This window comes from Monodelphis domestica, chromosome 7 (genome assembly GCF_027887165.1).
Source record: "Monodelphis domestica isolate mMonDom1 chromosome 7, mMonDom1.pri, whole genome shotgun sequence".
In the NCBI taxonomy this organism is placed as follows: Eukaryota; Metazoa; Chordata; class Mammalia; order Didelphimorphia; family Didelphidae; genus Monodelphis; species Monodelphis domestica.
The window spans coordinates 63,112,993-63,184,726 of record NC_077233.1 but is presented as its reverse complement, the minus strand read 5'-3'; the positions used below and the strand labels follow the sequence as shown (position 1 = coordinate 63,184,726).

At 42.8% G+C, this 71,734-nt stretch overlaps 1 protein-coding gene and 1 long non-coding RNA gene across 2 annotated transcripts; one reads left to right on the top strand and one right to left on the bottom strand.

Moving 5' to 3' along the window:
- Nucleotides 1-15,102: 15,102 nt before the first annotated feature.
- On the bottom strand, nucleotides 15,103-30,697 carry LOC103100619 (uncharacterized). Its single transcript, XR_008913441.1, has 3 exons — nucleotides 29,278-30,697; nucleotides 26,044-27,880; nucleotides 15,103-24,895 (listed from the first exon to the last, which is right to left on the bottom strand). It is a non-coding gene; the product is annotated as an uncharacterized LOC103100619 (long non-coding RNA).
- A 184-nt stretch (nucleotides 30,698-30,881) lies between these two features.
- DNAJB8 (DnaJ heat shock protein family (Hsp40) member B8) lies at nucleotides 30,882-31,993 on the top strand. The gene has a single exon (XM_001366786.3). The coding sequence runs from the start codon at nucleotides 31,169-31,171 to the stop codon at nucleotides 31,871-31,873; it is 705 nt and encodes a 234-aa protein (XP_001366823.1). The 5' UTR covers nucleotides 30,882-31,168; the 3' UTR covers nucleotides 31,874-31,993.
- Nucleotides 31,994-71,734: the final 39,741 nt, after the last annotated feature.

Sequence of the window (71,734 nt, the reverse complement as noted above, 5' to 3'; positions counted from 1 at the left end):
ATATATTGGTTCTAAAATAAAAGAGTAATAAGTGCTAGGCAATGGGGGTTCAGTGACTTGCCCAGGGTCAGCTAGAAAGTGTCTAAGGCCAAATTTGAAGCCAGACCTGGCTCTCAATCCACTGAGCCACCTAGTTGTGCCTTCCTCTCCTCATTAGTTTTTCAGGAGAAGAAAATGAGGTTCAAGGAGGGGATGTTGACTTGATGGATGGCAGAACCAAACCTTGGATTCCTAGGCTCACAGGGTGCCTGCCTGCAACTGAGAAAGACTAGTAAGTTAAAGTTGTTTCCCTGGTCAGGGGACAACCCCACTAACCTTTGCTATGTGAAAGGATCCAGATGTGTTGCCGGGCTAGACTCTCTGGGAACAGAGGATGCTTGAAGAAGAGGAGCCGTTGGAGGAAGAAGTAGGTTCCTTGCTCTTGCATGTGTCTAATGCTCTGCAAAGGACAGACATTAGCTCATGATCATCAGAGCCCTGAAATCGTCCACCAAGAAGCACCTCTTCCCAGGGGCCCTCCAACCCTAGCTGGTTCCAGGCTCAGCTTTGCTCTGGCTCTCTTATCAATGGACACACTGCTCACACCCTGGAAATCTGATCAGGTGGCCTTTCCTGGGACACCATTAGCAGGAAACACTGGTTTCAGCAAATCAGGTTAGGAGCTCCAATTTCCCCCAGTGGGATCTGGTGACTCAGTCACAGGAATGCAGCTGGAGAGGCTGGGGCTGGAGATGAGCCCCTATTCAGATGGATTGTTCTACATGAAAGCATCCTGCTTTTCTTCACCTGAGTCAGAACTTCCCCCTCATCACAATCTGAAAGTCTCTTCTTCCCCAGGGGACTGAATCACAGCCGTAGGGACTCTGGAGACAGACTCATAGAGGTCTATGTCATTTGGGTCACTTTTTATCCATGAAAAAGTTGGTAGAGATCACAGTGCATGTATGTTTGTGCATGTATGCATGCATGTATGTTTGTGTGTGTATGCATGCATATATGTATGTGCATGTGGACCTGTGTGGGGAGTATAAGGTGAGAGACAGGGAAAAGGCAGGGACATCTGGAGGATGATGGGTTCCCCTGTTTACAGGTCCCAGACCTTTGCTTCCTCTCATTTCTTCTTGGACTGTGGTCACCTGGTGGCTGGAAGTTTCCAGAAGCTGAGTCATTCCCCAGCCTCCTGCCATGTGGCACAGACTCAAGCTATTGAATTAGAAGGTTGGAAGTGGATGGATCTGTGGGGGCCCATGGGCACTGGCCCTGAGCTCCAGTTTGTTAGTCATTCATACGTGATCTGGGGTCCTATGTTCATCAGTACCTGGGTAACATGTTAGCATATTTTGGGAGGATTTTTAAAATTTTATTTATTTCATTTTTTAAATTTGAATTGAACATTTTATTTAATTAATTAACTTAGAATATTTTGCCATAGTTACAAGAATCCTGTTCTTTCTCTCCCCTCTTCCCACCCCTCCTCCTGTAGCCAACGAGCAATTCCACTGGGTTTTACATGTGTCATTGATCAAGACCTATTTCCATATTATTGATATTTGCAGTAGGGTGATCCTTTAGGGTCTACATTCCCAATCATATCCCCATCGACTCATGTTATCAAGTAGTTGTTTTTCTTCTGTGTTTTTACTTTTTTGGAGGATTACTGAAGTAAAATGTGGAAGCAGAAGAAAGACCAGCAAGCAGTTCAGGAGTCAGGATCACAGATTTAGTGCTTAGAGCCCCCATCTAGCCCAACCCGTTATTTTACAGATGAGGAAATTGAGGCAGGCAGTGCCTAAGTGACTTGTTCAGAGTCACACATCTAGTGAATGTCTATATCCCAGTCCATCTCTGAGAGAGACTCTATCTCAAACCTTGACAAAAATATGGGATTGGGGGGATAGCTGGGTGGCTCAGTGGATTGAGAGTCAGGCCTCTAGAAAGGAGATCCTAGGTTTGACTCTAGCCTCAGACACTTCCTAGCTATGTGACCCTGGGCAAATCACTTAGCCCCCATTGCCCAGCCCTTACCACTCTTCTGCCTTGGAACCAATACACAGTATTGATTCTCAGATGGAAGGTAAGGGTTTAAAAAAAAAAGTGGGATTGGAATATTGCCAATTCTAAGGCAGATTAGGGAGTGATGGAGTTCTTTCCCCTCCTGTTCCATGCTTCCCCTCCCCCTCCTCCTATGCTCTTCCCCCCTCATTCCATTCTCTTCTATCCTCTCCTCCCCTTTCTCCCTCCCCCATCCCCAGTCCTCTAGCCCAAACTATATCAAATGCATCAAAGAGTCAATTTCCCTTTGACCTTTGACTTTTGACCTGGAGTGGGGTCTGTCTGCTGAGTTAGTTTGGGTCTCAGTGACTGCAGCATGGTTAAGAAAAGAGGAGAGATTTACTGAGAAATCTATACCCTGGTGAAACTCTAGTACTCTTTTTCCTATTTATTCCCTTAGAAGGCAAAGGGTTAATGAGTAGTCCTGGTTGCAGACTCTTCCTTCCCCATCCCCCTTTATGCACTGAGTTTCCTTTCCTTCATTGCTCCATGACTCATTGGTCTTCTTACCAGTTACCCCCTCATCTCATCACCCATCACTACTCAATCTTCCTTATTCCGTCTCCCCATCTCCCTTTATCCATCGCCTGTCTCTCCATTACTCCACCCCACCTCCCTTATCCTCTTCCCATCACTCCATCTCTACTTATTTCCTATCACTCCATCTGCCATCTCTTCATCTCATTTTTTTCCATCTCTCTTCTCCCATTAACCAACTTCTCCATTTCTTTTATCCTTGTCCCATCATGCCATCTACTCTATGTCTTATCATCCCACCTTACCATCTCCCATTACTGTATGTCCCCTTATCCATCCACAGCACCTCATTTCCTCACTATTTCCATCACTCAATCAAGTTCCTCATCCCTCTTCCACCACCATCTACCCATTTGGCCCTTATCTTACCACTTACTTTGTCTGCTGTGACACCAAGACTTTTAGTAGCAATTACTATAAAATAAATATTATGTATTTATAGTAAACCCTCAAAAGGAGGAAATTTCCCCTCTCATTGCTCCTCTCATTATTGTCACTTCCTCTTTCTCTTCCTTTTCCCTTTCTACTCTAGGCGGTTTATGGTTTCTCTCCCTAGTATTACTTACGATGGAAATTTGCCTTCCTTTACTTAAGGAAGTTCCTTCCTTCCTCCTTTTACTTACTGTCTTACTTTATGCAAGACAGAAAATCGTCCTCCCTTTTCTATGTAGGTGCAGGGCTGTGAATGTAGGGACTTCTTAGCAGGGGTAACTCTGGAGCTGGGAGTAGCATGACTGGTTGGGTATCAAAGCTTCAACTCATCCTTATTTCAGGCTCCTCACTAACTCTGGTGCCACTCAGCTTCCTAGTTCCCAGGTAGTCTGGGCATTTGGGAGGGAGCTCTGCCCCTGAGCCATAGACTCAAAGGTAACAAATATTAGGGGTTAGAAATTACCTAATCCAACTGATTTATCTTTGCCTTGAGACTTAGAAAGATTAAAGGACTTTGCCCAGATAATTAATGAGGAGGCAGGGGCTAAAACAAAGCTATCCTGATTTAAGTCACGTCCATGACCATATTTTATATCCTACTCTCTCTCTTAGAAATTTAGCATAGTGGGTACAACCAAATGTAATGGACTTCTCTACTAGCAGCAATGCAATGATCCAGGACAATTCTGAGGGACTTATGAGAAAGAACACTATCCACATCCAGAGGAAGAACTGTGGGAGCAGAAACACAGAAGAAAAACAACTGCTTGATCACATGGGTCGATGGGGATGTGATTGGGGATGTAGACTCTAAGTGATCACCCCAGTGCAAATATTAATAATATGGAAATAGATCTTGATCAGTGACACATGTAAAACCCAGTGGAATTATAAGTCAGCTATGGGGGGGAGGGGGAAAGAGGGGAGGGAAAGAACATGAATCATGTAACTGTGGAAAAATATTCAAAATTAATTAATTAAATAAAAAATTTCAATTAAAAAAAGAAAGAAACTTAGCATAGTGCTGGCACATGGGTACTTATTTGACTGACTGAGTAGAAAGAAAGAGAAGGGAGAAGATTGTGAGAAAAAAGCAAACAAAAAAGCTGTGCCACCTTGGACAAGTCATTTCCTCTTTTGAAGCTTCCATTTCTTCCTCTGTACCATGAAGGGGTAAGACTAAAACAACGTTTCCCATGTCAAAGTAGCTAATAAACACTTCTGGTCTTGAAATATGTTAATAGAACCCCAAAACCCTGTTTTGGAACTGTGTGTCTGGAAGTATAGGATGCTCTTAGAATAAAGGGGGGAATGCCAAGGAAGTTTACAGCAAAATAAAAGCCACTAAGTCCATTTTCATACTGGAAAAATTGTTAATTATAGATCTGATGCATAGTTTCCTATTTAATATTTTAGAAGAAAATTGGCCAGCCTCCATATTTTATAACCAAATCTCTATTGCATGGAACACATGCATGGAACGCAGGAGACAGTATGGGGAACACTGGACTAGATGATATCTAAGGTCCCTTCTAGTTCCCAAAGGCCTGGGAGTTTGTGTGGGTCTAGGTCAACTGGAAGAGGTCAACCTCAAGGGGCAGTGATAAGATCCAAAGTTCTGCTTCCTCTCTTTCCCTCAGGAATATGGGGCTATTGATTCTGAGCCCAAAAGACTCTTAGAGGTCATCTGAATTTGGGGGAAGTCTTCTAGGACAGTATCAGGGACATATGAGTTTGGGGAATTGGTTCTGGGGGATGTTGGGCTGGCAGCTCTGAAAGCACTCCTCACCCTTGTACCTTTATCCCCAAATATTGAAATTCTGTTAAATTGTTCTGTCCCCATTCCTGCTTTTGGCCCTACCTCCTGACCCAGTTCCTCAGGTTCAGACTCAATAGCAGACTTGTCTAGTCCTCAGGGAACTATCTGCTTAACTAGACCTGCCCTTTGACCCTCCCCTCCATTTGCCTCCCTGGGACCCACACTGAGATGGGATCAGGGAGGATGTCCCTGGAGGATCTTGGGAAACTGCTGGCCTGGTTCTCCTCCTTTCTGGATTCTGTGGGGGAAGCGATTGGGGGGGGGGCTTCCTAATGAGGTGAGGTGAGTAGGTCACCTCATCAGGGATGGCTGGGAGAGGAGGTATACTGGAAGTTGGCGACTCCTATAGAGCTTGGGCCACTGAACCAGGGATCCTGAACTCTGCTAATTCCCTGCCAACTGCAGCCCCTCTTGCTTCCCACCCCTCTCATTCTCCACCCTACAGACCTGAGATCTGCCTCATGTGAGTTTGGGCAAGTTCCCAAATATCCTTGATCCTCTTCATCTGTTGAATGGGTATGAGAATTCCTGCCCTGTTTTCCTCATAAGGTAGTCAGGGAAGGGATTAGGAAAAAATATTTGTAAAAGGGTTTTAGAAGAGACCAAAGGCTTCCCCAGATTTGAAGCAATAACAATTATTCAAGGCTGAGGCGTTTTCATTCACAGGCAGACTCAAGAACCCTGATGATACAAATGTGGAAACAGAATTAGCCAGAATTTGGGGGAGGGGAAAGTTATAGCATCTGTGAGATAGAAGGGACAGTAGAAATCTTCAAGAGTAACCCCCTTCAGGCCTAGAGATGGGAGGTCCTGGGTTCAAATCTAGCCTCAGACACTTCCCAGCTGTATGACTCTGGGCAAGTCACTTAACCCCCACTGCCTAGTCACAGTATTGCCAATACACAGTATAGATTCCAAGATGGAAAGTAAGAATTAAAAAAAAAAAGAGTAACCCCCTTGTTTTATGGGTCAGAGAATGAAAAATCAGTAGAAAATGGATGGCTTGAAGTCACAAAGTAAATGACAGAGCTAGAAACCTGAGGTCTCCTAAAGCCAATGTTCTTTGGAGTATACCCAACTGCCCAGGGAGGAAGAGAGAACTTGCTTGGGATGCAGGGCTTATTGGATCTTGAGCTTTTTTGACTCCTCATCTGGTGGGTGAGCATCTTTAGCCCCTTCAGATTCAGTAGTTGTCCCTATTAGGGGGCACTGCCCATCCTGACATCCTGCTTGGTCCAGGGTGTGTGTGTGTGTGTGTGTGTGTGTGTGTGTGTGTGTGTGTGTGTGTGTGTGTGTGTGTGTCAGAGACAGAAACAGAGACAGAGACAGAGACAGAGACAGAGGTTCCGATACTGAAAACAGTCCAGATGGGCTGTGCCTTGATGTGCTCTAGGAATAACTCTGAAGGTCTCTTCTCAGCTTCCAGAGGACTGTATGCCTCTAGGATGACTGACAGGGGCCATGACCAAAAAGGTTTATTTATTGAACTATCAATTTTTTTCTTCTATTTTTTCATTTTACATTTTTCCAGGTAGATGTAATTTTAATAATTGTTTTCTGATATTTTATGATTCCTCTCTTCTCCCCAAGACAGTAGGTAATATGATATAGGTTGTACATGTACTATCATGCGATACATATTTCCATGCTTGTCATTTTGTGAAAGGCACGGACTGCTTATACTAGAGGAAAATTCATGCAGGAAATAAAGTGAGGAATGGTACGTGCTTCAATCTGCATTCAGACTCCCTCAGTTCCTCCTTATACCAGTGGACAGTCTTTTTCCACATGAGTCCCTTGGAGTTGTCCTGGATCCTTGCATTGCTGATAATAGTTGTCATTTCACAGTTGATCATCACATAATATTGCTGTTACTGTGTACAATGTTCTCCTGGTTCTGCTCACTTCACTTTGCATCAGTTCATATAAGCCTTTCCAGGTTTTTTGGTGATCAGCGTGGTTGACATTTCTTATGGCACAATAGTATTCCATTACAATCATATGCCACAACTTGTTCAGCTGTTCTCCAATTGATGGACATCCCTTCGGCTTCCAGTTCTTTGCTGCTATAAATATTTTTATATAGAGAAGTCTTTCTCCCTATCTTTGATCTCTTTGGGATATAAACCTAATAGTGATATTGTTGGGTCAAGGGGTATCATATGTAATTATTGGTTTGGGACAAGTGGGAGAAATCAATAATCTGTGGCATCACCTGGAAAATTCATTGGAGGGCTACAGAAGGTCATATGAGAATTTATAAGGGGGGCTTTGGGGATTTCAGGGAAGTCAAAATGAGTGGCCCAGGGAAATACTATTACAGAGTAGGGTGGGATGGACTCCCAGCTTCCCTCTGAATCCCCTGAAAATGTTGGGAGAGAGGAGGGCCCCTTTCCCTGGACAGCTTAAGAAGGATGCTCCCTCAGCCTGACCCCCAGGTGTGAAACTAGTCATATCTCCAGCTACCTCCAGCTGTGTCCTGACACCTCAGCAGACACCAGGACCCTTCACCCTGGCCAGGGCCTGGAGCAGACTCCAGGTTCCTTTGAAGACCCCATGGGGCTGGGGGGAGGGCAGAGAAAGAGGTTGTCTTCTGGGCAGGAAGGAGGGATGGTCTTGTGGGGGTGGGGAGATCAGGGAAAAAAAATCCAACTTCCTCCTGAGGGAGAAGGGAAGGTGGCAGAGAAAGGAAGGGATAATGAAGAAGCTTTCTCTTCTCCCTTCCCCCTTTCCCCTCTTTTCTCCCCCCCACCTCAGAATCACCTGACCCAATCCAGAGCCTTTAGAAAGAAATAGAGACACCCCTCTCTCCCATCTCAGTCCTAGGGATGAAGGGAAAGGCAAATAATGAAGGTAAGGGACAATGGAGACTGGGAACAGTGGTTTAGAAGATATTGGAGTTGAGCACAGTGGTGGGAGAACATTAGGACTGGATGAGGAGAGCACATGGAATCAGTTGACAGATCAGAAGATAATGGGGTGGGGGACAGTTGGGCAGCAGCATTAGAGAACAAGAGGGCAATCGAGCAAAGAGGCAATGGGGTTAGAGTTTGTTGAGCTTGAGGAAGGCAAAGGCTTAATGGGGAGCATATTCAAGGATTGTGGAGTTGGGAGACAATGGGATTAGGGACCAGTGGGGTTGGGGACAGTAGCCTTGGGAGATAAGGATATTGGATTCAGAAGATTGTAGAATCCAAAGACTGTGTGTGGGATGAGAGCCAGTGAGTAAGTTTAGGGATCCAATTTTGACTTGGGATGCTGGATGTCATCTTCAGTTTTTACCTCAAGCTTTTTCCTTTGATACCCCAGGTCATCATTTCGTCTTAGAAGGTCTCATTAGTCCATGCCTCGGGGAACAGGGTGCATATGATGCTTGATGTTGAGACTGGACAAAGAAATAGTCCTCCCCCATCTCCCAAACTTGGGGGAGAAACGGATGCCCTTCCTGACATGGCCAGGGGGTCCACCAACTGTCTTAGTCCTGGGCTTGGAGTCTTAGTTGCCAGCAGGCACCTGAACTCAAATCTTTTCCTAAAGTTTTGGATCCTATGGGATAAGATGGTCCTCTAATATTATCTCTGTTCCTTGGAACCAAAGTCTCTCTCCCCAAGGTAGTTCTTCTCCCTCTTTTTTCAATCCTGCTTCCTCTCAAACCCATTGTTTCAGGATTCTCATTCTTAAGAGGACACAAGGTGGGTCAGAACAGTCCTGAACTCCTTTACCCACTAGGCCTCTACCAGACTGTCCATCCATCCATCCATCCATCCATCCATCCATCCATCCATCTATCCATCCATCACTACCATAATTCAGTTAAGAAGACAAGGGCTGGAGGGGGAGACGCCACTGAAACTGTCCATCTGGCATCCAAAGTCCAAGGGAGCTGGGGCCTTGGTGGGGGGTGGGGACTGGAGAGGGCCAAAGCAGGACACCCTACCCCCCCTCCTGCCCCCCTTCTTCTCCTGCTCTCCCGCCTCCAGATCCCAGGATAAAGGTGGGAGAGGTTGGGGCTCTGCTTGTTTCTCATTAAGAAGAAGCTTCACTTTATCTGGGCAGGATGTGCTGTTCAGATGAGGGAATTAGCAGAACTGCAGCTCGTATCATCTAATTAGGCCCGCTGTTGATAAGCAGATAGGATCACGGATGATTAGGACCCTTTTAAAAAGCCACTCCATTAATTACGGAGACAGAGAGGGGCCTCCTGGCTGATTCGAATACAAATATGGACACTAATCTCACCTCCATCAGCCCTGGGCTGCCCAGGACCCTGGGGAGGGGTTTTAGGGACAACGGATTCCCATTGATTTTTGTCCTAGCCAACTCAAGAGGGAGGTGCTACAAGGGAAGGGAGGGGAGGGGAGGGGAGGGGCGAGTGATGATGGAAAGCCAGGGAAGGAAGGGAAGAAGGGAGTGCGGTGGGGGAGGGAGGAGAGAGAGGTGGAGGGGCAGGAGGGAAGAGGTTATTGGAGGAGAGACATTAGAGATTCAGAGAAGAGAAGGAGAGGAGAGAAGGGAAAGATGAAGGATAGAGGAAGAGGAAGAAGGAAGCTGAGAGGAGAGCAGGGAAAGGAGAAGAGAAGGGGGAAATGGAGGAGGAGGGGATGGGAAAGGAGGGAAGGAGAGAAGGAGGGTCAGTAGCAGAATGAGAGAAGGATGGATGAGTAGAAGGGAGAGAGAGGGATGAGAGGAGTCCAGGAGGGGAGGAGAAGGGAGCCAGAGGGCGGGGTTGTAGCTGCTTCCAGTGTGGGAGGCTGTAAGTCACTAAGGGTTTATCTTAATGACTTGGCTGATAACCACTGCTCCGGTCACCGGCACTTTCTCTTCAAAGAATGCAGGGGCTGGTTTTTATTGTTGGTACTTGAGATCTGAGATACAGAACATTGCTCATTTCCAAGCCTGGGTTTTCAGGACTGGGGCTGGACAGTTGAGGGAATGGAGGAATGGGCTGGCTCCCTCCTGGTATCTCCCTTCCTTTTTCTCTGTCCCTTTACCCACAATCCCTTCTTGGTTTTTCTGATCTGTCCTTGGTTATTCTAGCTTAATGGCAAGGGTCTGATTCCATGGCTCTCCTGTTCTCCTTCCTCCTTCTTACACAGGTCCAGTGCAATGGAAAGAATACACTACTGGTCTTGAAGTAGGAGGACCTGGGTTCAAATTCCACCTTTCCCACTTACTACATTCACGGTGATCTTGAGAAATGATCTCACTTAATTGGGCCTTGGGACCTCTGCCCTGGATCTTGGATACAATATGAGGACTTATGTGCTCACAAGCACACCTGTCAGAAGTCTCCACTCCACAGAGTATGGGTGACCATGATTTGTGGATGTTATCTCCCAATTGGTCCTCCAGCATGCATTTTTTGGGGGAAATTTTTATTTAATTAATTAATTTAGAATATTTTCCCATGGTTACAAGATTCACATTCTTTCCCTCTCCTTCCCCCACCCTCTCCACAATTCCACTGATTTTTTTTTTTTTAAAAACCCTTACCTTCCGTCTTGGAGTCAATACTGTGTATTGGCTCCAAGGCAGAAGAGTGGCAAGGGCTAGGCAATGGGGGTCAAGTGACTTGCCCAGGGTCACACACCACTGGGTTTTATATCTCCAGAATTTATTAATGCTAGGCATTGGAGGTTTGAAGAAAACAGCAAAAATGACCCTGCCCTCAAGGAGTTTCCATTTGAAGGGGGGAGACAACATACAGATAAATAGGTAAATATAATACATATATGACACATACAGGAAGGGGCAGCTAGAGAGCTCCGTGGTTTGAGGGCCTGGATTCAAATCTGTCCTCAGATGTTTCCTAGCTTCATGACCCTGAGTGAGTCACTTAACTTCAATTGCTGAACCTTTACTGCTCTTCTACCTTGGAACTAATACTTGGAACTGAACAATAAGCAAGGGTTTACAGAAATAAAAGGATAGTAGGGCTGGACCAAAGGATGCTTGGAGGATAATGTGTAAGCAGAGTGGAGCGGCAGAAAGGGGCCAGGTCGCAGAGAGTTTTCAGTTCCAAAGAGAACAGTTTATATATGATTCTGGAGGTAATAGGAAGTCACAGGAGTTTATTGAATAAGAGGCATCATGGTCAGGACTCATGTTTCAGGAAACTCGCTTTGGCAGCTGTGTGGGGAGAATCATGAGGCTAAGAGTCTAACTGGGAGTTATTGCTATAGTCAGGAGAGGGAGGTGACAAGGGTTTGGTAGCCGCTGTGGCAGCAGGAGAGAAGGGGACCTAGCTGAGCTACAGCAGTTATTTCAGACTTACAGAATCTTGAGGCAGTGCAGAACCCAGCAGAGAGAGAGAGGAGAGAGAGAGTGAGAGAGACAGAGAGAGAGAGACACAGACACAGACACAGAGAGAGACAGAGACACAGAGAGACACAGAGACAGACAGAGAGGACAGAAGACAGACAGAGAGACAGACAGCAAGAGCAAGAGCACTGGAGTCGGGAGGACTTGCAGCTCGTTATTGCTTAGATTATTGGGCTAGATGGACATTTCCCCCCCTGGGATCAGTTTCTCCATCTGCAAAAATGAGAGTTGGATGAGAAGACCTTAAAAGTCCCTGGTTGGACTGAATGTTCTTTGATTCTGTGACTAGCATTACAAGAGATGCATTTAGTAGGACGGTGCTGTCTGTGTGAGACTATTTTATGCAAATTTTGGGTAAATTTTATCCCTAAAAGGTCATCCTCTAGCTTTTACTTGAACACTTCCAGGGATGAGGACCTCATTACCTACCAAGGCATATCACTTTATTGTTATAAACACTGGCTACTAGAAAGCCCTTCCTTATTGGACTCAACTCTAACATCCTTTTAACTTTTCTGCTTGTTCTTAATTCTCTTTTATGGAGTCCCTTCAGAATGAGTCTACTCCTTTTCATCATAACAACCTTTTTTTTCATAGATTGAAAGTCACTAGTTATACTATTTTCTTAAGGACAGAATTCTTTTTTTTTTGGAAGTTCTCCATCATTCTTTTTTATTTATTTATTTTTAAATATTTATTTGATCATTTCCAAGCATTATTCATTAAAGACATAGATCATTTTCTTTTCCTCCCTCCCCACCTCCCCCCATAGCCCTATGCGTAAATCCACTGGGCATTAGATGTTTTCTTGATTTGAACCCATTGCTTTGTTGATTAATATTTGCATTAGAGTGTTCATTTAGAGTCTATCCTCTGTCATGTCCCCTCAACCGCTGTATTCAGGCAGTTGCTTTTCCTCGGTGTTTCTACTCCCTCAGTTTGTCCTCTGCTTATGGATAGTGTTTTTTCTCCTAGATCCCTGCAGATTGTCAGGGACACTGCATTGTCACTAATGGAGAAGTCCATTACATTCGATTATACCACAGTGTATCAGTCTCTGTGTACAATGTTCTCCTGGTCTGCTCCTTTCACTCTGCATCACTTCCTGGAGGTCGTTCCAGTCTCCATGGAATTCCTCCACTTTACTATTCCTTTGAGCATAATAGTATTCCATCACCAACATATACCACAATTTGTTCAGCCATTCCCCAATTGAAGGCATCCCCTCATTTCCCAAATTTTTGCCACCACAAAGAGCACAGCTATGAATATTCTTGTACAAGTCTTTTTCCTTATTATCTCTTTGGGGTACAAACCCAGCAGCGCTATGGCTGGATCAAAGGGTAGATATTCTTTGTCACCCTTTGGGCATAGTTCCAAATTGCCCTCCAGAATGGTTGGATCTAGTTCACAACTCCACCAGCAATGCATTAATAGGACAGAATTCTTAACTCCTTAATTCCTATGGTGTAGAATTTCCTTATTATTCTAGCATTTTTCTTCTGGACACAATTTTGTTTCCTTCATATCATTCTTAAAGTATGGCACCTAAAACTGAGCCACAATACTCCATGTAGAGCTCATGAGATCATACCTTTAGACATGAAAAGCATTTTACGACCATTTGGCTCAAGTACATGAATTTCTATTTATCCCTATTAAGCCACATTGTTCCAGTCTGTTGGCATCTTTTCTTATTGGAGCCTGGTTCTGCTATCAAGGGTATTAGCTGTCATTTCCAACTTGGTGTTTTTCTGTAAGTTGATGGCCTGCCTTCAGCACTGCTAAAAATGTAAAATGTTCTAGGTTCAGGGATAAAAGAGTATGCATGTCTGCCTTACTACTTAAAGACAGTTACCAGCATTTTTGGAGTATAGGCAATCTCATTCTATAGGTATGGAACACCTTAACTTCCAGCCTACAAACCTACATCTTGTCCTTAATGAGAGAATTTTACTACCCAGGTCATTTTTATAACAGTTTCCTGAATTACCAGGTCTAATAGTCATATCAGTGGGGCAGCTGGGTAGCTCAGTGGACTGAGAGCTAGATGTAGAGACTGGAGGTCCTGGGTTCAAATGTGGCCTCAGACACTTCCTAGCTGTGTGACCCTGGGAAAGTCACTTAACACCCATTGCCTAGTCCTTACCACTCTTATTTCCTTGGAATCAATAGGCAATATTGGTTCTAAGACAAAAGGTAAAGGTTTAAAAAAATAATCTTGTCACAACAGGAAATAGGTTACTCTGCCAAGATTTGTTTTTAATGACTACCCCTTCCCACCCCCAAGCTCTCTCCTAGTAATCACCAGATCCCAGGATCATAGATTTAGAGGTGGAAGGGATCTTTGAGGCCATTTAGTCCCAATTCCCACATTTTACAGATAAGGAAACTGAGGTCCACAAGAGGTCAAAGTACTTGCCAAAAGTCACAAAGATGGTGTCAGAGGTAGATCCTTAAATCTCAGAACCAATGCTCTTTCCATGATACAATACTCTCTCATCTCTGCTTTTCTTTCTTTCCTTTCTTTCTTTCTTTCTTTCTTTCTTTCTTTCTTTCTTTCTTTCTTTCTTTCTTTCTTTCTTTCTTTCTTTCTTTCTTTCTTTCTTTCTTTCTTTCTTTCTTTCTTTCTTTCTTTCTTTCTTTCTTTCTTTCTTTCTTTCTTTCTTTCTTTCTTTCTTTCTTTCTTTCTTTCTTTCTTTCTTTCTTTCTTTCTTTCTTTCTTTCTTTCTTTCTTTCTTTCTCTCTCTCTCTCTCTCTCTCTCTCTCTCTCTCTCTTTCTTTCTTTCTTTCTTTCTTCCTTTCTTTTTCTTTCTTTCTCTCTCTCTCTCTCTCCCCCTCTCTTTCTCTCTTTCTCTCTCTCTCTCTCTCTTCTTCTTCTTTCTTTCCTTCTTCTTTCTTTCTTCTTCTTTCTTTCTTTCTTTCTTTCTTCTTTCTTTCTTTCTTTCTTTCTTTCTTTCTTTCTTTCTTTCTTTCTCTCTCTCTCTCTCTCTCTCTCTCTTTCTTTCTTTCTTTCTTTCTTTCTTTCTTTCTCTCTCCCTTTCTTTCTCTCTCTCTTTCTCTCTCCCTCTCTTTCTCTCTCCCTCTCTTTCTCTCTCTCTTTCTTTCTTTCTCTCTTTCTCTCTCTCTCTCTCTTTCTTCTTTCTCTTTCTTTCTTTCTCTCTCTTTCTTTCTCTCTTTCTCTTTCTCTCTTTCTTTCTCTCTCTCTCTCTCTTTCCTTCCTTCCTTCCTTCCTTCCTTCCTTCCTTCCTTCCTTCCTTCCTTCCTTCCTTCCTTCCTTCCTTCCTTCCTTCCTTCCTTCCTTCCTTCCTTCCTTCCTTCCTTCCTTCCTTCCTTCCTTCCTTCCTTCCTTCCTTCCTTCCTTCCTTCCCCCCCTCCCTCCCTCCCTCCCTCCCTCCCTCCTCCCTCCCTCCCTCCTCTCCTTCCTTCCTTCCTTCCTTCCTTCCTTCCTTCCTTCCTTCCTTCCTTCCTTCCTTCCTTCCTTCCTTCCTTCCTTCCTTCCTTCCTTCCTTCCTTCCTTCCTTCCTTCCTTCCTTCCTTCCTTCCTTCCTTCCTTCCTTCCTTCCTTCCTTCCTTCCTTCCTTCCTTCCTTCCTTCTTTCTTTCCTTCAAAAAATTCTTGCCTTTGTTTTAGAAATGATCCTAGGAATTGGCTCCAAGTGAGAAGAGTGGCTAGGCAATCGGTGTTAAGTGTCTTGATGAACTTTGTCTGATGTTGAGCTTGAAGTTCCCTTGCGAGTTATGTTGAGGGTTGGGAAGAAAAAGGAGGAATAAGCATTCGTAAATGCTTACTATGGGTTATACACTGTACTAAACACTTGAAAATATCTCACTTGATTTCTTTTAATTTGGAAATTTTAATTAATTTAGAATATTTTTCCTATGGTTAAAAGATTCATGTTCTTTCCCTCCCCTTCTTCCACCCCCTCCCATAGCCAATGAGCAGTTCCACTGGGTTTTACATGTGTCATTGATCTAGATCTATTTCCATCTTATTGATGTTTGCACTAGGGTGATCATTTAAGAGTCTACATCCCCAGTCATATCCCCTTGACACATGTGATCAAGCAGTTGTTTTTCTTCTGTGTTTCTGCTCCCACAGTTCTTCTCACTTGATTCTTTTGACAACCCTGAAAAGTGGTTGTTCTTATTATGATCCCAATTTTGCAGCTGAGGAAACTGAGACAAATAGAGGTTAATCGACTTGTCCAAGGTCATATATAGCTAGTAAGCATCTAAGGCAGGATTTGAACTCAGGTCTTCCCTACTCTAGGCCTAGCACCCTATTTACTGTGCCACCTAGCTGCCCATCTACCTTTTTGGTCAGACTGAAGAGGAAGATAGGGAAGGAGAGATGGAATTTAGTCTGTCCCTTATGTCTGCTAGCCAAAAGTAAGGCAGTACTTTCTTTGTTTAATGCTCTGCAATATCTCTTTGCATTCTTATGTATATCTATATATAAAGGTGGGGAGTTCACTGAATCAATCATTGGTCCCCCACCCTTAAAACAACTATTTTAGTCAAGTGAGGATACCTCTATTGAATTAAAAAAGTAATATATAGAAAAGCAGTTGTAAAAAGTAATTCCTTTGAAAGGAGTGAAAGTCATTAAATGACATTAACTGACTCTTCAGGAAGTCTATCAGGAGTGGCTGAACAGGGTCAGTCATGTTCTAGGGGTTTTGAATAAAACTGCAAACCAGTTAGGAACTCAGATATTTGAGTGAGTGGCAGGCCAGCTCAATGGTGGAAGCCAAGCTAGCGGAGACTCTGAAAGGGAATTGCTTGGAAGAGCAGAAGTCTTCGTTTTGTCCCTATCTTGTCCAGAGGAAGATTTAGGAGTCTTCAAAAGTTCTCAAAGTTCCTACTTCCCATTGATTTCCCAACAGTGTCCCCACTATGGCAGTGTCTGAAGGCAAAATTTGCCTTAGGAGACAAGGACAAAGTTAAAGACACTGACAGGAGCCCAGCAGAAAGTCAATTATGCCCAATGAATTTCCCAAGGACTCCACAAATGGATAAAAGGACTTGGAGCCACCAGGAACTGTAAATTGCCCTTTTGCTACAGGAGCTCTTTGAGTTTTTAAGTTCATCTTCCCATGGGCTCTGCATGTACTTGTGGGAGAGTGTGACCCTGCTGGTATTGTTGGCTTGTTGTTTTCTTTTGAGGGAGGTAGAACATGTCTTACTCTTCTTGTTCAGTCGTTTAGTCATGTTTGACTCTTGATGACCCCATTTGGGGTTTTCTTGGCAAAGATTCTAGTGCATTTTGCCATTTCCTTTTCCAGTGGAAAACAGAGGTGAAGTGACTTGCTCAGAATCATACAGCCAGTAAGTATCTAAGGATGGATTGGACTTGGGTCTTCCCAACTCCAGTTTCTATCCACCAAGCCATCTAGCTGCCTCCTTTCTTACTCTACTACCTTAGTAAGCATTCATTTCTAGAAGCTAATTGAGTGTGGCTGGCTAATTTATATCAATGGGTAATCATTAAGTTTGGAAGTAAAATAGTAGGGGCTTATAAGCAATATTGATTAGGGAAAAAACTCAACCAACTCCTCAGGATTACTCTCTGGAACCCTCAATTGGAGAAGTAGCTAGCTATCGTCAAGAAACCCAGGCTGTCGTGGAGAATGGGGATTTGGGAGTGTGTGCGCCAGTCCCTATATTACATATGTATCTGATAAATTCAGAGCCTGTGGGTGGCCTAAATTCTTCAGTTCAGTTAATGTTAGCATGGTTAGAGATTTGAGAAGGGGTCTTTGACCCTTTAAAAGAGATCCAGCTCAAGCTGAGACATGGGGAGAAGGGGCTCATTTAGAGTCCCATAACCAGGTTAACCACAGCCTTTAATTTATAGCTCTTGACCTAACGTGGTAAGTCCTTGAGGCAAGCTCAAACCTAGAAATGATAAGTTAAATCAGACTCCGGAATTTCTCAGAATCCTGGGATTGCTGAAGTTGAGAGCCTTCTTTCAGCTTTGTCCTGGGGCTGGGGCTGTCTGCTGCCAATTTAGATGGAGGTACTTTTGGAGTTCTCCTGGCACTTGTTTTCCACTGCCTCTACTCGTCCATGCAGTCTTTCTCTTGATAATTATTACGGGTAGTTGCCCCTCTCTTCATGGTTACCTGAGCCCCTTTATACATCCTGTACTTCCAGTCCACAAAATGGACATCTCTCTCTCTCTCACCTTAACCTCTTCTTTCATTTTGCCTCTGAATTTCAATGTTACTAAACCTATTCTCCAATCTCTAGTAACTACACCCTTTTCTGTTTTCTCAGTTCATCATTTATCTGCTTTGGGTTTACTTTCTTCCTTTTGAAATGATGCTATCTTTACTGGTTCAACTTTATACCTCTTCACAACCTTTGAATCTCTTACTCTTGTCCTTTTGCTGTTCTCACCTTGTTAAACCCAATCCTGGATTACCATCTCCAACCACTTATGAATTACCCCAGGAAGTTCCATAACTATGCTGATGGGATCTACTATCAATTTTCTTACCTTATCTAATATAGGCTCTTGCTATTGTTTGTTAGCCTTTTTTAACTCTTCTCTGATTCCTTATCATGGTATCTTTTCCAGATCTTCTCTCTCAAAATCACCTACACTAATTCCTTTCCTCTCTCCCATTAGAGGACTTGCCTCATTCCACTCTAGAAAAATTCAGGCCATCTTTGGTGGCTCCCTCTTTTTTTCCTACCACTGTGCCTCAAATCTTTCCCCCATTCTCTCCTTCATTTGTTCAGTCTTGGAGAAAGAGGTGATTCTCATCCTTGCCAAAATCAAGGACCTTGATTCCATTCCACCTCTTAGTAATTTCCCCTTCAATTGCCTTCTCCCTTCTTTAAAATATTCAGTTTATCGATTGGCTTTTCCCCTATAAGCATGACCAGATCTAGCCCATCCTTAAAGATTAATCTTCACAATACTGACATCCCCCCCTATGTCACTTTCCTTTTACCACCACATTCCTAGAAAGAGCTTTCTGCTTCTATTTCTCACTTCCCGCTCTTAAAATTCAATTTTATATTTGTTTCAGTCTGAATTCTCTCTTTTCCAACTCTCCTTTTCCCCCTTTGAGAAGGCAAGAAAAACAAACCCCTGTTACTATCATACAGAGTTAAGAAAACATATTCATGCATTAGACCAGTGATGGTGAATCTTTTAGAGACCTTAGAGACTGAGTGCCCAAACTGCAACCTCATGCCATATGTGAACCCTTATCCCAGACAGGTGGGTGGGATGGGAGAAATGTCCTCTGGAGCACATGGGGAGGGGGAAGAGAGCACCTCCTCTGGCATGCTCCAGCACATGTGCCATAGTTTGACAATATGTCATTAGATAAAAAAAAAACTATCTTGATCTATTCTTGGGGTCCATCACTTCTCTCGCTAGAGATTGTTAGCATGCTTCATAATGAGCTCTCTGCAGTTATGGTTTGTCATTGCTCCCACTCACTTTTCAAGGCCCCAAATTTGGCTTCTGACCCTACTGTTCAACTGAAGCTTGTTTCTCCAAGATTACAATGTTTTTCAAATGCTATGTTGTTTTTCAGGTCATTTTCTTCTTCACTATTTCGATATTTTTCACTATTTTGATACCGTTGACCTCTCCCTCATCCTAGATATTCTCTTCTTCCTGGGTATTAGTGAAACTACACTCTCCTGGTGTGACCATTCCTTCTCAATTACCTTTGCTGGATCACTTTCCATATTGCATCATTTGGGCCTGGATATACCCTAATTATAATTACACCTGGGCATTTTTCTTTTCTTTTCCTATTCTGGCTTGGTAAATTTCATCATTTCTGGACTCAATGATCATCTCTATGTGAATAATTCTCAGGTCTATATATCCATCTTCCATTTTTTTGCTTGAGCTTTAATTCTGTACCATCAAGGCCTTGCTAGATATCTTTACTTAAGATGTCCTCCTATAGGCATCTTAAATCCAAAGTAGAATTCATTCTCTTTCCTTCAAACTCATCTCTTTCCTAACTTCACTGTTTCTAGGTAAGGCACTCTTGCAGTCACTCAGAGATCCTTCACTGTCCCTCACTTTCATCTGCCTCATCTAATCAGCTGCAAAGTCTTGTCAATTTTGTCTCCACATTATCTCTCCTATCTCCCATTTTGTTCATTCACTTGGCTACCTCAGTACTTCTGGCCCTCATTATCTTTCTCTCTTCTGAACTATATTACAAATGCTTCCTAATGAGACTCCCAGCCTCCAGGCCCTCTCCACTCCTCTCCAAACCATTCTGCACACAACTGCCAAATTGAAGTAGATGTTAGGTCAGACCATATCTCTCTCCTATTCAAGAAGCTTCAGTTGCCCCTTTGTGTCTCTGGAGCAAAACACAGATTCTTCTGACACTTAAAAGATGTCCATAATCTGCTTTATCTACTTTCCCACCCAAACTGGCTTATTTGTTGTCTTTTACACATGACATTCCATCTTGCCCCTCCATACCTTCCCCCACAGCCTGGGCTTCATGCCTGGGATACCCAAAACTTCTTGGAACCCCATCTCAGCTTAAGTACCACCAATCTTAGAGATGCCCTACCCTTGTTCAGTATATACATTGTACTTATCCATACTTTTCATGTTCATTCTTAATAAGCTCTTTGAAAGCAGAGGCTCTGGCTTTTGTTGTATCCCTGATACCTAATAGGCTTAAAAAAACAAAATCCTTACCTTCTGTCTTAGCATCAATACTTTGTATTGGTTCCAGAGCAGAAGAATGATAAGAATTAGGGAATGGGGGTGGTGATAAGTGACTTGCCCAGGGTCACACAGCTAGGAATTTGAACCCAGGACCTCCCCTCTCCGGATCTGGCTCTCAATCCACTGAGTCACCTAGCTATCCCCTACCTAATAGACTTTAAATAAATGTTTGTTGAATTGAAATTGGAAAAGAGTCCACTCTTCAACACATCTGACAAGTGGTTAGTCATTCATTCATCCTTTGCTTAAAGACCTCACACGAGGGGGAACTTATCAGCTCTTTCAACATAGACCCAGTATATTTTAGATAGATCTAATTCTTAGGGAATTTTTCTTTACAGGGCATCTTGTAAAGGAGGCTGTTAGCAGCCTTGATAAACTGAATTACATCAAGTTGAAATCTTCCCTTTTTAAAACTTCTCTACTGCTCCTAATTGTTCTGTCTTCTGGGGCTCCTGCAAGCATAAGAACTCTTCAAATGTTTGAGAGCAGTTACTGTCTACTCAATTCTTGTCTTCTTCAGGCTCAACACCCCAGTTCTTTTTGGTGGTTCTCATTTAGCATTAACTCAAGGACCTTCAACATCCTGGTTGCCTTCCCATGGACATTTTCCAACTTATCAATGCTCTCCCTAAAATGTGACATGTAGCACTAAACTACAGGTGTGTCCTGACAAGGGCAGGGGATAGTGGGACTATCACATATTTATTTGTGGACTGCTACATGGATATCACAGTGTTGACTCAGTGAAAGACCTCAACTCTGTGTTGACTCATATTATAGATGGTTGACTTCCTGATTCTTAGACCTTGTTCTTTGGTGTTCCCTTGTCTCTTCCTCTGAGTCTGGTGGGAACAACCCCAAGTGAAGTAATTTGACACAAAATTGAATTTTGCCTCTCAAAGTTCTTCACTGCCCTCTACTGACCTTGGTTATTATCATTCACTGCCAATCAGTTTCTTCATCCCATTAACCCTTCAGATCCTGGGTATCTAAGTCCTGACAGTCATCATCACCTATATCTTCATCTTGGTCATCCTCATCACTGCCATCCTCATCCTGGTGTTCTATATCATTGTCATCTTCATTCTAATAATAGTCTTTATTTTCCTTGCCATCACCATCAAGATGATGGGTTTCAATATTGTCGTTAGAATTATCTTCACTACAATCTTCTTCATTATCAATATTGTCATAATTGTCACTGTCACTACCACAGTTGCTACTGCTCTATCCTTATTGTTGTTGCTATTACCACCATTGTATCCTCAAACCACAATCACAATTACCCAACATCATCTCATCACCACCATTACCACACTCACCACCATCATGACCAATGACTGTCAACATCACTGGCGATCCTCCTCATCACTACCAAGAGCCAATAATTCCACTGCCAACCACTGAAACAGTGACCAAACATCACCCATTTCATCACTATTACCATTCACCATCCTCACTCACCGTAATTATCACCAAACATCATTATAGTCCAACATGACCATCACCATTTGCCATCACCATCAACACAAAATTTTTAGCAAAAGCACTATAAAAAATTTGTCCAGTCACTGTTTTCACAGCACTTATTTCTATGCCTGACTCTGAAAGGGGCAATTGGGCAATTAGGTGACTTGGTGGATTGAGAACAAGACCTAAAGATGGGAGGTCCTGGGTTCAAATCTGCCTCAGGTACTTTCTAGCTGACCCTGGGCAAATCACTTAACCCCAATTGCCTAGCCCTTACTGCTCTTCTACCTTGGAACTGGTACTCATTGTTGATTCCAAGATGAAAGATAAGGATTCAAAATAAGAGTGACAGTGAAATCTATAGCTAGACTATAACATTTTATAAGTCTTTTGATTGATTCTTTGTCTCTGTCACCAAAGCATACTGTTACACCATCCTTGAAGTCACTTTCCTATCTAGTTTCATTGCTTTATGGTATGTTGAACATATGCAATGTATATTGGATATATGGGCACATTCCTTCCTTCTACTAATCTATTAACAACCATTATGTGCATGAAACTGTGCTAGATTCAGGGATAGATATGAATGTATGCTAGGTGGCAGGAGTAGTAAATATCACGTATGTATGTTATGTACTGATGATAGAGGTTTGAGTTTACCAGAAGAGACCATGTGGTATTGTGGAAGGAGCACTATATTTGATGTTAGAAGATCTGTGTTCAAAATTCCAACTCTGTTACTTACCACTAAAAAGTTCTTGAATGAATCACTTCAACCTCTTTGGGATTTAAGATTCTTTATCTACAAAATGAGGGAATTGGATTAGATAATCCATAAATTCCAAAATCTGAAGATTTTATAATTTCTGTTGACTTCCTCCCAAGTGTGTTGAGGACAACTTGGGATAATGCTATCAGGAAAAAAGTACTGTTGGCCAAACAGCTTCTTATAGACTTCTGTCTATTCCAAAGTTAGAGCAAGATTTAAAGAAATGCAAATATCTAGGGGTGTTAGATACCTTCCTACCTTAAGTTGTTGATTATTGCTTAATCCTTTTTTCTTTTTTTAAAGCCCTCACCTTCCCTCTGGTTCGAAGGCAGAAGAATGGTAAGGGCTAGACAATGGGGGTTTAAGTGACTTGCCCAGGGTCACCACAGTTGGGAAGTGTCTGAGGCTTTACTGCTTAATTCTTTAGTTGGATGATTCTTTCAAGCCATCTTGAAGGAAGTCTTTTGGGGTATGATTGGTTCTAGTGTTCTGTCCATTTTGGTAAACAGCTGTTGAAGGCTGCTTTCATCTACTAGTGGTTTCCCTTCAACCTTTGATCTTTCTTAGAGAACGCTTAAATCTAGAGTTCTGATTCTCAGAGTTAGAAAAATTGGGTTTGAAGGAGGACTGACCTTCAAGTTAGAGGAGCTGGGTTTAAATCTTGTCTCTGATGTTTGCTACCTGTGAGAGACCTTGGGGTAAGACATTTAAACTCTCTCAGACTATAAAATGAGAGGGTTGGGGTACAGGACCCCCTGAGGTTTCTTTCCAGTCCCAGATCTATGATCCTCTAGAATCTGCTTTTTAGCTCTCTGACTAGAGTTAAGGCATCTCTGGGAGCTTCAGATTTCTCATCTGTAAAATGGGGATAGTAATTTTTATACTACTTATCCGGTAAAAACCAGGGTATCTGGGGTATTATGAAAAAAAGACCTTTGCTATATAAAGGCTCATTAATATGGCCTCCAAACTATTCTGATGGAAGGTGTTGAGTGCTTCTTAGCACTCTGAATCATTACTACAATTTACAAAGCCATGAAACCTTAAACTTGTCTTTTCCTTAGTCAGATGAGAATAATTTTCTCAGTCACTTTAAATATATTTCTTTTAGTCCTGGTGACTGGAGTAAGGGTTCAAGAATTTTAGGGATTCTTTTATAGCTATATTTTTAGTACAATTGCTTTCTATTATAATCTTATGTTTTTTATTTTATGTATACTAAAATATTATTCTAAAAAGTTGCTTATAGGCTTCACCAGACAATTCAAGGGGGTCAGGATATAAAAAAAAATGTTAGGAATCATTGGACTAGGGGCAGCTAGATGGCTCAGTGGATAGAAAGCCAGGCCTGGAGTTGTGAGGTCCTGGATTCAAATGTGACCACAGATACTTTCTACTTGTATGACCCTGGGATAAGTCGCTTAGCCCCAGTTACTTAGTTATAGCCATTCTTCTACTTTGGAACTAATACTTAATATAGATTCTAAGACAGAAGGCAAGGATTAAAAAAAAAAAGAATCACTGGACTAGAATTACAGGACTATAAAACTGAAAGAACTAAAGTGATAATCAATTCCCTCATTTTATAAATGGAGAAACTGAGGCCCAGATCAGGCAAATAAATGAACTGCCTAAAGTCATACTTCGAGTTTAAGGAAATCTTGCTCATGCTTTCCCCCATCTTTTGCAGTTACTTGAAATTGGTCCCCTTGTGAACTAGTTCTTTAGAATCTTATGGTAGATGCATGCTATCTCTGAGGGGGAGAAGGGAGAGAGACAATTCAGATCATATAACTTTGGAAAACTTATGTGGAAATTTGTTATTAAAATAAAAATAATTGTATAATTTTAATTCATTAAAAAAAGAATTTTATGGTAGAGTAAGAAGAGACACAAAAGATCATATAGTTGTCTTCTACTTCATTTTGTAAGTAAAGAAAATGAGGTTGAATTATTCCTCCCAAGGTCTCACAGCTAGTCTGTTGCTGAGTTGGGATTAAAAACCTACTCTCCTGACTTTTTTCTTTAAAAAAAAGTTTCATTGACAGATTTTGCTTTTTTACTTTCTAGTCAGTTTCCCAGTATGCTCAGCCTCAAATGGTACTAAGGCTTCCCTTATACCCCAAACAACTCCATTCCACTACAATGATGTAGTTGAGCAAATGCACACCTGGTACAGTGAAGAGGGCATGATGGCACTACAAAGGACTTGGTTCAAATCTTGACTCTGACATTTAGTGTGAGCATAGTTGGGGAAGTCACTGAACCTTATCTGTAAGAAGGAAGGAGTTGGTTTAAGTGAGGGTAACAGAAACCCTTTCTGATTCTAAATTCATGATTCTATGACCAATTGATCAAGTGACAAAGTGACTTGCCCCTTCAGTAGTTACTTTAGCTGTTGGCATCTACAGTCAGGGAGATCTGAGTTAAAATTCTCCCTCAAGATACGTACTAGACTTGTAACCAAGGCAAATCACTTAACCCATTTGCCTCAGTTTCCTCAGTTATAGATATAGATAATATCTATATTATCTATATAATATATATCTATATAATAAGTTATAGATAATAATAGCATTTACCTCTCAAGGGTTGTTGTGGGGATCAAATTAGATGATCTTTGTAGAGCCCATATTAGCATCTTCCCCCTTCTGTCTACTGAGAAGATGTATATATTTTGGCATCTGGTGTCGGGGTCTGGTGTTCTTTTCATTTCTTCACACTTCCTGCTCTCATGAACTCAGATAGGAAGCGACTTTCTGAAAGGGTTACAAAACCAAGTTTATTTCATCAGATAACCCTTGAGAACACACTAAAATAGAATTAAAGGTTTAAAAACAGAAATATAAAGTGGTTTCATCACAGAGTGCATAGTGTGGAATGTGATTGGGGTAGCAGCAGCTCAGCAGTTAACAGAGTAAAGATAGAAGGGAATCCTATGCCTGGGGTGGGTTCTTGGACAGGGGCATGGAGAGATTAAAGAGGTATAAGAATTTGAGATAAAAATAATTGCTGGTGGGGTGGGGCAGCTGGGTGGTTCACTAGATTGAGAACCAGGCCCAGAGATGGGAGGTCCTGGGTTCAAATGTGACATCAGACACTTCCTAGTTGTGTGACCCTGTGCAAGTCACTTAACCCCCATCACCTACCTAGACTTTACCACTCTTCTGCCTTGGAACTTATACACAGTATTGATTCTAAGACTGAAGGTAAGGGTTTCTTTCTCTTCCTTTCTTTTTTCCTTTCTTTTCCTTCCTTCCTTCCTTCCTTCCTTCCTTCCTTCCTTCCTTCCTTCCTTCCTTCCTTCCTTCCTTCCTTCCTTCCTTCCTTCCTTCCTTCCTTCCTTCCTTCCTTCCTTCCTTCCTTCCTTCCTTCCTTCCTTCCTTCCTTCCTTCCTTCCTTCCTTCCTTCCTTCCTTCCTTCCTTCCTTCCTATCAATTATCTGGAGGAAATGTGCAAAACAAGAAGATGGGGAAAGTAGCTTGTAACAACCTGGCTGAGGAAGGCAGTGTAGAGTTAGGCAAGGACTAGTCCTTCACTGCTGCCTGGGTGCTGACTCTCTAAAGCCGGGATTCTTAACCAGGAGGCTGAATTTGTACTTTAACAACAACACATTTTGGTTGCTGGGTTTCAATAAAATTGGTTTCCTTTGTAACCTATACTATGTATTTTTATGCATTTAAAGACATTCTTCTGAGAAGGGGTCCATGGGCTTCACCAGACTGGCCAAGAGGCTCACGCTACAAAAAAGACTAAGAACCTCTGCCCTAGAGCCAGCCCTTCCCCCTCCTTTGCTCTAGCCCCTCCCTTTTCCCTTTCCCCCCTCCCCCCAGCAGTCCCGGGAACCTGGGAGCTGTCCAGCAGGCTCGTTTGAGGGTGAGTGGCGGCAGGGCTGCTGCTCTCCTACCTCAAGCTGTCAGAAGCAGATGGACAAACGGCAGCCATAGCGGGCGTGTGTTTGCGTAGGTCAGGCCAGAGGGGCAACAGCGTCAAGCTGTACAACTTAAGCTAGACTTTTAGCTTGTGGCAAACATTGGAGGAGCGAAGGAGTACACAGCAGGCAGGCGCCCAAACAGATTCGGGCATCGATATGCAGAGACAAAAGCTTCCCTTGTAAGCTTTAAATAAAGCACGATAGAAATTGTAGTTATTACTATTACTCTTATTGCTATCATCGTAAGTCCCAGACATGCAGAGAGATACAGCCGCACACTAAGAAACAAGCATAAAAGCAGACGTGATGGACACACAGATAGACACAGATACCATGGATGAGGAGCCATGTACATAGACCTGCAGAGCTCCTCAGCCCCTCTCTCCCACCCTCCCCACTCACGCAGCCCCCATTACCGCCGGGCTTGAATAGAGCGGGGAGGTGGGATCTTTTTTTATTTGTATAAGCGCAAGGACATTCAGAAGAGGGTAACCAGGCCAGCAGAAGGCGTTGAAGTCACGCCACATCAAAGAGAATCGATTGTTAAAGGAAGCCGGAGCATACTTGGGGCAGACATGATACCTGCCTTCAAGTGTCTCCAGCTATGACCTCTTGCTGACTTTGGACTGGATCTTCTCAGATCCCGGGCAGGCAGAAGTCGGAGCAATGAGTAAAAGTCACAAAGAAACAGATTGAGGCTTGATATAAGGGGAAACTTTCTGACAGTTAGGGCCATCCTAAAAGTGGAATGGGCTGCTCTAATCACTGAGTCAAGCCTAAGCAATTTCACTCAAGGGAAGCTTCTCAAAGTATGCTTCTGTTTCATCATTTCAAAGGCATCCTTAAAACAACTTTTGAGACAAATTCAGGTGAGAGGAAGAGATCACCCCCGAGCAGTATGTCATGATGGAAAGAGACAGTCTCCAGTGGCAGAAGCTACCACTGGGTGGGAACTCACCTAGGATTGGGTTTTGGGGGTGAAGGGATAGAGCAGGTCACCTGGGAGCTTCCTATTTTAATACATTAGTCTTGTTCACAAGGCATAAAGCCCATTTTTTCTTTTTTTATTGAAAATTTTTATTTAATTAACTAATTTAGAATATTTTCCTACGTTTACATGATTCATGTTCTCCCCCTGCCCCCCAGTCGAGGAGCAATTCCACTGGGTTTTACATGTGTCATTGATCAAGACCAATTTCCATATTATTAATATTTGCACTAGGGTGATCCTTTAGAGTCTACATCCCCATTCATTCCATCATCAACCCATGTGATCAAGCAGTTGTTTTTCTTCAGTGTTTCTACTCCCACAATTCTTCCTCAGAATGTGGATGGTGTTCTTTCTCATAAGCCCCCCAGAATTGTCCTGGATCATTGCATTGCTGCTAGTAGAGAAGTCCATTACATTTGATTGTGCCACATTGTATCCATCTCTGTGTATAAGGTTCTCCTGGTTCTGCCCCTTTTACTCTGCATCAATTCCTGGAGGTCATTCCAGTTTGCATGGAGTTCCTCCAGTTCATTATTCCTTTGAAAAGCTCAATTTTTCTAAACGTTGGAGTGGTGTAATTTTTATCTATTCCATTCCTATTTCAACACCTTATGATGAAAATCTAGTTGCTGTGCCCTGGTAATATATAAAGCTCTGTTCAGGAGTTTACAGTAAGTTCACCTTCATTTGAGGGGTTCAGGCAAAGACTGGTTGACCGCTTGTGAGGAATGCAGTAGAAGGCATCCTTTCTCAGGTTGTGAGTAGATGGCCACCAACATTCCTTCCAACTTGAGATTCAGTGATTCTCACAACTGTCTCCTGTTATTTATTAATAATAGTAACAAAAACTGACATTTATACATTTATAAAGTTTGCTAAGCACTTTACAAACATTATCTAAATTGAGCCTCACAGTAACCCTGTGAGGTAGGCACAAGTATTAGCCCCATTTTATAGATGAGGAAATTAAGATATAGAAAAGTTAACACAGTTTGTGAACCATTAGAGGTAGAACCCATGTCTTCATGACTCCAAGTCCAGAATTCTATCTATATCATTCTGCTCTCAATAGATATATCACATTGCATTGAGAAATAGTAGGTGGATTGAGGAAAGAAGATGGCAAAATAACATGTTTAAATTGACCTAGTATCTCATGATCATAATTATTCCATCCTGGACCATGGAAGGCAAGGGCACTGAACTTGGGGTCAGAAGACTTGGGTTCTAGCCTTGAAGACCTGGGTTCTAGCTTTGACTCTTCAATTGACTAAATGGCCTTCAATGAGACCAGTTAACTTTCTGTAAAATGAGAAAGTTGAATTTGACATTTTCTGATGTCCCTTCCATCTCTACCAAAAAAAGCAATTCACATTTCTATTAGAAACTTCCACAACTACACTGTGGCATTGGATCATACTTAGATTGGAAGGTACCTAAAGTGATCTAGTCCAATTCCCTTACAGATAAGGAAATTGAGGCCAGAAGAAGTGAAATCACTTGTCCTGTGATCCCACTAAGGGTAATGTGATCCCTAGTCCTTTGACCCTAAATCTTTCCATTGTAATATATATATTACAGTATAGTAGATAATATCTATCTATCTATCTATCTATCTATCTATCTATCTATCTATCTATCTATCTATCTATCTATCTATCTATATATATATATATATCTGCCAATTGAGAAGCCAAACCAAGCTACCATGATGTCACTTGAGGCCTATCCTCCTTTCCTCCAGAACTTTTTGTAATTGATTTTCCTTGAAGCAGACTTCTATAGCCATCATGATATGAAAGTTTATTTAAAAAAATTTTTAAATTTTATTCCAGTAACAAATTTACACACAATTTCCCCAAAGTTACATGATTCATATTTTCTCCTTCCCCTCTTACCTCCCCTGGCCTAGAGTTGATAAGCAATTCCACTGGATTATACATGTATTACTAGATGAAACTTTATAACAAAAGAATATGCAAATGCTTTTATCTCCTGCTTCCTCTTTTTTTCTTCTTCTTTTAATGAAGAGACTGAAGCTAAGAAAGATGAAGGGGCTTGCCCTTTTCTAGAGCCAAGATGATTTGGGACTCCCAACCCATGTCTCCAGGCTTTCTTTCCACTCTACTATTCTGTGGTTTTTGTATTGTCTTTTGTTTTCTTTCCATTCAGATACTCTTTAAATGTTGTTTTTAAAAAATGTTAAACTAAAATACCTTGTTCAAGAGAGTCAAGAAGAACCCAAGTACCTCCTTCAGAGGCCATCTATGATCTGGTGGCTTTTAAAGCGGCAGCTGAAGAGCCTAGATGAACAATCGTGTGAATTTGACCTTTGTGTAATACTTTACAGTTACATTGGGATCTATATTTGTGATATCATTGAGTAATCATAATTGCTCTTTGAGGAAGGCAGTGTAAATATTATTGTCTCTATTTTGTAGATGAGGAAACTGAGGTTGCATGGCTAATACCTGATGGATCTGTGACTAGAACTCAGGTCTTCAAATGCCAAGTCTGGGGTTTTTACTCCTTTATTGCTATACCTAGGGTGTAGCAGCCTATTAGAGTAAAGAAAACAAATAGAACAGGTCCAGGCTTAACTCTTGTCCCTCCTTTCCTTGCTTGTCCCTGGGCATTTTCTTACATGGTTCAGTTTCATCCTATGGGGCAGGGTTTGCTATCAGAATTGGGCTGGGGTTTTCTCTAAAGATAAGGAGGATTCTAGAGAGACACAAATAAAGCACCAACATGGCCAACCTGGAGCCAAAGAGATGGAAGTTTGTTTCATAAATTTCGATGGCATTTGTATAGATAGGGCTATGAAAATGAGCTATCTGACTCAGAGAGCACAGACTTCTTGGCTGTTTTTGGCTTCAAGAACTCAAAAAACTCTAAATAATATAGTTGGATTGTACTCCCTACCATTGCTTTCTATCTTATCCCTTGTCATCCCATCCCATTCTATTTCAACCCATCCTATTCTTATTATCTCATCATATATCATGTTTTTCTATTATCTTCATCTCATGTCTATTACCTATTCTACTCATCTCATTACCTTACACTCCATCCTATCCTATCCTATCCTATCCTATCCTATCCTATCCTATCCTATCCTATCCTATCCTATCCTATCCTATCCTATCCTATCCTATCCTATCCTATCCCAATCAATTCCATTTCATCCTATCCCATATAATTCCATCCTACTACATTCTTGAATCCTCCCCCCAAATAAGAACTTTATGATTTTACTAAGTTAAGCTAATTAATAGTCTAGTTAATTAGTAGAATAGTAGTTAACCAGTAGACTACTAGTTAGTAGTCAAGTTAACTAATAGACTAGTTAAGCTAATTAGCAATCTCCCAGAAGATAAAGATCTCTTCTATCAACCCTATTCATAAGGGTCTTCTTCCTTAAATAGGTAGGTCATCGAGGTTCTCCTGTGCCTCAATTTCTCCTCCTGAACCAGTTCAGGAATCCTTGTTCCCAACCTCCTATGCATAGATAGCTGTTTCTTAGATGAACATTGTTTCATGGAGGCCCTATCATCCAGACATGGAGTTGGTGGTGTCTTCCAGAATCTTGGCATTCTGGTATCTCCCCAGAGTCATATCTCCCAGCCTCCTTGACCCCTCCAGGTTGAAGACACAGAAATAGTACAGGAAGGAAAGTTCAACAAGCCCACTAGGAGGGTTCGATTCTCTCACCCAATGGGGCAGGAGTTTGCAAAGGGAGAGCACCCACCAACCCTCGCCACTGATTGGTTGGGATCCATTGATGTCATAATCTTCCCCCTAACTCCCAGCGGAGAGGCACCCCTGGAGTTTCTAGGGCTCTCAGCTGCCAAAGTGGTGGTGGCCTTCCCCTCCCCCATCCCCCTCCATACCGAAGTCCCCTTTACACATCCTTCTTTAGCAGGTACTATGAAAAGGTAAATACTTAGAAAACTGAGGGGGGGATAAGTAGAAATCGAGAGGATCTCTGGGATTGGGGGTACCAGCAGATTTATCTGACTGTTTGGGCTGCCTTCGTTGTTGACATCTCCCCAACCCCACATCTGAGTCCCAAGCCTCTCAAGTTTTGGCCCCTTACCCGCTTTTCGGATGGTAAACTACTATGAGGTGCTCGGCGTTCAGTCGAGCGCCTCTCAGGAGGACATAAAGAAGGCCTACCGTAAGCTTGCCCTACGCTGGCACCCGGACAAGAACCCAGACAATAAGGACGAAGCAGAAAAAAAATTCAAGCAGGTGTCCGAGGCCTATGAGGTTCTCTCCGACTCCAAGAAGAGGTCAATGTATGACAGGTCAGGGTCAGAAGGCTGGAGGGGTGGCACCGGCGGGGCAGGTCCCACGTATAACAGCCCCTTCAGCTCTGGCTATACCTTCCGTAATCCCGAAGACATCTTTAAGGAGTTTTTTGGTGGTATGGATCCATTCTCTTTTGACTTCTGGGACAACCCTTTCAGCAGTGACCGGGATCGAGACAGCGGCAGAGGCCGGGGTTTGCGCGGAGCCTTTTCTGCTGGCTTCGGTGAATTCCCCGCTTTCATGGAGGCCTTCTCCTCCTTTGACTCTCTAGGCCATGGAGGCAGGGCCACCTTTTCCTCCACGTCCTTTGGGGGTTCAGGTTCAGGTAGCTCTGGCTACAAGTCGGTGATGTCGTCCACGGAGATGGTCAATGGGCGGAAGGTCACCACCAAGCGGATTGTGGAGAATGGACAGGAACGAGTAGAGGTTGAGGAGGACGGGCAGCTGAAGTCAGTGATCATCAATGGGAAGGAACAGCTCAAATGGGTGGACAACAAGTGAGAACCAGCATTTCCCCTGTCTGCCCTTTCCCTGCAGGGAATCCTGGCCAGTCACAAATGGGGTGTTGGCTTGGTGTCCCCAAGTGTAGGCTAATAAATGCCACAAGTGAGTTCATGGAAATGCTGGGGCTCAAGCTTTGTGAAGCAACTTTTAGGGAGGGAAAGGGATGCTGGAATTTATTTAATTTTTTTGTGATTTGAAATTTTTTATTTAATTAATTAATTTAGAATATTTTTCCATGGTTACATGATTCATGTTCTTTCCCTCCCCATCTCACCCCCCTGCCCGTAGCTAATGAGCAATTCCACTGGTTTTTACATGTGTCATTGATCAAGACCTATTTTCATATTATTGATATTTGCACTAGGGTGATCCTTTAGAGTCTATATCCCCAATCATATCTCTATCAAACCATGTGATCAAGCAGTTGTTTTTGTTCTGTTTCTTTTTTTTTTAAACCCTTACCTTCTGTCTTGGAGTCAATACTGTGTATTGGCTCCAAGGCAGAAGAGTGGTAAGGGTTAGGCAATGGGGGTCAAGTGACTTGCCCAGGGTCACACAGCTGGGAAGTGTCTGAGGATAGATTTGAACCTAGGACCTCCCATCTCTAGGTTTGGCTCTCAATCCACTGAGCTACCCAGCTGCCCCCTTTCTTCTGTGTTTCTACTCTCATTGTTCTTTCTCTGGATGTGGATGGCGTTCTTTCTCCTAAACCCCTCAAAACTGTCTTGATTATTGCATTGCTGTTAGTAGAGAAGTCCATTACATTTGATTGTACCACAGTGTATCAGTCTCTGTGTATAAGGTTCTCCTGGTTCTGCTCCTTTCATTCTGGAGGTCATTCCAGTTCAAATGGAATTCTTCCAGTTCATTATTCCTTTGGGTATAATAGTATTCCATCACCATCAGACATCACAATTTGTTCAGTCATTCCCCAATTGAAGGGCATCCCCTCATTTTCCAATTTTTGCTACCACAAAGAGCACAGCCATGAATATTCTTGAACAAGTTTTTTTCTTATTATTTCTTTGGGGTACAAACCCAGCAGTGGTATGACTGGATCTAAGGGCAGACAGTCTTTTAGTGCCCTTTGGGTATAGTTCCAAATTGCTCTCCAGAATGGTTGGATCAATTCACAACTCCACCAGCAATGCATTAATGTCCCAACTTTTCCACATCCCCTCCAACATTTATTACTTTCCTTTGCTGTCATATTGGCCAATCTGCTAGGTGTGAGGTGGTACCTCAGAATTGTTTTGATTTGCATTTCTCTGATTATAAGAGATTTAGAACACTTTTTCATGTGCTTATTGATAGTTTTGATTTCTTTATCTGAAAATTGCCTATTAATGTTCCTTGCCCATTTATCAATTGGGGAATGGCTTGTTTTTTTTTTTTTGTACAATTGAGTTAGCTCTATAAATTTGAGTAATTAGACCTTTGTCAGAGGTTTTTGTTATAAAGATTTTTTCCCCAATTTGTTACTTCCCTTTTAATTTAGATTGCATTGGTTTTGTTTGTACAAAACTTTTTTAATTTAATGTAATCAAAATTATTTATTTTATGTTTTGTAATATTTTGTAACTCTTGATGGGTCTTAAAATCTTTCCTTTCCTATAGATCTGACAGGTAAACTATTCTATATTCACCTAATTTACTTATTGTTTCTTTATATTTAAGTCATTCACCCATTCTGAATTTATCTTGGTGTAGGGTGTGAGATGCTGATCTAAACCTAATCTTTCCCATACTGGCTTCCAATTTTCCCAGAAGTTTTTGTCAAATAGTGGATTTTTGTTCCAAAATCTGGGATGCTGGAATTTAGAGGTGGAGTGGGGGGACAGGTAAGAGGGTCTTGTTTGGAAGAGGGACCATGAACTGAATGCTGTTCTCCTAGTATGGTCCTTTCTTCTCTCTTCCCAGATCACTCCAGAATCCCTCATTTGGAAGCACTGGGGGTAGGTGATGGGAGAGGCAGTTAGAGAGCAGGCCCAAGATGTTTGAGGTCAACAGGAGTGGGTAGGAAAAGAGAATGGGGGAGATATCATAAGGAAAATAAGGGGGACACATAGGAATCTGATACTGACTTTATCAGCTGCCCTTGGCTTTGGTCCTTAGTCCAAATCTCCCACTAGGGAATGGGGGTGAAAGTGGGGTGATGGGCAGGGCTTATCCAGACCCCTGACCCTATGGCTAATGTGCCTCTTGGACCTTTGCTATTTGATTGTGAACCCCTGGGGCCCTTATTAGAGACTGTGTGTAGTGACAAGTTCATGTGAAAGACGTCGAGGTTTTTTAGTGGACTGTAAACTCAAGATGATGAGCCAACTGTGTGATATGGCTGCCAAGAATCTGATTAGAAGGCTAGTGTGCTGACCTAGGGAAGAAACAGTCCCACTGTTCTCTGCACTGAGTGCTCATAGCACATCTGGAGCACTGTGTTTAGCTGTGGGCGCCATACTTTGAGTGGACAAATTGGAAAGCTGCCAGAGATGGAGTAGTGAGGGGGCTCTGGGCATCATGCCATGTACAGATCTGTTGAAGGAGCTGGGCATGCCCAGCCTGAAGATGAGAAGACCAGTGTGTAGAACACAAAGACCATGATAACTATCTTCAATTATTTGAAGGGCTATCAAAAATAACAGCCTTATTCTGGGGAATGAGGGGTGGGGAGCTCAGAGCACAGAAATAGGTCCAATGAGGGAAGTTCCAGGGAGACAGATTTTGGCCTCAGTATAAGAAAGAACTTTCTAATAATGAAAGCTGTTCAAGAATGGAAAAGGCCATCTTGGGAGGTAGTGAGGAGTTCTCTATCACTGAAGTTCTTTGGGCAAAGGCTGGATGATTCCAGTAGGAATGTTGTAAAGAGAATTGCTCATGCTTCAGGGAGGACTGTTGATTCTATAAGTAGGACCTCTGATGGAAACCTTGACTAGTGGAAAGAACCCTGATTTTGGAGTTGAGTCTTAGCTTCAAATTCTGACTCTACTACTCCATATTTGTGTGACCTTAGACAAGTTGTTCCTTCTGAGGCCCCAGTTTCCTCAGCTATGAAATGGGGGTTAGATTATATGATTTCCAGGGCCCTTTCCAGATCCAAATCCTATCATCCTAGTCTTTCCCACTCTAAGATTCTATGAGAGAAACGGGTTTGGGCATGGGGAGATGGGACAGGAGAAAAGAAGAGAAGGACACAAGGGGTTGGGTCTCAATACACAATAGATGTGTCGATGGTGGGAGGACCATGGTGATGGCATTGAGAAATAAGGAAGTAAAAAGATAAGGTCTAATCTGTGCCCTATAAGGACTCCAGAAATGCCAAAGTTTGAGAAGGTCCAAAGGAAAGGCTCTTTAAGAGTAATGGGAAAGGAGCAACTAGGTTGTCCAGTGGTTAGAGAGCCAGGCCCAGAGATGGGAGATCCTGGGTTCAAATCTGACCTCAGACACTTCCTAGCTATGTGACCCTGGGCAAGTCACTTAACCCCCATTGCCTTGCCTTTACCACTCTTCTGCCTTGAGAACCAATACAGTACTGATTCTAAGATGGAAGGGAAAGGTTAAAAAAAAAGGATAATGAGGAAATAAGGAAGTTAGGACATCATTGAACTCTCCTCTGACTGGCCTTATCAATTAGATGAAGAGGAAGGGAAGACAATTATTTATGAAGTTCCTATAGCACTCTGTGCCACTGTGTATCAGGCACTGTATTTTAAGCAATTTATAATATAATCTCTCATTTGATCCTCACAGCATCCCTAGGATGTAGGTGCTATTATGACCCCCATTTTACCATACAGCCAGACAAAGGTTCACATAGCTAGGGAAATATCTAAGGCTGGATTTAAACCCAGGATCTCCCTATACCCAGTCTGTTCTGAGTTGCTTGCTGTAGAGGAGACAGAAAGCACAAGATAGTGCTTGACCTCAGCAGTTTCTGGCCTAGCTGAGGAGAAAAGATATACACCTACAAGTGGAACAAGCCCTGGGTCTGGAATCAGAGGATCTGGGGTAGAACCCCCGCTTTGCTACTCTGTGTGGTCTTGGGTACGTCACACTTTCTTTCTCTGTATATCAGAAAAAAGATTGGACTAGAGTGACCTCTGAGGTCCCTTCCAGAGCAGAATTGCTGATCCTTTGTTTAGCAGCAAGAGCTCTAGGTTTGGAGCCCTGAGAAGCATTCATCCTTAACCCCTCTCAGCCTTGACTTCCTCTTCTGAAAGGAGCACAATGAGCTGTGATGCTTACGAGTGTTGTTGAGACAGTACTCTGCAAACCTAAAAAGCATCAGAGAAATGTAAGAATGATGATGTAAAGATACCTAAATTCAAAGCAAGGTAGGCTCATTGTCCAGTAAAGGATGCAGTCAGTAAATTCTCTTCTTCTTTCTTTTTTAAACCCTTTACCTTCCATCTTAGAATCAATACTCTGCATTGGTTACAAGGCAGAAGAGTGGCTAGGCAATAGAGGTTAAGTGACTTGCCCAGGGTCACACAGCTAGGAAGTGTCTGAGACCAGTTTTGAACCTGTCTCTAGGCTTGGCTTTCAATCTACTGTGTGTGTAAATTCTTAAATTCATTGGAGGAGGGAGAGTTCACTGTGGTCAGTAGGAATCAGGGAGGCTCCCTGGAGGATGTGGTTCTCTTGTTGGGACCTCATGAAAGGGAAGAAGTGAGAGAACTGGATATTGGAGTGTAAGAACATTTTTGAGAATGTAGAATGGCAAATGTTGAGGCTCAAAAGCAGGAAAAGTGAGTAGTAGAGGGATCTATTTGGGGAGTGACAGGAGTTACAACAGGAAAGGTTAATGGAGGCTGGTTAAACAAGAGCTTTGAATGCCAGGCTAAGACATTTAGACTTTAGCCCGTAAGACACTGAATGTTTCAGAGCAAGGGAGTGTAATCCTTTGGCTGGGGTGATCAGAGGGATTGTTATGAAAAGGGGAAACCACTGTAGTCCTTTCCTAGGATCTGTAGGGTTCAGCCAAGAAGAAAGCAAGCTTTCTTATGCCTTGTTGTTCAGAGCAATATGACTCCAACCATACAGGAACTCAGGCTTTTGAAAACTAGAAGGGACCTAAGATATGATTGGTTACCCTCTTCTCGTTTGGTGAAGTAGGACAACTGAGTCCCATAGAGATGAAATGACTTGGTTAAAGCACACAGTCATATGTGAAGTCCAAGGAAGATCTGGCTCCAAATTCATTTGCACTGTACCATGTTCCCTAAGTGAAATCTCCTTGGCATTTTTGAGGGTACAGTTTTAGGGAAGCAGCAAAGGGATTTTCAAGCCCTCAACAATTCACTCAGGTTGTAAAAGTCTTATTCCTGTATCAAATGTATGACAGTTTAGATCAACTCTCAACCATCTAGGGAGCCAGAGGGGGATTGGAATTCATACACTTAGAGTTGGAAGGAAATACTGCAGAGATCACGAACATCTAAAGTTTTCATTTAAAAAATAAATGTTTTTCATTTAATAGGCATTCATTTTCTCTCTTTCCTACACCCTACCACCACTGAAAAACAAACTGAAACAAACCAAAACCCCCCTGAAAGCACAGAAGGGCTTTTTATTTGTTAAATGAGGAAACTGGAGTCTAGAGAAGTCAATGACTTGGCTAGTGTCATATAGAAAATAAGTAGCAGAACCAAGAGATCTCTGACTTGGAACCTAGAGCTTTCTAGGATACCAAAGTGCTTTTGGCTATCCTTCTTGCTGTCTCAGAGGGGAGACTTTGACTAGAGAGGTGACAATGATGGTGCCTTAAACTTTACTGATCAAATTGGCTTCTCAGGACTAGTCCATGGCATTCTCCATCTTTCAACCAATAATCATTTATCAAGCACCTACTATGTGTAAAGCACTGTGCTAGGTGCTGGAAGAGGGTACAGATATAAAGATCAAATATTCCCTGCCCTCAAGGAGCTTGCAATCTACTGAGATGAAAGTTTTTGTAACCAAGGATTTCTCTATCACTAATATCAAGATGTTTCTGTTCCTTCAGCTGGGATTTATCCTTGACTTCCTTGAACCCTGAGCATGCTAAGGGGTCTGGGGTTCAGCCATCTGGTATACCCAGTCCTCCTCCTGACCTTGCCTCAGTATCTTGGTGGCAGAGTACCATTTATTCCTTTGTCCCATTTTTTTTTCCTGCCATGGAAGCCTACAATACCTAAAAGGGTGTTTTCTGGAGCTTACTGAAAAAAGGAAGCAGAGTAGATATGAAATACCAAGCACTTGTTTTCAGGTAATCAAAAGTGTTTCTAGAAGGCTCTATCCTAGCTTTCTACCCTTTTAGGATGGATGGAGCTTAAACTTCTAGGAAAACAGCCTCTCCAAGATATCCCCTCTATGCCTGGGTCCATGACAAGAAAGGCTAAGTGATTCTGGACTCTCCATTTGAGAACTACTCACATGGGCACTAAGCAGCAGTCTCAGTTGGTCAGCTTACAATCCTAGATCTCTTCTCAACAAATCAGGAAAACTCCTGGTGGTCACTGAGTTTTTGGTAGTCTGTGGATCACTAAACAACTGTTTCTTACCTGGGGAGGAGGAAGAATAGGGAAAGCTTTCATAAAATGTATTTCATATGCATTCCATAAAATATATTTTCCCTTAGAAAAGAACATTTAACTCAACCCATTTTGCATTCGGAGTTCATAAGAAACCACTGCTTTCATTACAAAACTGGTGGGGTTGTCTCCTGGCCCTGGACTTCTACATATTGTGCTCTCACACATACATACATGCATACATACATACACAAATATGTATATATATATATATATACATATATATATATAATCTTAGTGATGGTAAACCTATGGCACAGGTGCTAAAGATGGCATACAGAATGCTCTCTGTGGGCATTTAGCCACCCTCCCTCCCCATCTCCCTTCCCCAGAGTTTACTAGAAAGGCAGAAGGACCCAGGCAGAGCTGCTCCCCTCCCCTTTCCACTGTACCTGAGGACATTTTTTTCACATTCCCTGCCCCTCTATCCAGCAGACCAATGAGAGCACACAGGGGGTAAGGTGGGTGGCTCATAGGCAGCAGAGCTGGAGGGGAACGGAGCACTCCCCATCCCCTCTCTAAAGGTGCTGAGGACATTCCTCACTTCATACAGCCCTCTGCCCAGCAGCCTAATGGGAGCTCTTTCTCTCTCCCCTCGGTGGGGGAAGAAGGGGCAAGGCATACCCAGCATGTGGTGGTGGGAAGGTACATGGCATTCCATTTCTAAAACGTTCGCCATCACTGCTATATATCATTGCAGGCTGTTGGAAACTGACCTACTTGTTGAGCTCATTTGTTGTTTAGTCATTTTCAGTTGTGTCCAATTCTTTGTGACCCCATTTGAGGTTTTCTTGTCAAAGATAATGGAGTCATTAGCCATTTCCTTCTCAAGTTCATTTTAACAGATGAGGAATCAAGGCAAACAGGGTTTAGTGACTTGCTCAGGTTCACATAGCTAGTAAGTGTCTGAGGTCATATTTGGAACTCATGAAGATTTTAAGCCTAGTGGTCTATCCACTGGCCACCTAGCTGCTCTCTTTTAAGTTCATAGAGTGGTTTAAAAATAATGATATAATTTCTTGTCATATCATTTCCAAATGTATTCTTCCCATTCATCTCTCCTACCCAGAGAACCATCTTTTCTAACAAATAATAAAAAAAAAAAGACAAAGGGTGGTGGGAGCTCTCCTTTTTTTATACTTGAGGAACTGATGTTTATTGAGGTAAAGGGACTGGCACAAAGTCCTGGGAAATCAGGATTTGAACCCAGACCTCCTGATTCCAGGCCTAATGGGCTTTCCACTATACTATGCTGTTCTCTAAAGCTCACTCGCTCAAAGTTCAATTTCAGCTCCACAGTCTGGTGCCTCTCCATGTTCCCTGGCTTCTCTCATATCACTCTTCTCCACACTGGGCTCTCCCCAAGCTGGAATTCATGTCCCTCCTATCCTTGTACACACACTGACCTTTTCCTACGTACATGCCTTTGTCCATGCTGTTCCTTTTTACAATGCCATCCATTCCCCTCCTTGCCCTTCTTTGCAATCTTGTCCATCCTTTAAAATCTGATTCAAATGTCCCTCTTTTTTAATGTTAAAAAACCACTTTTCAATATTTTATTTTTCCCAATTATATATAAAAACAATTTTAGCACTTTTCTAAAAGTTGAGTCCCAAATTCTCTCCCTCCCTTTCTTCCCTTCTTCTTGAGATAGTAAGCAATCTGACAAAAGTTATGCATGCGATGATATCATGCGGAACATATTTCCATATTTCAAAGGAATGCCTCCTCTTCCAAAAAAGCCTTTTCTTAGCCCTTTAGTCAGAAATATTTCCTCTGCTTAGACCTGATAGCACTCATTTTTTTCTTTTTTAAACTCTTACTTTCCATCTTTGAATCAATGCTATGTACTGGTTTCAAGGTAGAAGAGAGGAAAGAGCTGGGCAATGGGAGTTAAGTGACTTACCCAGGGTCATACAGCTTGGAAGTGTCTGATGCTAGATTTGAACCCAGGATCTTCTATCTCTAGACCTGGCTCTCAGTCCTCTAAGCCATCGCTGCCCCCTTATCCTTCATTTCTACTTCTCCATGTATTATTCTGGAGTGTGTTAGAAGTACAAGAAATATTAAAATAAAAGCTTGCATTTACATAACTTTTTAAGGTTTGCAAAATGCTTTTCATTTGTTTTCTCATTTGATTCTCACTGCAATTTTCCATATGAGAAAACTTGGGCTGAAAGAAATTGACACACAGTGAGATGGGATTTGAACTCTGGTCTTCCCAGTTGTGCTCTATCTTTTATTTATTTTATTTTATTTTCTAAGCCTCTACCTTCTGTCTTAGAATCAACATTATGTAGTGGTTCCAAGGCAGAGGAGTGGTAAGGGCTAGGCAGGACCTCCCATTTCTAGATCTGGCTCTCAATCCACTAAGCTACCCAGCTGACCCTCCACTCTATCTTTTAGGAACACTACTGGTAGTACAGTTCAGCCTTTGCTGGTGATTCCCACGTAGGATCATAGAATCAGAACTGAAAAGGTCCTCAAAAGTCATCTAGTCCAACCTCCTCCTTTTACAGGTGGGGAAACTGAGGTTAAGTGGCAGTGCATATAAGAGGGAGAATGAGAACTCAGCCCTCTGACTCTAGAGACAGAGCTTTCCACTCTTTCCTCACCAAGATAATGAATGGGCCTAACCAAGGGTTGAAAGAGTTACTTGTATAAATGTCATAGCCACCTATCAGACTATGAGCATCCTAATCAGAGCCAGAGTAGATCTAATCTTTTATCTCTGCAACCATGCCTACCTCTGTTCTCTACACACAGTAGGTGTTTAATACGTCTTTGTTAAGCGAATGCAAGAATGAATTCTGGTGTTATGAATTCCTTGAAGGAAAGAATTGTGGGTGAGGTGGAAGGGACATCAGAGTTCAGGGACCTGTGTTTGAATCATGACCCTGTTGTTTATCAGTTAAGCAACCTTGACCAAATCCAATGGCTTCTTCTGCCTTCAGTTTTTACCCCTATACAATGGGCAATGATACCTGACTGGACTCACAGGACTGTTGTGGGGAGAACTGATGGACTGTCAATATTTTGAAAAGTTATCCTCAGAAGATAGAAGGTAAAGGTTAAAAAAAAGCTATCGACTTGCTAGGGGTGGTTATAATTATCCACATGGCATCACCAGTGGCCACCACAAGCCCTAGAAGAGGGGGCCCCAGAAAAGACTTACTGATTGATGGATGCCAACTTTATCATTTGGAGAACTGAGGAAAACCCAGGTTAGCATCTGGGGGCGTGTATCCAGGAAAGCAGAGCAGGAGCCCCAGAAAGCAAGGCTGGGAGAAGATAAGAAGCAAAGGGATCTTAGACAAGGAACTGGACTTCATGCCTGACTATCTCATTTTACAAATGAGAAAACTGAGGTCCATGAAAGTTAAATGACTTTCTAAGGTCGCAGGGTAATAAATGACAGAATTAAGATTTGAACTCAGATCTTCTGACTCCAAAATCAGTGTTCTTTCTACCTTTCATGCTTACCTTAATCTGATAGAGAACAGTGCGGCTAAGTGGCATAATAGATAGAGCAGGAAGACCTGAGTTCAAATCCTGCCTCAAATACTCATTAGCTATGTGACATTGAGCAAGTCATTGAACTTCTGTTTGCCTCAGTTTCCTCCTCTGTAAAGTGGGGATAATATTAGCACCTGCCTTGCAGGATTGTTGTGAGGATCAAAGGAGTATTACTATTACATTTTACAATGACAAATTATAAAATTACAAATTCCATTGAAGTGTCCCCATCCTCCAGTATCAAACAGAGCTGGGTTAAAATGGTGGTTGGGAAGTGAGTATTGGGCATTACAAGATCTTCCTAATGATTGACTGGGTTTTCAGGCCATTACAAATCCTGCCATGTATCAGGTGCCTTGATAGGCTGGGAGCAAAGGGCTGGACAAGGTGGGTTTCATGGGGAACCAGCTTAAAATCTCTGTCTAGAGCTATGGACCAGCCAGGGTGGGCTCCAAGGGGAAGGCCAACAACTGAAGGCTGCTCTTAAAGCTGTTGCTGGGAGCTCACAGGGAGGGAGTGGAAACCTGCCAGAGCTCTAGGAGCTGGGAATTAACTTTATAAAAGCCTAAATCACAACATTAACCACCTGACCTCTGTCCTCCACCGACCTGCTAATTTTAGCAATTACAGAGGCTACCCGAGTGGCTGAGTCAAGTGGGGACTGTTTAGCACTAATGACATCTGCTTGGGGAAATCCAATTATGTCTAACTGTCCTGGGGCCCATACCTGCTCTCTTCTGGCACCATCTAACAGGACTGGAGTCATCGGCTTCTGGCCTGGGAGATGGAACTGGGCAGAGGCAGCTGGAGTCCATCCAATACTCTCTACAAGTTCCTTTTCTTTCCTTGGCTCCTAACTGGAAAGGCAGTATGGTCCAGTGGGAAGATCCCCAGATTTGGGGTCTGGAGTATCAGGTTCAAATTCTAGCTATGTGACCATGGGCAAGACAGTCCCTCTTTCTAAGCTTCAGAATCTAATTGTACTTAAGATCTCAGCTTCAGATGTGGAAGGGACCTCAGAGGCTCAAAGACTTAGACGCCTTCTAGTCTAATTTCTTAATTTTATGGAAAAAACTGAGACCCATTGAATGGCCAAAATCCCAGAGGAATTGAGTGGAAAAGCTAAGACTGCACAGAATGAAGACAGCACGAGGTTATTATTCTCCTTTCTCTGCTGGATTTGATTGGCCTTCCAACCCCAGAACCACCAAGGGACAGTTTAGGGCAGGTTAGGATGACATTAGGGAACCACAGACTGTCAGCTCTTCCTAAAACCTGTGATTTATAATACCTAATATTGTGTTCAGTTCTTGTTCATTCAAAATATAAGACTTCATTGTTTGTTTTTGTAACTTATATCCCTCCCTGTTTCTCCCCAGACCACCATTCTTTATAACAGAATTTTTTTTTTAAACCCTTACCTTCCGTCTTGGAGTCAATACTGTGTATTGGCTCCAAGGCAGAAGAGTGGTAAGGGCTAGGCAATGGGGGTCAAGTGACTTGCCCAGGGTCACACAGCTAGGAAGTGTCTGAGGCCAGATTTGAACCTAGGACCTCCCATCTCTAGGCATGGGTCTCAATCCACTGAGCTACCCAGCTGCCCCCTATAACAGAATTTTTTAAAAAGTAAAAAGAGGGGCAGCTTGGTGGTTCAGTGGATGGAGCACCAGGCCCTGGACCTCAGACATTTCTTAGCTGTGTGACCCTGGGCAGGTCACTTATGATATGACTTATTTTACACTTCTATTTGGGATATGTCTCTAGAGAGGTTAGATGATGTATCTAAGATGACACATTGGTTTAATGGTGGAGCTGGGCCTGTTTTCATTTCTAATCCTGTCTTCCTTCTAAGATAGAACACAGGGGCATTTGTCCTTTGAATAAACGTGAGCCCTGTCTAATTTATTCATTGGTACCTTTCTCAGAGTCTGTGTCAGCTCTCCTGGCCATCAGGGCATCTGGTAAAGTTGGCCCTGCCTAGGCATTTGATTCAGTTTTGACCCTCAAGACCAGGAGCCAGTGAGAGAAGGCAGGGCTGCTTAGGCTGCAGGATAGGGCTTCCTTGATGCTTCCTCCCTTGGGATATGGAGCAATGCCCTATCCTCTCTCCTCCGTTCCATGCTAATATTCTAGTGGGGTTTAGTACCTCCAAATCCTGCTCTGGGGATTTAGCTTGGAGGATCATCTAGTACAGCTCTGAATTTTACAAATGAGGAAACTGAGGCCCCGAGAGGGAAGTATATTTCCCAGGCTCTCCCACAGAATAAGTAGCAGAGATCGAATTCCAACTCAGTCCCCTGGACTCCCAATCCAGAGCTGTTTTTGCTAGAACTCAGCTGAGATTGGTGGGCAGGGCCATGTCCAGCCTCCAGGAAGATGGAAGTCAGGGGCCCAGGAAGGGGCTTTTGGTCTTGTCCCTCACCTTGGTAACTCCTTGGGTCTGAATCCCAGAAACAATTTCCAGGGTTAGAGGAGTTACACAGGGGCATCCCTCCTGCGGAGGGGTGAAAGAGGCTGGGCAGGGTCAGAAGCTTTGGTGCCTGGAACCTAGGGCATCTCCCTGATGAATTCCCATCAGTCACCGGTATCCTCCCCATCCCAGTGACTGAGGCTGTGGGATGGGAAGGAGGCGGGGGTTGGGGAAGGGAGGCTGCATACACCTAGGCCACCTGGGCAGACAGTTTGCTCTGGGAAGCCATAGAATGGGTGGGGAACTGGGTGGGCATGGCACAGGGTGTAGGCGGGGCCGGAGGAAAGGGGCGGGGGCTGAGGATCTGCGGGCTTTCTCTCGGTCGGGCCTGGCGCAGCCTTGTTTCTCCCTGGTCCCCTCTCCAGAACAAGCGATGGTATCGCAGGCTGATTTAATTTCAAAGACGGATTGTGCTGTGGCAGGAGGGGAGAGAAAACCAGGCAGAGCTAATCAAAAGTCACCATCTGCCCCGTTGCCATGGGGATCGGCTCCCAGCAAATGTGCTCTTTGCCAAAATCCCAGATAAGGGCGCTCTAAGGGGAGGGAGGGGAGTTGGGAGGAAGAAAAGACGAGAAAAGAAGTTCCGAGGTGGGGGGAGACATAGAAGAGACAGAGGAGGAGAGGGAGAGAAACTGGGAGGGGAATGATGGGGAGAGAGACATCAAGGGAGGGGGAAGATGGAGGGAGAGAGGGACATTGGGGATGGGGGTGCCCAGTGAGAAACAGAAACGCTGGGGAGAGGGGCATTGAGCAGGACAGAAAGAAACAGCAACAGGGGTGGGGAGAAACTGGAAGGGAAATTACAGGCGAGAAAGAGGCATGGAGGGGAAGAAATGATGGGGAGGGAGACATTGGGCATGCAGGGTAAAAAAGTAAGAAACAAGAACAGAGATGGAGAGAAAGAGAGAGAGAGAGACAGAGAGAGAGAGAGAGAGAGAGAGAGAGATAGAGAGAGAGAGAGAGAGCTTATGGGGAGAAGGAAAAGTGAGGAGAAAGTGAAAAGGGGGAGATAAAGGAGAGGAGACAGGAGGAAGAGGGGATGAGGCATTGGAAGTGGAGAAATGAAGAGGAATAGAGAGAAACTGGGAGAAGAAAGATGGGGAGGAAAGAAGGAAAAGAGAAAGGAGGAAAGGAGAAGAGAAAAGTAGAGAGAAGAGACAGAAGAGTAAGTGAATAGTAAAGAGAAAAAAGAAGAAAAGAGAAACTAGGCGGGGGAAAGATGAGAGAGGAAGGTGAGAAGAGAGGAAAAGAGAAAAGAAGAGAAGGGAAGAGAGGAAAGATGAGAAGAAATAGAGATGGAGACAGGTGGAGAGAGTAATGGAGGAGTCAAGAGGGGTGGAGAAAGAGGATCTCCAGAAAGAAATAAAAATGGGAGAAAGCTATGAGAAAACCAGAGTGCTGTGGAAGATGAGGATAAAGCAACCAGAGAGATAAGATAATTGCCCTCTAAAACTAGGTTCTGGTGATTAGGAGAAAATGGAGCAAAGCAAGCAAAAATTCCGAGATGATGGATTCCATTTAGAAATAAGCAATTTCTCTCTCCCCTTTCATTCCCCACAGAACTTGATCTCTGAGCTAGATCTGTATCTGTGTGGATCGTGGCCTTAGGAAAAGCCCCAGTGGATCTTCCCTGCCTCTAATGGGGCAGGACCCAGAACCTTAGTCCCTAGTACCAAAAACTCTGTAAAAAGAGGTTTGCCCTCCCAAGTGATTCCTTACTCAGACTCTTGGATGGTGTCTGGGAGAAAGAATGGCTTAATTTTTGTCCACTTCCCTCCTCTGGTATCTGTTCTTTTTGGTTGGGACTCTAGTAAGAGGTTAATGTGGGCTATAAAGAATTAAGGCTCAGGGAAGTCAGGAGAGAGTGGGCCCTATAAAAGTCACCTAAGGATTTCTTGGAGGTATTCCATCTTTGGAGGACAAGAAGGCCATGAAAATTTCCAGTTGTCTAGATCTCAGACTAAGCTCTCCACAACTCTCCTATAGCAAAGCCCCTTCTCTGGCTGACAATGATGAGTAGCACTGATGTACTTCAAAATTTGTCAGTTCAATAAATATGAAGTGCCTACTGTGTGTTAATTAGGTACCATATATGCTAAGTGCTAGAGTTTATAAAATGCCTTATAATCTTTATCTCCTTTGATCCTCAGAACAAGATTAATATTTTTCTTAGGGAAAGGAAACAGACTTAGAAATATTAAATAATAATAGCTAGCATTTTTATGGCACTTTTAAAATTTGTAGAGCAAGGGTAGCTAGGTGGCTCAGTTGATGAAGAGCCAGGTCTAGAGTCTGTAGGTCCTGGGTTTGAATCTTGATTCAGTTACTTCTCACCTGTATGATTCTGGGCAAGTCACTCAATCCCAATTGCCTAGCCTTTACTGCTCTTCTGCCTTAGAACCAATACAAAGTACAGATGCTAAAATGGGAGGTAGGGGGTTAAAAAAAAGATTTGTAGAGCAAACAGTTTAAGCCTTACAAGTGCCTGGTGAGTGCTATTATCCCACTTTACAGATGAAGAAACCAAGGCAGACAGAGGTTAAATGACTTACCCAGGATCATACAACTAGTCAGGGTCTAAGGATAGTGTTGAACTTAGGACTTCCTGCCTCCAAGTCCAGCACTCTATCTACTGTGCCACCCAGCTGTCTCCAAATTGCTCACCAAGCCAGTAAATGTCTGGGGCAAGATTTGAATTCAAGTCTTCTTGACCTACAGTTCATCACACTGGCATTCTACTGCCATAGGAGCATTCTTTTATCTGTCCCTGTGGTTTCTCCCAGTATGGAAACTATTTCCTTTGATACATTTGGATAATTTGACTATAACTTATAATCTTAATTATCATACTAACCACTGTAGCAGCAGGAGATGTTGCCTTTCCTCGGGGCTCCTGGTTCTTGATGATCATACATACCTCAGCTGGCTCTGAAACTACCTCCTGGCCTGTGTCCTTGGCTTCTTCCTCCCAACTCTCCCCCACTGTCCTAGAATCAAGTAGTCTTGGGTTTAAAAAGGACGTGAGAGGTCATCTAGCCCAGTATCCCCAATTTAGAGAGGAAGAAACCAAGATCTAGAGAAAGGTGCCATAACTTACCCGAAGCTACATGAAGACATTAATGGCCAAGTCAGTACCACATTCCAGAGCTCCTGGCTTTCAGGCCAGTCCCCTTTGTGGTAGAATACACTGCAGCCCTGCTCAACAGGTGAGAGTGAAGAGAGACCAGGTAAAAAGGAAAGCACAGAGCCCTGGTTCATGGCCCACGGTCATTGATGAAGATTGGACTTTGTAGCTACAGTCACCTTATGGATCCTCTTTTGGGATCGATATATGAATAACAAGGATCTGTGACATTAGAGAAGTGGGGAACTCCCTCCACTAAGGCAGCCAGAGACCCATCAGTAATTTAGAGGCTAAGTCCCAGAGCTCCCCGAAGCACGTAGGACTTAAATGATTTGCTTAGGGTCATAGTCAGAGTCAGTAGCAAGATTTTGTATCATAGCATCCTACTGCCTTTGTAGAAGAGCATTCTTTTGTCTATACCTGTGATTTCTCCCAGTGTGGAATCTCCTTCCTTTGGCACACTTGGGTAACTTGCCTCTAACTTAAACTCTTAAAGTTAAATTGACTTGGAGACTGAAAGGTTAAGTGATTTGCCCAGTCACACAGCAACAGAGGCAGCAGTGACATAGGAAAGAATGGAGAAGTCATGGAAGACTTCAGTTGAAGTCCTATCTCTGACATTTGCTGACTGGGGGACCCTGGTGAGGTCATCTAATCACTAAGAGTTCTAGGAAATTATCTAAGATTCTACATTGAAGAGAAGATGCCCTCAGAATTAGCAGAGGGAGTTTCCTTATTCTAGCTCCCTATTCCAGATTTCCTTATTCTATTCTATCTTTATGCCAATAAAATCCGTTTCTATCCCACACATGGAGTATGTGCCGAGGTCAAGATTCAAACTCAGGTCTTCTTGACTTGTAAGGACAACCCTTTAGCTACTATTCATCATTCTCACTCTAGTGAGAATTCTTCCCAGAGCAGTTTTCAGTGGATCCTACGGTGGTTTGGCTATGTTGATGGGACCTGATCCGGGAATTTGATTACCAGGAGCAGTCCAAGGGCTTTCATTGAGTTGCTGCTGATGGACAGAGAGCCCTTTCAGACTCCCCTCTGGAAGATGGGAAGGTAGAGGTATGGCTTCCTCAGTGAATATTAAGGATACCAAAAAGAATCAAAGAGCCCTAAGGGAGATGATGCTGTTGCCAGAAAGTTTTGGACCCTGCCTTCTTCCTTGTCCTCACCTCTCCCAGCTCTCCCTACTCCAAATCTAGTGTTCTTTCTATGGTATCACACTTTCTCCCCACCACAACCATTGCTGTCTAGTTGAATATAAGCTTGTCGAGGGCAGGGATGTTTTCGTTTTGTCCTGGCACGTAGTAGACACAATAAAGGAATTGCTTTGAAATGAATGAAAACATGTCCTGCTCTGTGAGTAGTTCCTTGGAGGCAGGACCAGAGCTCCTCTCCCACAATCCTGTGCTACTTCACTGAGAAGATAGAGGCCCTAAACATGAGCTTTCCATTTTCCTCTCTACATTTTTCGCTCTTCACTCACATCCTCCCTCTCTCCTGGGTGTCTCAGAAGAGGTGTGTCTCCCCCTTGCCAAGGCTAACCTAACCTCACTAGCTGTGCCCGCCTCCTCCAGAATCCTGCTCCAGCAGCCATCTCCTTCTTTTTCACCTATTTCTTCTGCCTCTACAACAGACACACTCAGGTTTCTGCTATCTTCAAATAACCCTTCTTTCACCTGAATCAAATGCTGCCACTCATTTTGGGGACTTCAGCCCTGATCACTGAATCTGCTTTCTCCGAGGTCTCCAGGGACCTTCTAGTGACCAAACCCAATGGCCCTTTCTCGGTCTTCATCCAGACCTCAGGGCCGTGCTTTAACATGACTGGTCACTGTTTTCTTTCTTGAAAATTGATCCCTTGATTTGGGGCCATTTCCTCAGTAGTGGTCCTCCTCCTAATTTTCTCCCATCTCCTTCACTTTCTCTACTCAGGCCTCCATCTCCTCCTCATAGAGGTTTCTCTTGCTCTTATTGCTACCTGCTCTCTCCCACGGACCTCATCCACTGCCCAGGCTTCACCTATCCCTTTTTACACCACTAACCCCCCAATCTATGTCTCCAAGCTGATCTGTTCTCCAGAGCCACAATTCAAACTGCCTGTCAAACATCTCTGGAATGACCCATTGGAAACGACCCACTGGGGTTCAAAGGCAACCTGCCTTGAATTGAATGAACCTCTCCTATTCTCCCCACATGCTTGCTCTCCCAAAACAGATTCTCTTTCTGACATGCCCATTTCTGCTGATGGCAACAATGTTCTTTCACTGACCCGGTTTGAAACTTCCAAGCCTCTCTCTCCTACTCCTTCTCATGTCATTGTCAAAATCCATCTATTTTGCTTCTGCCTCTTGGGAGGAAGCACTGAGATGGAGCAGTAACACAACTGAATCTGGAATCAGAGGGTCTGGGTTCAAATCTGTGCTCTGCTGCAGTGCCACTTGGGAAGTCCATTCTCCTCTTCAGGGCCTCTGGAAAATGAGGGCATTGAAATGGTCGGATCTGTCCTTTCTGTCCCTTTCTCTCTGATCTCATTGCTCTCATCATCCCTCTACAGCTTTTGCAATATCCTCCTCCCTGGCCTCCCTGACTCTGATCCTTTCCCCTTCAGTCTATCCTGCCCGCAGCTGTCTGAGCAATCTTGCTAAAGCCCAGATCTGATTGCATCACTCCCCAGCTCAAAAGCTTCGAACAGAGAGCGTTTGGTTTATGCCACTTAGTTGCATTTCTCACATTCTACTTTGTAGCAGGTAGGCATATGTGTCTATTTAATGTACACATGTATTTGCCCTGCCACTCATTCCAGGGAGCAATGATGGGAGAGAGAGGCAACAAGGTCTAAGTGGAGAAGGGAAAGGGAAAGAGAGGCAGAGATGAGGGCCGGGATCAGTGGATGGCAAGAAATAGACAATAATCCTCCAAGAAGGCAGGGACTGGGTCTTATTCACCTTTGGATCCCCCCATCAAAGCTTGGCACAGGCGTTTGTACATAGTAGGGACCTAGTAAATATTGTCGAATTACAGTTTCCTCCAGTAGCCTGGAGGGCTCCCTTCTTCCTCTTATCCTGTTCTCCATAGAGATCCTGAGCAGCTAATGGTTTAGAGCAGACCTGGCTCTACGTGTTCATCCCTAACAGGTCTGAAGATGAAGCCATAATTCTATTTTGGATGGAGGTAATTCAATTGACCAACCCTGGCCAGTCCAGCATCCAGACGGAGCCTCAGGGGCTGCTCACTCTCAGGGAGGGAGACTGAGCTGGAGGGGAGGTGATCTCATTAACTACCCCCCCCCCCCATCCCCATAGTCCTGCAGACAGATGTGCTGGCAGGTTAATGATGTCAGAAGAGTTTGAGAGCTTGGGGGTGGGGCACTCACTATGGAAGACTGAACACAGTAGCCCTCCCCTTCCAAGCCCCACCATCTTGATCTAATTCTTGCTGATGCTAGTTGAATGCATTTGATCCAGGACCTGAGTGAAAGTAGGGGGCTCTTTGGGCTTCACTGGGAGATTTGAGGTGCCGCTGACAGGGCAAGACTAAGATAGGGAACGAGGGAGAAGTTCTCCCCTCCTCTAGAGTGCAAAAATTCAGAGTTGCCCTAACCTCACTCCTAAGTAGCTCTTGTCAAGGCACTAGGACTCAGAATGAATGAATGAAAAAGCATTTTCAATTCTTCCTTTGTGGAGAGCAGCTGGGTAGCTCAGTGGATTGAGAGCCAGGCTAGAGATGGGAGGTCCTGGGTTCAAATTTGGCCTCAGACACTTCGAAGCTGTGTGACCCTGGGCAAGTCACTTGACCCCCATTGCCTAGCCTTTACCACTCAGTAATACTTACACAGTATTGATTCCAAGGCAGAAGGTAAGGGTTTAAAAAAAATCTTTCTTTGTGGGGAGCATTATACTTATTGTTGGGGTACAAGACAGATCTTGCTCTCAAGGAGTTTCCATTCTCTACCTGGAGAGATGACAAACACAGAAGACATCCCTGACACCCCCTCTTCTTTATCCCTCATATCCAGGCAATTTTCCATTTTTCTCTTGCCTGGACAACTGCAACAGCCTCCTAATTAGCCTTCCCACTTTGAGACTCTCCCTTCTCTGATCCATCTCCCACATACCTGCCCAACAGATTTTCTTAGAGCTCAAGGCTATCTCACACCCTTGCTCAATAAACCCCAGGGACTTTCTATATATATAAAATTCTTTACAGCTATGGTAACTAGATAGCACAGTGGATAGAGTACCAGACCTGGAGTTGGGAGGTCCTGGGTTCAAATCTACCCTCAGACATCTTCCTAGCTGTGTGACCCTGGGCAAGTCACTTAACCCCCATTGCTAGCCCTTACTACTCTTCTGCTTTGGAACCAATACTTAGTATCTCTTCTAAGTCAGAAGGTAAAAAAAAAACAAAAAACAATGACCTTTAAAACTCTGTATTTTTGATTAATATCGTTATTTCCATGATAAAAATAAACTCTTTTATTTGATATTTTAAACTCCCTACAACCTGAACCTAACTCTCTTTCATTTTTATTGCTAATTACTCCCCTCCACACCCTCTGTGGTTCCATCAACCTGATCTTCTTGTTCTTCCTCCTCTTTAACACTCTATCTTCAACCCAAGCCTAGAATTCATTCTCTCCCTCATTCCCCCCCCCCTTCTATATTTCTGACTTTCACAATCCTTAATTTCATTCAAGGCTTATGTCATCTCAATACCACTTTCTCCATCAGGCCTTTACTGATCCCTACAGTTGCTAGTGTCTTCTCCAACAAATTACCCCTCTGTCTTTTTTGTTTACTAGATGTACACATTGTCTTTCCCTCTAGAAATATAAGCTCCTTGATGGCAGGAATTATTTTTATTTTTGTATTTGTATCACCTGGCACAGAACAGGTAGTTAATAAATACTTGGTTTTTTTTAAAAACACTTATCTTTCATCTTAGAATCAGTGCTGTGTATTGACTCCAAGACAGAAGAGTGGTAAGAGCTAAGCAATAGATGTTAAGGAATTTGCCAAGGGTTAAACACTAAGAAGTGTCTGAGGTCAGATTTGAACCCAGGACTTCCTGTCTCTAGGCCTGACTCTCAATCCATTGAGCCACCTAGCTGCCCCTGATGCTTATTAATTGAATGACTTCTTTGTAATATTTTCAACCACATCTCCAACTCTATTTCTGAGAGAGATTAGAGAATCCTCTCCATGTCTGCTCTGCTGAAGGAGAATAAATGACACAGAAATTGATAGGAACTGGGTTTTAGTGTCTGAGACCTCAATTTTTCCAGGAGCAAAGAAAGGGGCTTTGCCATTGTTCAGTCATTTTTCAGTCACATCCAATTTTTAGTGACCCCATTTGGGCTTTTCTTGGCCAAGATACTTGAGTGGTTTGCTATTTCCTTCTTCAGCCCATTTTTACAAATGAAGAAACTGAGGCCAACAGGATTAAGGAGCTTGCTCAGGGTCACATAGCTGGTAAGTGTCTGAAGCTTGAATATGAACTGAGGAAGATGAGTCTTCTTGATTTCAGGCCTGGCACTCTATCCATTGCACCACCCTTGCCCCAAGGGACCTTGATTCTCTGGGGGTGACTTGGAATCAGGAAGACCTGGGTTTAAATCCTGCTTCAGACACTTAATAGATGTATAACCCCAAGCAAGTCATATAATCTCCCTAGGCCTTAGTTTCCTCATCTGTAAAATAAGGGAGTTGTATTCAAAGATCTTAAAGATCTTTCTAGGGTCTATATCTATGATGGTATGATCCTATGTTCCTGGAATTAACACTTGAGAGGGACTACTTGTCACCCCCATACTCCAGCTGCAAAACAATTGCAAGTGGGGAGCCAATGGCCACTCATTCTCCTCTCCCTTTACCCTCCCCCAACATCTTGCCCAACCACATACCACATAGTTGTGCCACCACATCAGGAACTCTAAATGTTGAAAACCCACTTGAGCCCCAAAGGGCGCCGTGGTTAGAAGGGTTGCGGTCACCAGAGCAATAAGTTCAGGAAATCCTTGGAGTCATTGGGGAAAATGGCCCAAGGTCTGGGGTGCTGCAGTTGGACAGCTGAGAAGCCCAATACTACTTACCCAATGGGTAAGGGCTCAGGTGGGTGCCCAAGGACACCAGAGGCTTTTCTGGGACCTGGACATTCCTTAAAAGTGTAAGCAGAGGCCAGGTAAACAAGAATATACCACAAAAGTGTATTTCTCAGCTTGGCATTCAAGGCCTTGAAGAGTCTGAATTCCCTAGACCTATCTCCATTGCTCCTTAGAGTTCCAGCCAAATTAGAATATGACCATTAACACTAATATAACAACAAATCCTATTATAATTAACTCATTTTTCGTGATCTCCCCATCTATCTATCTATCTATCTATCTATCTATCTATCTATCTATCTATCTATCTATAAATCTGGTCCATGTCTTTGAAGTTATAGACTAGTAGGAGAGATGTACATATATATTTTTTCATTCTTTTTTGGATCCTACACACTCGGTGTCATATAGCTAGTACTCAATAAATACAGAAATAAAAAGAATGAAAGATAAAGAAAGGACTGTATGAAAAACAATTAAAGGAAGGAAAAGAGATAAAAAGAGAAACAAAGAATGAAAAATAAAAGAAGGGAGAAACAAAGAAAGCGAGGCTGAGGAGTCATGGAACCTGTTGGTTTCCCAGGAAGGGGAGAAAGAACTAGGAGCATGGAGCATCCATGGGTCTCACAGCTCAATGTGGTTAGGATGCCTAGTGTGTGAAGGTCACTCATGTAAAATAAAGCTCAATAGGTAGACTGGAGTCAGATTGTGGAAGGCCTTTAGCTCTAGGCTAAGTAGATTACATTTAATCCTAAAGGGAATAGGAAGTCAACAGAAGGCTTTCCAGTTAGGAGGTGTCTTGATTAGACATAGGAAGATGATTTTCATGGTTGTGTGGAGGATGGAGTTGGAAGAGTGGTAAGCAAGGAGAGCACTCTTACAATAGTCTGGGCATGAGGTGATGAGGGCCTGAACTAGGTGGCTGATGGGTGAAATGGAGAAAAGAGGACTTATTGGAGAGATGATATTATATAGATAGAATGGTACTACCATGGATGAGACTTGGTAACCAATTTGATAAAAGGATAAGGAAAAGGAATAAATTAAAGATGATTTCGAACAACTTAGCAAGAGGGTTGTTCCCAAAAGAAATAGGGAAATTTGGAGGAGGACAAGATTTAGGAGGAAAGTTGATGAGTTCTGCTTTGGATAGGCTGAATTTAAGTTTTGGTAGCACATCAAGATAGATGCCTAGGATTAATGATGCAGGAGTGGATTTTAGATAAGATATTAGAAGTAGACAAAGATTTAGAAGTCACACCCATAATGATTGAATCTGTGGTAGACGAAATGAACAACAAGAACGTGTGTGTATGTATAGATGTTATATATATTATACACACACAGATATATATATATATATGTGTATATATATATATATATATATACACACACAGAGAGAAAGATGAGAAAGAGGGGGGAAGGAAATGAGAAGAAAAAAGGACAAGCACATAAGGGAAAGGAAGAGAGAAAGGCCCAGGACAGAGATTTGGAGAAAAAATATCTAACATGAAAAATGGACAATGATCTATCAAAGGAGACTGAGAACCCATGGTCAGGCAGATCAAATTAAAATCAAGAGAAGTCATTCTTGTAGAAGCCAAGAGAGGAAAGGAGAAACTGTTCAACAATGTCAAAAACTGCAGAGAGGTTGTAGTTGTATAGAATAAGGACTGAGAAAAGACCATTGGATATAGCAGTCAGAAGATTGTTGAAAACCTTCAAGAGAGTAGTTTTAATATAAGAGTAACATTGGAAACCAGATGGAGAAGGATTAAGAACTGAATAGGAGATGAGGAAATGGAGGCCTCAGATGTGATCAACTCTTTCTAGGAGTTAGCTGTGAAAGGAAGAAGAAATAGAGAACAACTAATAGTTTGAGTATATGACAGTGTTAAATGAAGGTTTTATTTTAATTCGTTTTAGGGTTTTTGTTTTTTGAGGATGGAGGCTTCTTTGTGGGCAGGAGGAAGGAAGGAGGGAGAGAGAGAGAGAGAGAGAGAGAGAGAGAGAGAGAGAGAGAGAGAGAGAGAGAGAGAGAGAGAGAGAAAGAGAGAGACAGAATGATTGTCTTTGGAGCAGTCTGGAAGGAATGGCATCAAGGGCATTATTAGAGGAATTGGCAAAGTCATCTGCACCTCAGAAATTTTAGCAAAAGAAGAAAATATGGGGATGGAGAGGAATGGTTTAAAGGAGTTCTGATGTGTAGAATAGGGAGGAAACAGGGGTTCAGAGTAGTCTGATTGTCTCAGTAAAGCAGAAAGTAAGGTCTCCTGCTAAGGGAAGTATGAGTAGAGAAAAGAAGACTTGGAAAATCTTCCCAAAGGAGCCCAAAACAAAACAAAGCAGAGTAAGAAAGAATAAAAACATTGCCATCCAGCAGTGAAGGCTCAGTTGAGATTAAATAACAAATTCGTAAAGTTAGTGACAGAGGCATCTCCAGGATGAGAAGGTTGCTAGAGAGAACATCAAAAAATCTGGAGATTTAGGAGCAAGGCCCAGAGAGAGATAAGAGTCAGAAACTTAGTTTTCTTGCCATAGGATGAGAGAAGAACCTGTTAGTTGGGACCACCAACCTGAGATCCTTGGATGATTGATATGATACATGGAAACTGCAGGTATTTCTATTCTGCTGACTATTCTGAGTCAGAAAAAGTGGGTATTTGTTCAGGCTCCCCAGGATTGACTGAACCCATAGTTGGTGCCAGCTCTGTAGCCTCATCCCAAGAGATCAGAAGACTGAAAATAGCTTGTACTTACACCACAGGTCCTTCAGCATTTCTGAGTCCCTGAAGCTTAGGTTTTTTGAAGGATCTGCTCAAGATTGTAGAAGCCTGTGGGACCTTCTCTGGTGCTCTTGATTACTTGGGACCCACAGCCTCTCATGGCTTCAGGGTTTTTTTCAGTGCAAGTTCTCTACCTCTTCTTATCCTCAACTTTTCCTAAACTAACTTCCCTTGTCCTCTGCTTTCTGCATCCTGGCCAGATGCCTGTCTTCCTTTCTTATCCATTGTTTCCCTGGAACAGAGATATTCTGTCTCTTGTGCATGCACCATCTCCTCATTGTAGGGCACAAATATAGAACTGGAAGGGGCCTGAAAGGCCATCTAGTCCACCTTCTTCATTTTATGGATGAGTAAACTGAGGCTTAGAGATATAGATTACTTGACTAAAGTCACACAGATAGTAAATTACAGAGCTGGAATTTGAACACAGGCCCTCTGTCTCCACAGTGCTTTTTCAATGGAACTACAGCATTTCTAAGCAGATAATAAAGTCTAACCTTTTTAGATGAGGGAAATGATGAACAGAACCATTAAATGTAAATGAAAAGAATTAAAAATTACAGCACTAAATAAAATGTCATGAGGAAGCTACAAAAAAAAAAATCCCCACTTCCCACCCATTCCAATCCATCGAATTCCTCAGCTACATTTAGGGATTCTTCAAATGAGAGGGTGATAATTTACTATAATCCTGTATTCATATGTACAGAACAGTGCAAAAGTTGTGGACATGCCACTATGTGGCTATAATTATAATAATAATTTAAGTTATACAAAGTGTTTTATAAATATTATATAATTTTATTTTCACAGCAACTCTGAGGAATAGGTACTATTATTATCCCCATTTTACAGATGAAGAAACTAAGGCAGAGGACAAGTGACTTGTCCAAGGTCAGGCAGCCAGTAAGAGTCTGAGGTCTGATTTGAACTCCAGATCCAATGCTCTGTCCACTTCAGCACCCTGTGAGTGTACAAAAGCTGATGTTATTTAATAGAAGCAGCTGTAGTATAATAAGGAATCTCATCCTGGGCTCTAGGACAATTGGGCTCCAAATTCAGCTCTTTCACTAACTTGTTAAGTGACTTTGAGCAAGTCTCTGGGTCTCAGTTTCCCCATCTGTAAAACAAGGAGATTAATAATAGCTAATAATAATAGCTAGCTTTTGCATAGCACTTCATATATTCCAGGTACTGTGCTAGGAGCTTTATGATGATTATTTCATCTGATATTCATAACTCTGTGATGTATGTGTTATTATTACTCCCATTTTATAGGTCAGGAAACTGAGGCAAAAAGTGGTGAAGTGGCTTCCCCAGGAGTCACACAGCTAGTGAGTATGAGGCAGGAATTTATTTTATTTTTTAAACCCTTACTTTCCATCTTAGAATCAATACTGTGTATTGGTTCTAAGGCAGAAGAATTGTAAAGGCTAGGCAATGGGGATCAAGTGACTTGCCCAGGGTCACACTGCTAGGAATGCCCAGTGCTCTATCCACTATACTACCTAGACTATGGATATTTCCAAGGTCCCTGAAAGTTCAAATGCTCTATGATTCATGACAGGGATGAATAGCCAAGACTTGCTGTGCTTATCAGTTGGAAAACTTTTAGTCTTAACTTTAAATTAACAACTTAAAAAAAAAAAACCCAAACCTCTTACTTTCTGTCTTAGAATCAATACCATATATTGCCTCCAAAGCAGAAAAGCAATAAGGGCAAGGTGATGGGGGTTAAATGACTTGCCCAAGGTCACACAGCTATGAAGTGTCTCTGGCCAGATATGAATTCAGGACCTCCTGTCTCTAAGCCTGGCTCTCTGTCCACCAAGATTCTTAGCTGCTCCCAAGTTAACGTAAGTTAAATTGAACTGTGGGCACCTGGAAGAGCACAGTAGGCTATTTTTTGGAGACATCAGCTCCATGTCCTCTTTTGAATACATAAATACACAAGCAGAACAGGAGGTAACATCAGGGCTTTGAAAATTGGATGAGGAAGATTGACGAGGACCTTGCAGATATCCGTCAACAGAAGGTGCTCCCTTTCCCTGGATGTTATAAACCCAGTGGACAGGGGGTTGCTGGGAAGGTGAGAAGGTGTGGCAGGGATGGGAACATTTCTAAAGGTCATCAAATCAATTAGGAATTCAGAACCAGAAGAGTGAAGTGAAAAGTTGCCAGCTGAGGGACCCAGAGAAGCCTGACAATTTGGTGATGTCATACAAGAGGATGGTCCCTGCAGGCCTAGAAGCTGAGAGTGGTATAGCCTGGGCAGAGCAAGCAAGGGAGCAGGGTATGCGTGTGGGTGTAGATCACCAAGTAGGACTCTGGCACTGTCTTCACCAGATCTCTCAATTCCATTCATGCAGTGACTTCCCCATTGGTGCTATGAGTTTTGCCTCCGTAGAGAAGAATGAGCTGGGGAAGAGAGCTGGCCTTGTTCTTTTTGTTCACCGGGCTTGGGTTCAAGTCCCATCACTGGTGTTTGTGTGCTCTGGAATATGATTTATGTTCAAATCCTCACCGAGTGTTTATGATTTGCGTAGAACAACTAATTACCTCTAGAAGGAACTAGGGTGCTACTGAATTTTGAGATTTCCAGAGATACTTTTTTTCCCCTGATTTCTCAAATAATTTATTTAGTTAGTTAGTTTAAACTCTTGCCTTCTGTCTTGGAATCAATACTGTGTATTGGTTCCAAGGCAGAAGAGTGGTAAGGGCTAGGCCTTGGGGGTCAAGTGACTTGCCCAGGATCACACAGCTGGGAAGTGTCTGGGGTCAGATTTGAACCCAGGACCTCCTGTCTCTGGACCTGGCTCTCATCCAGCTGCTCCCTCTCAAATCATTTATTAAACATAGATAAGATATCCTCTTAGTTGTCTCCCATAGACTTCTGTTCTCAAAACACAAGATGCTGTTTCCAGAGGTAAGTTCTGAGTGCCATTGTAGGTGCCTAACTCAATTACAATAGGAATTTTCCCCAAACTGAACCCTATCCTGACAACAGGAAAGGGTTTAGGAGTTCCCTCCCTGATTCATGGACTATAATGATCATTGCTAACAATCAGAGTTTGGCTTTGTATAATACTTTATACACATCTTCTCATTTGATCCAGTCATCCCCCAGTAACACAGATAGGTAGCATGAGTATTATTATTTCCATTTTACAGATGGGACCACTGAGGCTCAGAGTCCTGCAGTGATCTGTCCATGGTTATACAGTTAGTCAGCATACTTCCAATTTGGGGTGCGTCATCTGAGGGACTTTCTGTGTGGTCTTTGTCCCATGGGGCAGTGGCACATAATTTTCCCTCCCTATTTCCAAATAAGCACACAAAACTTGCATTGCCTCTTTGCCAACCTCATCCTAGAATTATGGGATCGGTCTCAGAACTGGACAGTGAGCTTGGTCGGGCTAGAATGAGGGTGCCCCCCTGGAACTGTTAGGGATAGTTTGGGGACCACTTTAGACTTCCCTACTCTACCCAGCAAGAAGTCAATTTCCTCTAGGGTGGTGTTGAATGAAAAGGGAAATAAGGTCAGGAAGGATTTAGACCCATTCCTGGAGCTGGAAATCGGGTGTTGTGGAAAGAGTGCTGGTTATAGAGTCAAAAGGCACTGCTGAGATCCCTGGTCTGATGCTGCCTGGCTGGATGCCTTTGGGCAAGTCTTTTCTCTTTGGGTTCAATTTTTCTTTTTGTTCAGATGAAGGGGATATAATAGCACCTGTCTCACAGGGTTGTTGTGAGGATCAAATGAGATCATATTTGCAAAGCACACAGTCGGTGCTAAATAAATACTCCCTCCTTTCCCCCATTTTGAAAACCAAAAGAACTGGAGTAGATGGGGTCTACAGTCTCTTTTGTGACTAAATCTGGGGTCCTGTGATCATGGGTAAGCTACTGGAAATGTTTGAGAGTTGCCCAGTGCTTCAAGGAGCTTCCCTAAGACATCCTTCAAGGACCCCAGCAGAGCTGGAAGGGATACAGGAGATACAGAAGAGCCCATGGGCAGATGTGGTCTCATGGTTTCTACTCTTAGGTAGCCACTTGTCCCAGCTTATCGTAGATGTTACCTGGAGTTGGAAAGTTCTCTTAACTAGATATCCTCCTCCCTCTAGCTAAAATGGTAGGATGAATATTTTAGTCACCGTGTTTAGCTCTGAATGGCATCATCGGAACTGAGCACAACCAGGGATACCAACTGAAGCCATGGCAGGGACACTGGATTTGGAATGTAGAGATGGAAACTGGACTAGTAATTTCTAGGTAATAAGGAACTCCCAGGTGAGAAAAGTCCCTCTTTGAATACAGGTTAGGGTTTTTGAGAGTTGCTATGACACTAGGAGGTCCAACAACTTACCCATGTGATTTGAGCAGCTGGTGTGCCTGGGTGTGTGAGTGACAAGTTCAGTCCAGATGTGTTTGAGGCAAGATTGGAAGTCAGATTGGCTCTTTATCTACTACATCATGCAGCTGCTAGGTTCAAACACTAACTCGGCCACTGACTACCTATACAACCTTGGACAGATCACTTTAACCTCCCAGGGCCTCAGTTTCCTCATCTGTAAAATGGGGGGGGCAGACTAGATGACGTCTGAGATCTCATTTGGCTTCACATCTTTGACCTTATGAGTCTGTCATTTTGGTCTTGGCAGAAGAGCCAGATTCTGTCCTGTGGCCCTGAGAGGTAGAGGCCCCAGAGCCCACAGAGGGCCCTTTAGAAGAGAAGGCAGCAACATTAAATGCAAGGGGCATATTCCCACACTTGTTTTAAATTGATATTTAATTAAAAAGTTAATTATTAATTAAGTTTATCAATTGCACATCAGTTGTTCAATAGAAAAGAGCTCATTCATTGAATTATCTGCCTGCACCCGATAGTCTGGGCTTTGTAGCCGAGCAAGGTTATCTCGGCATCGGCCTCTTATTTAGATCAGTTTAGCTTCTAATCTAGGCAGAGTGCTTCCCTCCACAGCCTGGATTGGATCTATAAATGTTTATTCCCTGAGCTGTGTGAGGTATGTGGCTGATCCAATAAAGAGGTCAGGGAAGGGGGCTCCCCTCATCCCCACTGGAGGGAGGGCTCCCTCAGACTGGCTCCATTAGCCACCCCACCTACCCCTGCCCCATCATCACCATTATCCACAGAAATGTCATCATCATCATCATTACCATTCCTGACCTTTATTGCTCATGAAACTTGCCCCATACATCAGCCCACTGAGCCTCCTAAGAGCCAGGGAGATAAACAGAGCAAGAATCATCGTCCCCATTTTAAGGATAAAGGAATAGAAGCTGGCAGAAGGGGAGAAGCTTGTTCAAGATCATCTGGCTAGTAATTAGTGGACCCAGGTACAAATCTTGATCCATTGGCTTGACATCAAGGGATCTTGTCATTTCACCTTGGTTGACTTTGTGCGACACATTTGGCTGGGTTTCTATTGTTAAACCCAAGTAAGGACAGAACTGTTTAGTCTTTGCCCAACAGCAAAGTACATAAAGACAAAAGGTGGGGGGCAGCTACGTGGCTCGATAGATTGAGAGCCAGACCCAGAGATGGGATATTCTTGGTTCAAACCAGACCCCAAACACTTCTAACTGTGGGAACTTGGACAAGTCACTTAACCCCCATTGCCTCGCCCTTATCACTCTTTTGCCTTGGAACTAATACATAGTATTGATTCTAAGATGAAAGGTAAGGTTTGTTTGTTTTTTTTTTTTTAAAGAAGAAAGAGAGAAATAATAATTGGCAGAATTTAACATAACCTTAAAGATGATCTAATTCAGGGGTCTTCACCTTTTTTGTGTGTGACCTCTTTGGTAGTCAGCTAGAGCCTAGAGGCTCCTCAGAATAAGGCTTTTAAATATACAAAATAAAATACATGGGGTTAAAGTGGAAATCAGTTATAATGAAATGGATATCAAAATATTGAAAAGATCACAGACCCTAGGGTTAAAAATCCCTGATCTAGTCAGATCCTTCCCATTACAGACAGAAAAGTTGAGAATTGGAGAAATTTGCTCAAACATCTTCCAAGAATAACTGATCCACAAGCATTTATTTAGTGCCTACTAAGTTATAGACTTTGTTCTATATCTATATCTATATCTATATATATCTATATATATAGATATTCTATATCTATATCTTTGTTCTAGACACTGTAGAAACAAAGACAAGACAGAGTCTCTTCCTTCAAGAAGCTTGAATGCTAGAGGGTAGCTGGATGGCTCAGTGGATTGAGAGCCAGGCCTAGAGACAGGAGGTCCTAGGTTCAAATCTGGCCTCAGACACTTCCTAGCTGTGTGGCCCTGGGCAAGTCACTTGACCCCCATTGCCTAGCCCTTATCACTCTTCTGTCTTGGAACCAATACACAGTATTGATTCTAAGACAGAAGGTAAAGGTTTAAAAAAATTAAAAAAAAAAAGAAGCAGCTTGAATACTAGAGGGAGACCACAGACAGAAAAATAGGGATATTAAAAAGATACACCCATTAGTGTCAATACAATGTTCCTGAACATTCTGCAGGGACCTAGAAGAAAAAACACTATCCACAAGCAGAGGACAAACTGTGGGAGTAAAAACACCGAGGAAAAGCAACTGCTTGACTACAGGGGTGGAGGGGATATGACTGAGGAGAGACTCTAAATGAACACTCTAATGCAAATTCCAACAACAGGGAAATGGGTTCGAATCAAGACCACATGTGATACCCAGTGGAATCGTGTGTCGGCTATGGGAGAAGTGTTGGGGGGTGGGGGGGAGGAAAAGAAAATGATCTTTGTTTCCAATGAATAATGTGTGAAAACGACCAAATAAAATAATGTTTTAAAAAAAAGATACACAATAGGTACCCAGTAAACTTGGGGTGGAGGAAAGTCATAGGAAGGACCTCTGATTATGATCTGAACCCCCTCTCGTGGAGCAAGAAGGGCTTTGTTATTTAGGAGAATTCCCCATCTAGAGTTGACTGTGCTGCCAGCTCCCCACCCACCTTGACTAGAAGACAATTGTTACTGGTGCTTGGTAATCAGAAGCATATTCTGGCAAGTGTCACAAGCATGCAATAAATGCATTATCATCTGGTAACCTGAAGTACTGATGATAAATATGTTTCTAATAAATTCTTAGGTTCCATGTTTCTCTGTCACATATGGTAACTGTCTTATTAGATTTCTTTCATAATTGAGACTTACAAATGGCAGAGTTTCCTTCCTCTTAGGCAGAGGCTCTGGGGTTTGCCTGTCAGATAACCAATTGAATACCATGGAAGGTGGCATTTAGAAACTGAATTTGCATAGATGGGGGTACTGAGGCCATCAGGCTGCAGTCTGGTGGCCAGACCCAGAGGACAGGTTAGGAGACTGGGGTTAAAGCAGAGGTGGGTTTGTGGCCCAGGTCATCCGGCCAACCACAAAATCCAGACTCTACCTACTACAGGTCCTGGAGGTCAGAGCAAGATGGTGAGTGGAAAAGAAGCAGGTATCCTAGATTTAAGGGGATGCAATGCAGAAGGCAAAAGAGAGACAGTCCACAAGTCAGGCAAGAAAGCAAACAAGAATGAGATCTATAGGGCTAAAGATATTGGGCAAAGCCAAGCTAGAGATGCTAAAAAATCAAGGACAGATCTCTGAACCAAAAGACTCAGCTATACTTCCTGCTGACCTTATTTACTTTGTTCCTGGGATGTACTCTGGATGGTGAAGGGACTAGAGGTCATGCCACATGAAGACTGATTGATAGAACTAGCAATGTTTAGCCTGGAGAAGAAAAGTCTTAACAGTAGAGGTGGAAGGAGACATGAGAACTGTCTTCAAATATTTGAAGGACTTTCATGTGCAAAAAAGCATTTGACTTATTCTGTTTTTGTATTTATTCTACATATGCTTATTTACATACAGATGGTCTCCTCCAATAGGATCCAAGCTCCTTGACAGGAGGGAATGTTCCATTCTTTGCATTTGTAACTCTACCACTTAGCACAGTGCCTGACACATAGAAGCTTATTGATAGATACATTGATTCTGTTTGACTTACAAAGTCATTAGGAGCCATATTTGGAAATTGCAGAGAGACAGATGTCTTAGTATACATAAAAATCCCCCACTGATAAAAGTTATCCAAAAATGGAATTGGTAGCCTTGGAATGTAATGGGTTCTATTAATTGGAGGTTTTCAAGCAAAGACTGGAAGGAACTTTAGACATCATTTAGTCCAATTCTTTCATTTTATAGATGAGGAAAAAGGAAGTCCATAGAATAAAGTCTATATTTCTACAGATAAATCTAGTCTATAGAAAAAAAATAAGTAAATAGAATAAATTCATATATCTAGTTAGTGGCAGAGATGAGACTTCAATCCAAGGCTTCTGACTCCCAGACAAGTGTTCCTTCCATTACATAGAGAGGATTCCTATTCAGTTCATTCCTGATCATACAAGCTCATCTCTGAAGTCTCTTCCAACTCTGCCATCCTATGATTCCCTGTTGGGAAGAAGACCATGGAGATAGAAGCCCATAGCTCCTGGGTGGCCAATTGTCCATGACTGGAAGGTGGAGGGTGGAGGGACATATCCTAATTTTTAAAATTTTTATTTAATTTTATTTCAGGTCTTCATTTTTCTCCCTCCTCCCTCTCCAACCCAAATACCATCCAACTGAGAAAAAAAGAAAAAAAATTAAAAACCCTCTTCCAAACATGTATAGCCAAGCAAAACCATATTGGTCAAGTCCAAACAAAAAAGTCTTAGTCTTCCCTCTGAATCCATCCCTTCTCTTCTTTATCTGGAGGTGGACAGGATGTTTCATCATGAGTCTTCTAGAATGATGGCTGATTACCAGGACACATGTTCCATAGGCTTATCTTTTGGGCCATTTGTTTAAAACAAACTTGGTCATTCCAGTCTACCCAGGAATTTGACAGAGAATTAGTTCTTGCCAATGGAAAAATCATTAGACTTTAAGTAAGAAGATGTGAATATGAGTCCTTACTCCAATACTGACTAATTTTCTGACTATGGATGTCTGAGCCCAATTTTACTAATCAGTAAATAGAGATAATTCTGCTAGTGCTACTTATCTTATAGGGTTATGGCAATTGGACTTTGAGAACTGCTGATTATATGAAAATTAATTATTGTTTTTAACCCTCCTCCTGCCATTTCTGGACAAGGACAGACACCACCACTTGCTTTCCTGAAGTAGATAAAGACTCAGATTTGAGCTGTCTTCACTAGTGTGTGGGGACTGTTTCAATGAGAGGGTGCTATCAGGGGTCAGTGCCAGATTGTGGTGACTGGCTGCCTCCTGCAAAAATGGTGTCTTCTTCCTAGAATTCCTTATGTGGGAAGAGCTCCTTTCAACTTCCATGTTCCCACTGACCAGTTTTAATATTCATAAGACCCTCAGCCCATTAGGAATTGGTAGAGTTTAGCTTTTCTGTTTACATAGTCTCATGTGAGCACTGTTACTGTCCATCACCATTTTCCTCACCAGTATTACCATCATCCCTATGGTTATCATTATCATCATCATCTTCATCATCATTGCCACTTTAATCTTCCCCATGGTTGTTGCCATTTGCCATGTTGCCATAGCAATAATGCTTTGTCTTGTTTTACAACTTGTGTTATATTCTTTCTTATTCTTATTACTCTTATTCCCATATTTTTAATGGCACTCATAAGTGTCCCTAAGCCAAGTCCCTCTCTTGCTGTTATTATTGTTTTATGTTTAATATTCTGTTGACTATGGAACAGGTGGATTCTTTATTCAGATTATGATCCATATGGTATAAAGAGTTGGTCTCAGAGTCAGGAAGACAAGGGTTCAAGTTGTCCTCTATTGTAGATTGAGTTTGTGACTCTGGGAAAGTCACTTCACCTCTGAGCACCAGTCAGCTCTTTGACTGTAAGTTGAAAATAAGGTATTGACTTACATTAGTTGAGTTAGTTTGATATACAAGAGGATTCTTTATCAAGTGAAATCATAGGTCTAGTCTCTTTCCCTATATGGTGAGTGTGTATCAGGGGACAAATGTAAAACCCAGGCCTTCTTGACTCAAAGGGCAGGCTTCTCTCTGTTACACTTCACTGTCTCTTTAGTGGATATTATAATACCCATTGTTGTTGTTGTTTGTCCTTTGTTTTTGAAGAGAATCAATGACATCATGAGAGTGATATCTTGACTTGAGTGGGAGTTGAGTTTAAGTGAGTCAGAGTTGTACAAAGTTGTCAGCTTCACCCTCTTTTCCAGAGTCATTGAAGTCCAAAGGCAGGACAAAAATCAAGATGACTAGTGATGATGGCCTGGGATGCAGTGGATGACTTTGGCTTCTTTGATGTTTGACCAAGCTCTAAGAGATCCATAGAATCCTTCAACCACCTTCATTGCCATTGGAACAAATTGTTCTCATCTGCCCATTCCACTAGGAGACATACCTCTAACTCACCAATGGGTTTGAGGCCTGTCAGCTACTCTCAACCTGGTTTAGTTCATCTCCTGAGATAACAAATGAGAATTCATATTGTCTCTAACAGAAAGGAGAGGAGACTAGAATATGAACCTTAAGAAAGAAGGAGGAATCGAGGATAGGTATATAGTGTAATGCAGGGATGCAGGGATTAGGAGAAGGGATAGTGATGATGGAGAGAAAGAGGGAATGGGGTTGATATATATATATATATATATATATATATATATAAAAGATCTCATCTTACAATAGAGAAGAAGTAGTCACAGGTAGGACAAGAGCCAAGGGAAGCTAATGTCCTACAGACCCAAAGAGGAAAGTTTCAAAAAGAATAAAACAAAATCATTAATGCCAAATGCTATGAAAATGTTAAGACAGATGAGGATGGGAAACATAATTAATTGACTTTGGCCATTAGGAAGTCATTGGTGAACTTGAAGAAAGAGGTTTCATTCTCGATGACTTGAATAGGCAGAAGAATATAAAGGATGTTAGAGGGTCAGAAATCCAGGTCCTGTCCATTTCTTCTCCATCTTGGTCTCCAGAGGGGACATTCTGATGTGGTAGTAGGTTATTTACTCAACCTTGAACTATGACTCTCCCAGATCTTTAGGACCCTTCTCTTAGTGTCTCAGAGTCTCTCTATATAGTGAAGGAAAGTCTATCTGAGAGGAGTTGAAGGGTCTTGGAATTATTCTAGGGCCATTAGAAATAGGGATAGGATTGTGTATGTGGCAACGATGGCTAGGTAGAGGGAGGGGGAAAGAAGTCCACAAGATAAGAATGACCTTAGATGACCCTTATTCCTTTTTGACCTCATAATTTCCCTTATATCTCTTCCCTCCAGGGGCCCAGCCTCTGGATCCCCTTCTCTTTTACACTTATTCCCTCCCCTGCCGGCCCCCAACCAAGCCTGCCTGGGACCATCTGGTTCCTGTTTCCACGCGTCTGCACTCCCAGAGGCCTCCAAGCCAGAAGAGTGGGCCAAATCCTCCCCCGGCACGGACTCCTGGCCAAACCCAGCCGCAGAGGCATATTTTCAGAGGGCTGGACTTGAGGAGAGAGGTGGGCCAGGCCAGGCCGGGGGGTGAAGCTGATTTTCAAACATTCTTAGGAATTTCTCCCCCTTTCCCTCCCTTAGCAAGTAGACTGGAATCACTTCCTGCCCTTCCTGCCATTCCCAAGCTTCTCTGGGGCATTCTTCTTCTTGCCCTTGGCTTTAGTCTCCATTTGTAGCATCTGTCCAGTCATAGTATGAATCCATTCCTATTATAGATCATAGATTCATATTCCTTTAGAGTTAGAATGGAGATGATATAGTTCAACCTCTCCTTTGTAAAGATGAGGAAGTTGGGGCCCAGGGAAGGCCAGAACAAGAATGTGACCCAGGTCTTCTGAATCCCAGGCCAGTGGTGTCTTCAGTACACCTTTTGCTCCTCTTCCTAAACCTTTGGACTCAATCTTGTTGTAAAATCAGGCAGGGAACAGGCTTTCTGGAGGTTTCAGGGGATGGTACAGTGGAGTCTCAATGAGTGCAAATTCTTCCCAGGCACCACTCAAGGGCTAGAAGCTCCTTCCAGAGGCTTCTGATTGAGGAATGTCAATCCCATAATCCTTGCCTCTTTTTGGAGTGAATTTTCATCATAGGAAGCATCCCTCAGCATGGTGGAAAGAGCATGGGACTCAGTCTCAGGAGAGGCAGTATGACAGATGATAGAGTAATAATCTTAGAGCAAGGAAGATACTGCTTGTGTGATTCTGGGCAAGTCACTTCATCTCTCTAATCCTGTCTGTAAAATAAAGGAGTTGGACTAAATTACCTCTAAGATTTGTTCTACCTCTTAAACTATGATCCTATGAGACACAGATTCTAGTCCCAACTTTGCACTTGGCTTGCTGAATGACTTTGGGCAAGTTACCTCACCAGGTTCCTTCCTTTTCAAAAATGGTGGGAGTAGGGATAAGGAGGAGGGTTGATCTAAATGATCCCTAAGATTCCTGCTAGCTCTGACATTATGATTTCATAAAGAACTTCTCTTCAAGATTGCTGCTTCAAAGGCACAAAATCTCCCTCCTTCTAAGCATGAAGAATAAATAGGGCATAGGGACAAGGAGAGATAGATTTAGTTGCATCTGTATTCTAAGATGTATTTTACTGAGAGATAACTCAGTCTTAGATGCAATTTATTGTAAGAATCATTATTGTGCTAGAGACTGATGAAGAGAAATTTCAATATGCTATAGTCTTTGACCTAATAAAATTCATAATCTGATAGTTGGGTGTTAGATATACCCACAGATAACTCTGTTTGTCATATTGGTTATATGAGAAGTTTCTCAGTGAGGGACAAATCAAAGTGTTGTCAATTTAAGGTAGGGCAGAGAGAAGGTCATTGTTAATGGTGGAATTGGGGGGAATTGGGGAAGGCTTCTTGGAGGAGATGACATTTGAGTTGGGTTTTAAAGTGTGGGTAGGAATTCTCTCAATGTTCAGAAGAAGAGAGAGCATTCCAAGCATGAGGAATAACATGAACAAAAGTGTGGATTAAGATGAGAGTAAGGGAAAGAGTCCAGGACAGAGTCAAGGCACAAAAAGTCATCCAGTCCATCCTTTGTGGTATAATGGTAAGAGAATTGGTTTAAATCCCAGCTCTGCCACTTGTTAGTCATGTGACCTTGGACAAGTAATTTAACATCATTGACCCCAACATTCTCAATTTTCTCATCCCCAAAATGAGGGAGTTGCAATAAGTCATCTCTAAGGTCCCTTCTACCACTCCACCTATGATCCTGTGACCCAACAAGAATATAGAGTACATAGAAGGGCAGGGAAGGTAGGTTGGCTCCAAATTGAGGAGGGCCTTGAATGCCAGGCAAAGTGCTCTGAATTTCACTTGCTAGGCAAGTCAGCCATCCAGGTAGATGTCAAGTTCCCAACTCCATTCAGCTGCTGGACCAGATCCTTTTCTCCTGACTCCCCAAGAGGTCAAGATCTGTGCCCAGCTTCCATCAGAGCTGAATTCCTAGCTGAATGCCATTGACTAATCAAAAAAGCTGGCCTCTTATTCAGAGTTCCTACCAGACCAGTCTTTTATTTGTCCTCGGCCCAGCTCCTAAATGCTTGAGTTCTTTTCCAATTGCATATTCTGGGATTCAGAGCCCTGTGGTCTTACCTGGAAGAATCCAGGGAAGTCTTCATATTTCCCCAAAAGAATCACCCAATAATTTGATCAATTATATAATAATAATAACACAATAAACCCTTAACAATCAGCCTCTGGTCACTTACTGTCCAGCTCTGGGGACTCACTCAGAAGGTATTGGCTTTGAGGATTCTGAAGGTAGCTCTCATGTTCAGGCTCTTTGGCAGGGTGAAGAATTGTAATCCATTCACTACAAGATGTCCACATTAGTGGGGGGCAGGAGTCAATATCGAGGGTCAAGGGTCAAGAGGTCAGGTTCAAGAATCAGGATAGAATCAAAGATTGGTCATCAAAGGTCCATAAGGTCATAGATCTCAGAAGTGTCATCTAGTCCAACCTCTTTGTTTTATAGTTGAGGAAACTGAGGCACAGAAAAGTTAAACAGTGCTTGCTCATGATCACACAGCTGGTAAGTGGCAAAATCAAGATGTGAACCTCTGTCTTACAACTCTAGTCAATGCTTTTTTTTCAGGCTATTTCTAGAAGGAATTCATGTCCAGTTTGAGAGATAAAGGTGCTTAGGTTGGTGGATGGCGCAGGGCTGGGTGTCAGGGCCAGATTCAGGGGTAACTATCAGTGGTTGAGGCTCAGGGGCTAATGTCAGAGTTAGCAGTTAATGTCAGGGTCTGGAGCTAAGCTAACCTCAGGGTTGGGGTCCAAGGGGAGTCAGTCTGCTTCCTGTTCAGTCACTGCTGAACTTTCAGCAAATAGCAGCTCCAGGGAAGCTCTTCCTTGCTCTATCCCCAACCTCCCTCCAAACCATGCAGTCCAGGGGCCTCCTGACTAAATTCATATAAAGCACATTTCTATTTATTCACGTCCCCCACCCGCAGGCCCTGGCTTTATTCTGGCCGGTGCACTGGACCGTGGTTTCAATCTGCAGCTCATTTCCTGTCATTCCACTCTCAGGGGTCACAGAGAACATACCTGAGAGGAAAAACCCTCACCATGAGGGACCCCCAGGGCTTGGGCTGGCCCTGATGAAATCAGCCAGGAACCCAGCCCCCAACCCTCACCAGACCCTGCCAGGACCCACTGAGATCCAAAGACAGTGTCTAAAGTCAGGGGGAGAACCAAGGCTTGATTTCCCAGAGGCCTGATTAAAAAAAGGGAATCAAAAGATTTGTCTCTGGACTCACTCTATGACTTTGGACAAGTCACTCAATATATCTAGGTCTCAGTCTTCTTATCTATGAAATGGGGACAGGAATATACAGTGTCAAAGTTGGGGTTCAGGAGAGAATAGTAAATATTTAATGTTCAAAGTTCAAATCTCATCTTCCTGAATTCAAATCTGGCCTCACACACTTAATATCTGTATGACCCTGGCCAAGTCACTTAATCTGTTTGCCTCAGTTTCCTCATCTATAAAATGAGTTGGAGAAGGAAAAGGTGTCTTTGCCTCCAGTGTCTTTGCCAAGAAAACCTCAAATGGGGTCATGAAGAGTTGGACCTGACTGAAATGGATGAACAATAACAATGTTGAAAGGAACTATTAACTCAGAGGACACCCCATGGAGGGGCAGGGGCCCCCTTTGGTATGTTTATGCCTTTTTTTTTTGGTTAACCTGGGAAACTTCCTGGGAGCTAGAGGAAGAAA

Excerpts from the sequence above, each read along its gene's own strand:
- DNAJB8 (XM_001366786.3), top strand. The coding sequence starts at position 31,169 with ATGGTAAACTACTATGAGGTGCTCGGCGTTCAGTCGAGCGCCTCTCAG.